Source organism: Cnephaeus nilssonii (genome assembly GCF_951640355.1).
Source record: "Cnephaeus nilssonii genome assembly, chromosome: 18".
NCBI classification, from domain to species: domain Eukaryota; kingdom Metazoa; phylum Chordata; class Mammalia; order Chiroptera; family Vespertilionidae; genus Cnephaeus; species Cnephaeus nilssonii.
The window spans coordinates 30,485,775-30,557,863 of NC_137089.1; the positions used below are offsets into that span (position 1 = coordinate 30,485,775).

At 40.3% G+C, this 72,089-nt stretch overlaps 1 protein-coding gene across 1 annotated transcript; it reads right to left on the bottom strand.

Moving 5' to 3' along the window:
- Positions 1 to 23,320: 23,320 nt before the first annotated feature.
- Positions 23,321 to 49,255, bottom strand: BPNT2 (3'(2'), 5'-bisphosphate nucleotidase 2). The gene is made up of 5 exons (XM_079796212.1): positions 48,623 to 49,255; positions 39,067 to 39,229; positions 37,464 to 37,559; positions 30,695 to 30,856; positions 23,321 to 29,199 (listed from the first exon to the last, which is right to left on the bottom strand). Exons 1-5 carry the CDS (start codon positions 49,007 to 49,009, stop codon positions 28,928 to 28,930), a joined length of 1,080 nt encoding a protein of 359 aa, XP_079652338.1. The 5' UTR covers positions 49,010 to 49,255; the 3' UTR covers positions 23,321 to 28,927.
- Positions 49,256 to 72,089: the final 22,834 nt, after the last annotated feature.

Consider the following 72,089-nt stretch of genomic DNA (forward strand, 5'->3'; position numbering starts at 1 on the left):
TCTCCAAAGTACCAGCCTCTTAACATCTATAAAACAAACTCACCAGCTTCTCTTGCTCCCCTTAATATTATCATCATTATTATCATTATTACTATTACTGACATCTCTGTAATGGTAATGCCATTATCATGTTTCAAGTTTCTCATGCTTGGTAAATAGAAGTTTCCTTCAGATCCCCCTTCTACTTGAGAGAGAAACATCAATGCTGCATGCGTCACACTCAGAATCAAGCCCGCAACCCAGGCATGTGCCCTGACCTGGAATCGAACCATGACCTCCCAGTTCACAGGTCGATGCTCAACCACTGAGCCATGGCAGGTGGGCTTGATTTCAACTTAAATGTCTAGCTTATCTCCAGCATTCAAACTGACCCTATGGTCCTGCCACACCACTCTACTTGAAAGCTCCTGATAATACAGACACTATAATTTTCAGCTTTCCCTTTCAAACTACTCTTTCTGCCTAGAAAACCCCCTCCCCCTCCCAATACATGTGTGTCTGAATGTTCCACTGGAGCAGAGACATGAGCAGATAGCATTTAGACCTTAACTACATGTCTATCCTTGGTATCAACACAGGGCTTTATATGGAGGAAGAAATAAGTAGATATTTCTTCAATTGAACTTAAAATGAACAAAAGGAAAGAAAGTAAACACAAAGAAAGTAAACACATGGCTTCTACCATGGTATCATATTTTATGTCAAAAATGACAATTTTATCTTTTTTAAAGAAGGGAAAACAATGACCAAATAGCCATAGTCAAACCAGGTAAATCTACTTACATCAGTATAAATCTAGGCTTTACAACCATTTAGCATGACAAACTCAGGCAAAGCTAATTTTAACCTGGATGAATATTTCCATTTCAGAGTTTTAATCTAATCAACCAGCGTAAATTAATCAGAAACATCTGCCTTGTCTCAAGAAATGCCTTGATTACTAAACCAGCTTTAATGAGACAAACAACTAATTATATTATCCTCCTAATACAAGACAAAGAAAGGTTAGGGTACAGGAGAAATAATGTGCTTTTGTGTAAAAGAACACAGATAAGTGCAATGATAATTCAACCATCTGAGGATTTGGAGCTGACCTTTATAATAAAATAGAAGGTAAACTTGAATTTTGCTTATTTTATTAAAAAACACAAGTTTTTATGGGAATTTTTGATACCTAAGCAAGTAAAACTAAGAAAACTAGAATAATAATAATCCCACTACCCAGTGAAAATCAGTTTATATTTTGTTGTAGAGATTTCCAGTCATTCTTTTGTTTTGTCCTTTGTGTGTACATAACTGTGAGTGTATATGTATGTTGTGTGTGTATGCATGTATAAGGTCATCTAGTCAGTGTGTTAATATAATTTAAATCAAAATGTACATAATATTTGTAAGGTTTTTTGTTGAATTGTAGATAAAGAGGAAGGGAGGAAGGAGAGAGAGAAACGTTGATATGAGAGCGAACATGGATCAGCTGTCTCCTGCATGCCCTACCAGGTATCAAGCCAGCAACCCAGGCATGTGCCCTGATCAGAATTGAGCCAGCAACCTTTCAGTGCATGGGATGACATTCAACTAACTGAACTACACCAGCCAGGGTATACATAAATATATTTTTTAATATATTCTTATTTTTCAAAATTTTTTTATTGATTTCAGAGAGGAAGGGAGAGGAATAGAGAGATTAAAACATCAATGATGAGAAAGAATCATTGATCGGCTACCTCCCACATGGCCCCTACTAGGGATCGAGCCTCAAACCAGGGCATGTGCCCTGACCGGGATTCAAACGGTGACCTCCTAGTTCATAGGTCTGCACTCAACTACTGAGCCACGCTGGCCAGGCCATACATAATATTTTTAGCTTTCTTATTTTTTGACAATATGCCACACACATCTCCCCATGAAATAAAATATTATTTTATAACATTATTCTTAACATCTGAATAGTAATCCATTTAATTATTGTGCTATACCCAGAATATTTTCAGTCTTTTATTATTATAAGTAATCCTTAGAAAAGAGCCTTATACTTTATTTTACATATACACAGTATTTTTAAAAACTTCCTTAAGGTATATTCTTATGTGTGGAATTGCAGGACCAGATATAGAAAATATTAAGTCTTTTAATAATATGGTCAAACTCTTCACCAGATCTCTTATATCAAATTACACTGGCATTGGCATTCCATGGGTACATCCACATTCTCATAATCTTCCATAAGGCCAAATTTTAGCCTTGAGAACTTGCTTATTTTCAAGTGGTTTTGTGTTTTTCTCCAAGGATACTCACTCAGCTGGGTCTTGGGGAGCTTGGCCCTTAGTAGTAGGAGAAAGGGGTGGGGTGGGGGGAGGGTCCAACCTTTCCCAGCCACTCAGTTCAAATTTAGCTCTATATTCAATTCTACTATATTCTCAGAACTATGCTAAATAGTTCCACTTGCCTTATCTCAGGGGAGAGGTGTGGGGAAAGGAGCTAGAGCCGAGAGAGCCATCCCCAACTCCCTGGCTTCTCCTGGACTCCCGCTGCGTAAGGAAATGCTCCCAGGGAAGGTGGCTGAGAGCTGACAGCCAGAGAACTCACCAAAGAGACAGTTGTTTTCAAGCCAAAGGTCCCTGAAGTGGACGCTACAGTTGGAAGTCCAGCTAGGGTCCCGATAGAAGACACAGCTGAGCTTTGGAAAACCGGCACACACTGCAAGCTGAAATGGGGCCAAGTCCAGAGACCGGCAAGCAGGCTCCCTGGAGAGGTCCCCACAGTTGCCTGTGTAGAGAGAATCGGCAGCTAGATGAGCCCAGAGGCCAGGGCTCCTCCGTTACACTGGGGGCAGACACAGAGGAGTTGGGGGGCAGGCAATGGAGAAACTTGGGATTTTTCTAAGTATTTGCCGAAGAGTGAGTTGAAACCAGAAGTGATTGAATTATCTTGAGGTGGCAAGATTAAACGTTTTTCCATCCAAGAAAAATGGAAGCTTCTGAGCTAAATTACCTTCCGTGACAAAGAAATAACAAAAGTTGCCCATTTGCCCTGACAATATTTAGGCCATGGAATGAATCACACTGGACTAAACCAGATAAGAAAGCTCATTCCTTAGTAGACACAAGTTTTATGGTCTTCTAGCTCATCAAAACCACATGTCAAGTCTCAAACATTTTCTTTATTCCCTTATTTAAAAAAAATACTTATTGAGCAGCTAATAAGTATAATAGTCTGTGTCCTCAAGAGGATTAGAGAAATGAGATTGGCAGAAGAATAAATAATAGGTGGTGGTAGGTCCTACAGTAAAGGGGTCTATCTGAGCACAAAATAAAGGGTGCTAAATCCTAAGAGAAGAGGTATTATTCAGAGAAGGCGTCCAATAGGATGTGATCACTTAAGCTGAGTTTTAATAAAGAAGAGTAGTAGTTAGCCAGCTAATTGAAGAGTGGTGAGGGACTCATTCCAGAAAGAAGAAATGATATATCTAAGCACTGAGAGCCTGGCCAAGGAGAGGCAGAGGCTGGAGTGGGGGTCCAGGAGGTGAATGGCAGAGACATGGGACAAAGCCATTAAGTGACACGTTCAAAGAGGACAGGGCTGTAGAGTGCAAGGGGCAAGAAGCTAGTTAGGTAAGCAAAGCCCAGGTCAGCATTATAAGCCAGACTTGGGAGACTGGGACTTTAAATTGGGAAGTGATATGACTAAATATCACAATACCGACAAGGCAGGTACATTGATGCACCATGGTATTCTTGCTACTGGGGCAGGCAGTATCACCTTTGCAACAAGTGTAGGCCACCTCCAATGTGCTTTCACCAGTCACTTGCCCCTTCACTTACTTTGGTATAAGTTCTCCTTCTGAAAATGACCTTTCAAAGGAACACTTAGTTAATTACGATTTGTATTGAAACAATTGTGCCCGGGGTTTCAGTTGTTTTTTTGCTTTCTCTAGTATACAGCTTTAAGAGAGGTCAAACTGTTTCTTAGCCTTTGATGGGTGTAGAGACTACAGTTCTGCCTTTCTCATTCCCTACAGAGTAGAGAAAAAGAGCGCACATGTTGGGAACACGGCGGATAGAAAGATCTAGTTTCTATACTTGTCAAATTTTTAAAAATGCTACTGGAAAGTTGTCCTCGCATCTCCTAAACAAATACTAACAGTGGTGTGTGTGCTACGAAGCACGTGCAGACTCTCAGATGACTTGGGCTTTTTCTTCTCTTTTCCTTGATAAATATTGAATATTAGCAAAAGGAAAGGCAAACCAGAACAGTAAATCTTCTCAATGCACCCACATTAGGGAAGGGCTGGTTACAAGTGGGGAAGGGGTGCTCCTGTCTCAGTTGGCACAAAATCCCCATAAAAAATGCAACCTGGCTTCTTTTAACTATAGCAGAAACCCTCGTTTGTTTTTGAAATTCCTTTAAATCGGGTTTTGAAATAACTCCTGCTCACAGGGCTAAAGTGTACCTTTGTACTTTTTGTGAACTAAAAGCTTACAAAGCAATCTAAAAGTGTAAGCAAGGAAAATGCTTAAGGCTCAAAACTATTTTAAGGCAATTTAGAAAACCACTTTATATGTAAATTTTGCCCCTGAACACTGAATACACTCATAAATTATCTATTCATTCACGTATTTACTGACATAGGGGTTCCCCTTCCTACCCACCAGCATCTTCACGGAGTGTAATTAATATATTTCAAAGAAATTAAGTAAATTTTCTTACTTCTCTAAAATCAGAAGTTTTCCCTTATGACATCGATAGTCACCAAACTTCACTGGTCTAAGAATTTGCAGACTAAGCCATAGGAAGATAAGAGAAGTCAGGTAAGTAAACGAAAAGTATGCAGCTCCCCAAAGGGCCCCACTATGTGTGGGTCAGGGACACACCAACCACAGTAAGGCATGTGACAGTCTTTTAAAAAATTAATGCAAAGCAGATATAAGCTATTCTCGGGGTTAAAATAAAAACTCATTGATTCTGTCAATTAGTTCGAACTGTGGTAAATAATAATAGACTTTCCCACATTGCAGGCCTATTGGTGAATCACCAAATATCAGTACACAGAGGGACTGGAGATTATTTGGGCTGACTGTCCTCCAGTCCATTGGTAGTGAGTTCAGTGGTAGCCCCCCAAAAATCTGTGCATGCCCTAGTCCTCGGAAACTGTGAATACTTACTGAATATGTTAAAAGAGTGAATTTTACTCCATAGGGCCAAAAAATGTGACTAAGTTAAGGATTTTGAGAGGGGGCATCTAGCCTGGGTTAACATGGCATGCCCTGAATCCAATGACAAGTGTCCTTATAAGAGAGGGGCAGAGGAAGGTTACACACGGAAGAGGACGAAGCAACGTGAGCACAGAGACTGGAGGGATGCTGCCACTAGACAAGGAGTGCTGGCAGCCACCAGAAACTGCAACAGGCGGTGAAGCCCTATCAGCACGACCATGTTGGACCTCTGGCCTCCAGAACTGGGAGAGAATAGATCTGTGTTGTTTTAAGCTACATCGTTTGTGGCAATTTGTTATAAAAGCCCTAGGAAACTACTGTAGTGTTGCTTTTTACAGATGAAGGAACCCAGCGAAGTCACTGCCTCAAGTCATACGACTTTAGTGACAGAGGGAGAGTGGCAAACCAGGCCACTCCTCACCTGAAGCTCTAAGTCAGCACCAGAAGCCACGCCAATGTCCCCCGCCCCCATCCTACCTGACCTTTCTAACACTTGGGCACAGTGGATCTTTTCCTCCTTTCTTGGATCCCACGACACCACTCTCTCCAGATTTCCCTCCTTGCTCTGACCTCGTTTGTCTGGATGCATTTGTTTCTTTCTGCTTTCTTCCTTCTGTTTGGTGTCCGCCTTACGTGGTTTACCCCAAAGATTGGGCTCAGCTTTCTTTTCCCATTCATAGCATTTCCGTGAGGGACCTCATTAGATCCCAATTTGCAAGAACCTCCTGTCACTCTTAGTTGTGTTAGGATAGCTTTGACTTCTCCTCCGAACTCTTAACCAGTGTTTGCAACTGGTTACCGGGTGGCTGCTGGCTCTCCTTGGATGTCCCATGGCATCTCAATGGTAATATGTCAGAAACTGAACTCCCATTCTTTTCCCACAAACCTGCTCTTCCTCCTCCTTTCCCTGCTTCAGTTACTGTAAAAGACTGAAACTAGGTCAGGGGCAGTGATCCTGGAAATGAGGGATGTGGTAAGCAAAATCATGGGAGTTTTATAATAATCTTACATGCCTCTGTCTCCCTTAGCATCTACAAACATATTTGCATTTCTTCCCATAACCTCTGCTCTAATAAATGATCTCATTAACTTCTATCTATAGAACTGAAGACTAGAAAATAATAGACTATAACATTTAATATGTTTTTCTTTCAATTCCATCTCTGTGTGTCTCTCAAATAAGCCACTTGTTTTAATTTTATATCAGTGTTGTAACAAATTACCAAAAACTTGATGGCTTAAACAGCACACTTATTGTCTTACAGTGTCATAGTTCAGAAGTCTGACAAGTGTCCCTGGGTTAAAATCAAGGTATCAGGGCTGGGTTCCTCTCTCAAGGCTCTAGGGGAGAATCTGTTTCCTTAACTTGTTCAACCTCTTGAGGCCACCTGCTTTCCTAGGCTCATGGTCCCTTCCTCCTCCTTGAAAGCCAGCAAGGACATGAGGCTGAGTCCAGCTCCCACTGCCATCTTTGGGTCCACCCTGATGACCCACGGCAGTCTCCCCAACTGAAAGCCAACTGAGGAGCAACCTGCAGTACCCTTTGGCGTGTAAAGCAACACACTCATAGGTTCTGGGGCTCAGGACGTGGCCTCTTTGGGGATCATGATTCTGCTTACCACACGCCTCATCTCCGTGATCCCTGCCCTTGACCTAGTTTCAGCCCTAATTTACTGTCTTTTACAAAAGCCTTTTAACTGGCCTTCCTGCCTCTAGTCTCTCCTTGATACTCAGTCCTCTACCTTGCCACTAGTTATCTCTATGAAGCAGATTTAATTACGCCAGCCATTGTCCTTCGTCTCCTCCCCCACGGCTCACAGTTACCTTGGACTTAGTGGCCTCTGCCTGCGCAGCCTTCCCCCTTCCTTCTGCAGGCCCTGCGCCTAGTGCACCCACACCACACAGATGGGTCCGCTGTTTCTCCAGCAAGTCGTGACTCTGAACTTTGTCTCTTGTTGTTCCCTTTCCTGGTATACCCATTCTTCTTCTTTCATCTGGTTCTCAAACACTTTCACCTGAAAACTCTCATAAACTGTTACCTTCTCTTTTTGACCTCCCGACAACCTGACACAACTAATTACTTCTCTATGTATTGTTTATTGCATGGCATTGTGGCTAGTTAGTTATCTGTTTCTCTCTCTAAGCTCATCAGTGAATGCATTGTTTGCCCTTTCACCTATTCATTCTGCATGTGTTTTTTGATCTCCTACTATTTGCTAAAATTAGAAACAATAAAAATGGGTCACACGGGACCCTTGCCTTCAAGGAAGCCATAGTCTCTTGGAAGAGATAGACCTGTAATCAGACCAAATCCATGCTTCCTGTTTTAAAATATGAAAATAGATTGTTGGTGGTGAAAAGAATGAAGATCAAATTTGATTTGGCAGATCAAATAATTCTGTGAAGGAGCTTAAGGAAGGCTTCATAGAACCATGATATTTAAGTTGGTTCCTAGAAAATATATAGAAATGCTAGACATAATTGAGGTAAAAACGTAAGTCTTTTGTCCTTGTATTCCCAATAAAGAGAGGGTGTTTGTTAAATTAAATGTTGAGTGAGGAGAATTTGAGAATTGGATGGCATGCAGGGAGTGGCTATTAAGTGAGAAATAATTGAAATAGGAGAGCAGGTGCAGAGGGGAGTTTTACAAAAGGTGGAACTCGGCACAGTTCAAAATGTGGCCTACAGGCCACCCCCTGGTGTGAGTGGTGGGGCCGGTGGCTAACGTGCAGTCTTGGGCTTTATTTCTCCCCTGGGGATCAGATCTCTGCAGATGAGACTCACAAATGAGTTATTTAATGAACCTCAGCACATCAAAGTTTTAGAGCCACTGACCTAAGCTGAGAAGAGTACGTTGAAATGTAGACTAAGATGAGTAGAAAAATTCAACTAGAACTAACAAAAAGATACCTGAGGCTCTGGCTGGTTTGACTCAGTGGATAGAGTGTCGGCCTGCAGACTGAAGGGTTCTGGGTTCGATTCCAGTCAAGGGCACATGCCTGGGTTTCGGGCTTGATTCTTTCTCATCATTAATATTTCTATTTATCTCTCCCTCTCCCTTCCTCTCTAAAATCAATAAAAATATATTTTAAAAAAAAGATACCTGAGGTGCTCACATGTAAAATTCATCCAACAAATATTAACTAACAATAATTATGTCTTGGGCACGGTTCTAGGCTCCGTGGTGAACAAAAAAAAAAAAACACATTAAATTATACTTCTAATCTTAAAAGCATACCTTCTAATAGGAAAATTGCATAAAACAATTACCTGGATAATAAAATCAGCTTGTTTGGTAGAAGGAAGAGCAGGAGATCCATGAAGAATCAGAATCATCCTGGGGCTGAGACCAGTTTGGCTCAGTGGATAGAGCGTCGGCCTGTGGACTCAAGGGTCCCAGGTTCGATTCCGGTCAAGGGCATGTACCTTGGTTGCGGGCACATCCCCAGTGGGGGGTGTGCAGGAGGCAGCTGATCGATGTTTCTCTCTCATCGATGTTTCTGACTCTCTGTCCCTCTCTCTTCCTCTCTGTAAAATATCAATAAAATATATTAAAAAAAAAAAAAGAATCATCCTGGGGACGTGGCCTGAGGACTGTGAAGGTCGAGTAACAGGAGTCACACAGGAAAGAGCAGGGCAGAGGCTGAGGGCAAGAAGAGTTCAGTTTGCTGCTTACTGGACAACACGAAGTCAGCGTGGCTCAACCCTCGAGAGTACGGAGAAAAGTGGAACGGGATATAGTTGGAGAGGTGGGTAGGAGATGAACCCATAGGGCTTTGGGAGACTGGCTGCCCTGGTTTGTGGGGGATGAAGGATTTCCTGGGACATAGGAGCTTGAGTAGTAAAAACCAGGGGAGTCCCAGGCAAATCCTGCAGGGCCAGTGGATGGTCACCAGAGGCCAAGGAGAGGTATTTGGATCAGAAGAGCAATGGGCTTAAATTAAAGGGGTTTAAGTAGGTCCAACATCTGATACAATTTCTATGTCTAAGGATCTCTCATAGCTCTGGGTGGAGAATGGCCTGGGTTGGGGGCAGCCAGTGAGGATGGTCCTAAGAGGGTGTGTGCACTTCTGCAGGTGAAGAGGATTGGTGTTGGACCCAGATGGTGATAATAGAGATGGAGAGAGATTAATAGGTTCAAGATATGTTTTAAAGGAGAAACAGAAGATGTTGCTGGTTACTTAGAGGCGAGAATGAAGAAAAGGAAGAACCCAGGATGACTATGGTAACGCCTTTCACTAGGGTGGGAAGCGAGCAGGAAGCCACAGTGTCTTCGTGGAGGTCTCAGGTAGGCAGTTTGCATATGTGGTTCTGGAACTGGGAAGCCAAGCCAGGGCTAATGACAATGCAATGGAATTGAGGAAGTCAGCGAGTTTGCTTGCTGGCAATCACACGCTCTAGCACCCTCTGCCTGCATGTCACCTTGGAACTTGGTCTCTGTGATTGCTCTCTCATCACAGTTTCACCCACATTACAGGGCTGACACTGCCAAGTGCCTTGCCCACCCAGCCCCCCGTCCTGAGGCCCAGTCAGCCGGCACGGTGACTCTGACTCTTGCATGAGCTAACACATGAACGCATCGAGGAAGGACATCATGACAGTGATTCAGTGACCAGGATTTGCTTTTAAAACTCTCCTTTGTGCTCAACCTTCAGCCTTAAAGAAGAGGAATGGGATGCAAGAGCTCGTTCCCTTTAGAATTTAGCCATTTCTGTGTGACGTGAGGCCACAGCTGAAGGAATGACAGAATTCTGAACCTGCGTGCATGTATGATGTATGAAATCTGAAATCATCACTCTTTTGCCTCATTTTTCCTCTGGATGAACAAGATTTTGTCAGTTTGCATGGAGACAAAATAGAAGCATGTCCAAAGAATAAGCTCACAGTATCAAAAAAAATAAAAATAAAACCTATCACGTTCTGAAATAGCTGGTAGTCTAGATATTAGCTCGAATGGTTTCCGAAATAATTTCTCAAAGTTCTGTGTGTGTGTGTGTGTGTGTAAGTGATTCTTCAGGATTGCCCTTGTTTTAGGTTTTTAGACACAGCACCCATCCAAATCAGTTTTCTTTCCTCAGATTTCTTGCTCCCTCCCGCCGCCCCCCCTCCCCCCCCCCCCCCCCCCCGCGCCTCTGCATTTTGCTGGATGCTGCGGTCAAAGTGCTATCCTGGCCTGGAATTAAATTAATATGCCCTACATTCTCTGACCTGCCTGCCTGTGGGGCTGGTGGGATTAGACACAATTACAAGAACAAGTGAGCTGTTTCCCTTAATAATAGAGTTTACTTAAAACGTGATGCTTCAAACGAACTTTTAAGTTAGAAGATTATACCTGTGGAACTTCAACCAGCAGGACAGGTTCATTATTAGGAAAATAATTTCTGTTTTCAAGGTTTTGAAAGTCAACCCTACACTTAAAGCTTGGTGTTCTAGTTGAGGTAGAAAGAGTGATGCTTTGCTTCCCCCGTGTGGTGCAGTTTGATATTTCATGCTATATAAACCAGATTTACAGTCAAAACAAAAGCAGGAAGCAAGGCAATCAAGAGGGTTATTTATTTTATTTTTTTAAATTACCCATATCATGACTTTCATTTTTTGAAGAAAAAGGCTAGAGAAAAAAAACACACACTAATAGCTATTTTAGAAAATTTTTCTTTTTATTTTTCTTCTAAATTTCAAAAGTCAGGCCCCAGCTGGGTTGCCCAGTGGGCTGGAACATCGTACTGTACACCAAAAAGGTTGCAGGTTTGATTCCCAGTCAGGGCACATACCTAGGTGGCAGGATCGATCTCGGTCAGGGAATGTATGGGAGGCAACCAATCAATGTTTCTCTCTCACATAGATGTTTCTCTCTCTCTCTCTCTCTCTCTCTCTCTCTCTCTCTCTCTCTCTCTCTCTCCCCACCCCCTTCTTAAAATCAATAAAATCTCTAAAATCAATAAAAACATGTCATCTGGTGAGAGTTAAAATAAAGTCAGTTAAAACAGCCTTCTATAACTGTAAAATCCAAGAACATTAATATTTCTTTTTAGTTAATGTCACACTCAAGGGGAAGTCAACCATAAATTCATATATCTCTCCAGGCCTTCTATTTTATAAAATAACAACAATAATGGTTAAAATAATATCATATAAATGAAGTTCCTATTCACCAGGAAATGGTGTTGGTGGCATGCAGAACACTGGAGTGTAGAAGTCCTGGAAGTAAGGACAGCACCACATACTTAGGAACCTTCTCCTGAGCCGCTGAGACTGAGGGCAGGCAGCCAGGTCTCTTGGGTGATCTAACCTGAGATGTGGCAGGAACAATACTTAATGTGGGGGATCCTGGGAGAATCAGGCCGAGATGCACCACTTTCCTGAGCCTCCCTGCTCCCAGTGTGCTTCCTGGGCCCGCAGCAGGGGCGTCCCTGTGGGCTCGTTGGAAAGGTGTCATCTCAGCCTCATCCCAGACACAGAGGCTGCATTTTTTAAAAATCCCCAGGTGATTCACATGCACTTTCATGTTTGAGAACCATGGGCTAGAAGAACTAAAACAAGCAAGGCCCACCAACTGGGAATGAGTTCTGGTGGTCAGAGGAAACAACCATGATGAACATGTGAGCCCCAAACTAGAAGTGACAAGGGGAGCATCCAGCGGGATGGGAAGATTTGCAATCTCTCTCCCTTCCTCTCTGAAATCAATAAAATTTTTAAAAAAATGTGTTTGAAATTGGTGTTAGCTTAGCATTCAAAGTCCTTTATATCCTACCTCCCAGACCCACCTCCTGCCATCTATACTGAACCTGGGACACAGAATTCTGTAGGGTGGCTTTTATTTGTACTGAGAGACCTGGAAAATGGGCAGGAACATTTGAGGATTCAATGATACTCCATATCAGGATTTTACTGCAGCTTCCTATTAACATATTCATTAATATCTACAGGGCATTCTTCTATGGAACACTCAATGCTATTTTTCTAATATTCACTCTTCATTTTTAAACTAATTCATTTAAATATGCTCATACTATTTACATTAAGAAATACACCAAAGTAGATGATTTTAACAAATTAGGTATCTCAAAGCATTTAAACACTAATTGAAAACTTGAACTTCTTCAAAAATCAAATGTCAAATGCTCTGAAATATGTTAGCCCTTAAAAAGCAAACAAAACACAACGATTAAAGCAACTCTTTAGTTGCACTTAAATTGTTTTAACCATGGACTTACTAGAAGTGCTTCTTCCTAGTCTCTCCATTCTTATCCTTATCCTGTTTCTCCCTAGGAGTATTACTATGACTATGAGTTGCGTTGTCTTCCCTAAAAATTTCTGCATCAAAGTCCTACTCCCCAGTATCTCATAATGTAACCTTATTTTGAAATGAGGTCATTACAAGTGTAGTTAACTAAGGTGCGGTCACACTGGAGTAGGGTGGGCCTTATAAATTGGGGAAATTCAAACACACAAGAAGAACACCATGGCAAGATGAAGGCAGAGATCAGGCTGAAGCCAAGGTCTGCCAAAGATGCCAGGGAACTCCAGAAAGTGGGAGTGATGCCTGGGACAGATTCTCCCTCACAGCCCTCAGGAAGAACCAACCCAACGTACTTTGATTTGGGACCTCTGGCCTCCAGCACTGTGAAACAATCCATTTCTATCATTGAAGACACTGCAACTGTGGTATCTTGTTAGGGCAACCCAAGCAAACTAATGCGGGTATAGTTTCACTCACTTGACTCAGAGAAGTGTGTGGCAAAAGTCAGGCCAACCAGGACTTGGGAAAAGATTGGTAATAGCTGGCTGAGTCCATGGAACTGAATAAAATATTTATTTGTAAGCAACAGAGAATAAGGGGCACCTCCCTGAAATTTTTGCTTATAGATGGGAAACTTGACTTTATGATTTTAGAAATTGCTAATGCAGAAATAAGGATAGTAAATACATAATTCATAACCAGGTTTTTTAAACATGCATTTTATTTGCTCAATATAATAGAAAAAAGTTTTAGGATGTAGACCTTTACTTTTAAAAAATCACTTCTAAATGTTAGTACTGTGAAAGCACAGAAAACTCTTTAAATGTCTTGACTACTCAAGGAGTTAACTCTGTGGGTGGCTCTTATCAAAAAGATCATGTCTATTCCCTCAGATTTGCACCAGGAACTCAAGTCCTCCCAAAGGAGGGCTGGTGCTGACTTCAGGGCATTTCTGCCCTAGTCTGTTACTCAATGCCTCAGGGCCCTTTTGTGCTTAAACTTTGCCTATTAGATTAAGAATTGCCCAAATTATTAGATGGGACAAATCAGGTTTTTTACCACCTCAATCTTTCCTAATAATTCATCTGAGTGTCATCTCTGCCATATTGACAGCCTCACAGCTCCTCTTGCCAGAATGGGGCCATCTACTAGGAATAAGAAAGAAAGCCTGGGACCTGGGCCCTGGGCCGCCCAGTGCTCATCACACTGCAGCGTTCACTGTTTCCCATTGCAGTCTGCCTTGTCCACGTCCCTCCACGCAGGTTCCCACCGGCCATCAGGGGCACGGCCATCTGCTACTTGGACTAACAGAGTGATAACGGCTTAGCCTTGACTCTGAGAAATCTACGGAAGAAGGACCAAGGAACTTGACAGAGATATAAATTCTGAGCATAAAAACAGAGGTGCAGTCCCATCTGGACTTCCTGTCCCTCCCCAGTCCAATACGGCCAGAAGAGCCAGGTGCCAAGAAAGCGTCCTGTATGGTGGTAGGAACAAAGAAGGAACTCTATGGGTGCAGAGCTGAGATGTTGAGACCCGGGCCTTCCATCAGGAAAGAACAAGTGAGAAGCCTGAGGAGGGGATGGTTGTCTGCTGCCCTTGACTAGGGGCTCACCTCATTCTCACAGATAAATCCGTGCTGACTGGGTTTTAGTAGCTACGTTTCCTCTGTCTAGCCTTCCTTCTTTAACAGGCCCTGCCTTGTCCCTGTCCAGGACTTTTCTGAGGCGTTAGTATGGAAACCTTTTCCATGCTGGTGGACTCTGCTGGAGGAACATGGATCTGGGCTCGCTGAGAACCATATACCCATCTTGTGGAGAAAGACGGTCCATGGAAGGAGAGAATGAAGACAACACACGGGCAGACAGAGAGCCAAGGGAGAGAGAGGGGGGAGGGAGAGAGATGACACCATTTAACCTCATCTTTTAGCGCTGTGTGGTTTTCCTTATTTTATTTATTTATTTATTTATTTATTTATTTATTTATTTATTTATTTTCAGTAGGAATAAGTCTTTATTCATTCATTTTATTTTCCCAGGGAAAAGAGGGGAAGGGGAAAAGTCAGCATGTGTTTTACAAAATGATAGCAAGTGGAAGTACCCGGCACAGCAAAATCAACCATCAAATAAACAGTCCCCAGTGATGGAGGTCACCAAAGCCCAAGGGGGCTCGGTCCCCTGCCGTTTAGAAATGAGAAGGAATCAGGGAAAGAACAGACAGGTGCATGCTTTCCTACCCTCCCTCCCTCCCCATAAATTCAAGATTTCACACGAAGCTTTGGTTTCTAGCAGTAAACATGGAGTTACATTCGTCCGTCTCCTATTAAACAATCTTGTGGCTACTTTGACATAAGTTTTTTTTGCACCGGCATAAAAGTTCCTGAGGGACTTGGATATGCATTCATCTCCCCTTTCTTGGTTTCCCAACCCCGTTTTCAAAATGAAAGGCCCCCTCATTGCTGCTCTCTAGCGTAGGATTAGAAATTAAAACATAGCAATCTGAATGTTTGGCATGAATCATATCATTTTGTACTGAGAAAAATAGCCAAAGCATCTTTGACAAAAGGTTCTGCACCAGGCAAAAAGGATCTGAAACATAACCTTGGGAATACCTCTTCTTGAAGTGGGGGTCTTGAACCATCCTTTCTTTTGCTTTCTCTTCCCCTATTTCCTATTTTGGACCAGATCTTCTGTTCTTAAAATTTGACTATGACCCTCTTCTATCCGCACCCCAAAAAAGCCCATTTACCCACATGCATACACATTTAATGTGTGGGGTGTCACCCCATCTCTTAAATGATTTGTGCAAAAATCCTGAAGAAGTTAAGAATGCTCCATCCCTTCTTCCCAATATCCTGAGTGAAGACCATTCCTTGATATGTGGTTTTCCTTATTTTATATCATTCATCCTCAAAATAACACTATTTGGTACTGTATTCCACTTTCTCACTGATTACCTTGCCCAAGACCATGCAGCTCAGAGACAGGGGGACACTGAAATACAGACACTGCTATCCCAGAGTCCATAGGAAATACCCTGGTCTCTGAAGGTCCCCAACTCCTGCCCCTGACAGGGCTCGATAATGAAGGACTATTCCTGAACCGTTCAATTGAACACAGCCACCGGGTTAGCAGACCCCCGCCCCTGTCGCTCTCCAGGGGTGCAGACCCCCCCCCCCCTGTCGCTCTCCAGGGGTCCAAGGCTGATGGTGACCTATCACCCTGGCAATTCGGCTCTCACTGTTAGCGGTTGTATCATTTTGTTGTCTGACAGACCTTACGATTTTACGTGTTTCCTTTTGTTGAGATATTTAATCCGCTGAGGTTTCCAAGACGTATTTGGCTTGCAGTCCAAAACAACTGTTTGACACACTGAAGAATGTTTTATCACTTCTCCAGAGAATAAAGTGTTTTTGAGAAAGACCATTTCGCTGCAGCCCCATGCCACCCCGTCGCTTCCCTACCGACAGCTGCTTTAGGCAAAGTTACAGCCACTTTAAAAGATGTTTCTCACAACAATGTTCTCTTTGAAAAATTAGGTCTGGTCCTCTGCCAACCAGAGATCTGATGTAACCAAAGATCTTGATCCAGCGAGAGAACTAAACTCACTGGACACAGGAAGAAACACTTTCGCAAGTGTGCCATTTGCATTCCTCCTGTGAAATCAGATCTGACCCAGGACATATCTGGGAAGAATTCCCACCAGAGCCGTGGAAATCTTGCTCCACGATCAGAAATCTGGTTTAGGAAAGAAACCACTCTGCTCTCTGTCCAGCAAGAGGGAGTCCTCCTTGCCTGATGTTCTCATCGTAATCCCTGCAGCAGGAGTGGCTGGCCAACAGGCTGGCTGGGAGGGAGGGATGGAAGTTCTAGACAGAAACCACGAAGTGCTGGCCTCTGGCACTGAATTCACTGAGTCGTGGTTGCTCTCCATTTGCTCCAAGCTTCAAACTAACTGTTCAACAAGACATTAAACCTTTGGAAGTGACAAAAAATCAAAACTCTTGAAATATCAGGGGGGTAGCTGACACTCACAGGGTCATCCCTCCCTTAGGAAAACTTGAATTCACGTTGATTTTTTTTTTGAAATTATGCAATAATATTCCTGATAAGATCCAACCAAAAGAGTTAAAGGGGAGGGAAGAAAATAGTCCTGGAAGTTATTAAAGAGCTGAAGCATTTAAAATTCTTTCTGTGATTTCAAAATACTCAAATTTTATTATTTTTTAAAATACATTTTTATTGATTTCAGAGAGAGGAAGGGAAAGGGAGAGAGAGATTGAAACATCAATGATGGGAATCATTGATCGGCTGCCTCCTGCACACCCCCACTGGGGGTCGAGCCTGCAACCAGGCATGTGTCCTTGACTGGAATCAAACCCGGGACCCTTTAGTCCATAGGCTGATGCTCTATTCACTGAGCCAAACTGGTTAGGGCAAAATACTCAAATTTTAGAAGCAATTTTTAAGAGAATGGTCTAGCTCCTCATCTTTTATTAGGGTGTAGAATTCATTGGTTATTTATAAGAACAATGGAAGCATTTTTAAAATTTCAATGATGATTTTGATTAATATCTTCAACTTCTACATCAGTGATTTCTAAGATCATAAATCTCTAAGATGCAGAACTACATTGAGTTGAGTTTCGCATCCATAACCAATAAGTTCTCAGAGGTGCCTCTGATTATCTGTTGCTTAGAAATAATTTTTTTTTTCTGTTGTAGAGATATTTTCATGGCCTCCTTTGTTGGATAGTCTCAGCCTATGGAGACACACTATTCACGTGGCTTTGTATAGGTTTCCGACAGTGGCCATCTTTGTTGAGATGAAAGTCCTCTGAGTGCTTTGTCCCTGACACCTGGCATCCCTCTCTAATGTATAGGTCTTAGTTCAGAATTGCCTTTCCACCTGTAAGGCACATATATGTCTCCCCCACATAAGCTTCAAATCCCCTTGCTGACATGCTACAGAAAAGGGCTTAGGGATAATGTTATTTCTTTATTTGAATTAAACATTTGGTGCCACAATCTCTAAGGAACTTCTGATTCATAAGGAAGGGGCAGGAGTCATGATACCCAGACAAGTCTCATGTGCACTGTTCACCTAAGCACTGGAACCAGGACTCAGAGCTCAGGCCCCAGCACCCATGAGGCTATCCCTGCTAATAGGTGCAGTGAGGAACTCATAAACAGACATCATATGAAATCCCACGTGCTCAATTTGTTTCTGATTTGGTGGCAGTAATAGTAGCTTTAAGAATAGTCTTATAAACCCCAAATCTATTGGGGGCAGGGGAAGCCTATGCAATCAGAACCTTCATAAGTGCTCATGATACACTTGGCACTAAATAACAATTCAGAATTACTAATGTGTATAAATACAAAATTTTCACATGTAGGTGTTTAACACAAGTTGGAAGGAAGCTTGTACCATGGATTTAATAAAACCAAATTAGAATCTAAATGTGCATCAACTAAGGAATGGTTAAATAAAATGTGGTATATCCATAAAATGGAATATTATTCAGCCATAAAAAAGAATGAATTACTGATACATCTACAACAAGGATGACTCTTGCAATATTATGCTAAGTGAAAAAAGCTAGTCACAAAAGACTACATACTGAATGATTTAATTAATATTCAATGTTCAGAGTAGGCACATCTACAGACACCAAATTGGTTAGTGATTGCCTAGACTTAGAGGGCTGGGAGCTGAAGGAAAAGTGGGAGGGGCTGCTAATGGTCACAGATTTCTTTGGGGGTGATGGTAGTGCTTTAAATGTGATTGTGGTGATGGTTGCATAATTCTGTAGACATACTAAAGCCCCCTATATCCATGGTCAGCAAACTGCGGCTCATGAGCCACATGCGGCTCTTTGGCCCCTTGAGTGTGGCTCTTCCACAAAATACCACGGCCTGGGCGAGTCTATTTTGAAGAAATGGCGTTAGAAGAAGTTTAGGTTTAAAAAATTTGGCTCTCAAAAGAAATCTCTGTCGTTGTACTGTTGATATTTGGCTCTGTTGACTAATGAGTTTGCCAACCACTGCCCTATAGGATATACTTTATAATGGGTGATTTGGTATGGCATATGGATTATATCTCAATGAAACTGTTATATTAAAAATTTTTAAAAATACAATTTAGATATTTATATTTAACCTCGACTCCAATGTTCTCAAATATGAGCGAACATCAGCATCCGCTGGAAAATGTGTTTGAACACAGATGGTGGACTTCACCCTATGGCTAGTGAGTCAGTAGTTCTGGGGCAGAGCCTGAGAGTTTGCATGTCTAAGTTCCCAGGTGACCCTGATGCTATACTTTGCAAACCACTCTTCAAACGCAGCCAACTTTTGAAGCAAGAAAAGCACTTGCCACAAATGAAGCAGTACTTCCCACCTGTTTCCACACGGCCCGTGGATGTGCACAGGTTGATGCCTGAGAGGATACAAGAACTTGCAGGGTATCAGAGGCCTGCCAAATCCAACAGCAGTGTAGGAGGAAATAAAACTCGGCGAGCCTCGCACTGGAACGTTGCTGCTCACTAAGGAGGAGGTTGGGCTTTGGCAGTTGTTTATGAACAGCTGTGGACAAAGCTGTGTAATCCATAGCCCCTATAACTGGAAGAACAAGCTAAACTGCAGGGAACACGTTCTCCTCACTGACTCATGAGGGAAGCCCCACTTCTCTCACACATCCCTTTTCTTTCAGGTAAGGGGTGAAGGCATGTCTGCCTTGCAGCCGTATTTGAACTTTTATTTATTAAACATACTAGAGGCCCGATGCATGAAATTCATACAAGAGTAGGCCCTCGCAACCCTCCTGCCTCGGCCCTCGCAGCCCCACGGCCCCCTGGCCCCACCCCCAACGCCCCCACCCACTGGTCATTCCGGAAGGTTGTTCTGGAAGGTCATCCCGCCATCCAGTCTATTAGCTCTTTATTACATAGAATTTCTATTCTTAGCTTGAGCTTAAAAGAACAGCAGGTACTTTTCTCTCTCCCTCATCTTCCTTACTTTTCTGTGTCATGGTTCCAAATGTACCTGCTATATGACTTTGACTTTAATTTCTCTATGCCTTAATTTTCTTATCTATACAATGAGTGTATGATACTACTTCTGAGGACTGTGGAGAAAATTAAATGAGATGGAGAATGCCCAGTGCTTAGAAGAGTGCCTGGCTCATAGCAGTTCTCAATATAGTAGCTTCTGGAACCTGAATTTGCTCAAGTTCTCCAGATCAGAGAGCTGCCATCCTGTTGTTTAACACTCACCTAACATAGCTGTACCCCCACCCCCAACATTATGTGCCTGCAAACATCACCAGTGGGTATTTCTGATCATCTGAAGAAAGTAAACATGTTCTCTAGTTCAATGTGACTGTAACTTGTTATCTCTTGCTCCATGTCAAGAGACTTATGTTTAGGTTACCTCTTAGGATAATGTAGCTGTTTCTCTTTGAACTTAAGTGCTTTGCCCAAGGTACCTTCCTTCTCAGGGTGTAACCTGAAAGACAGGAAGCCCCTGAGCAATTAATGTCTGAGCTGGCCTCTTTGTTGGGGCCACAGAGTCCCTGAAAAACAAGCTAGCAATGGTCAAGAAAGTGTTTGATAGGGTTCTTAGCTGCAAATAAACACACCTTAGCATGTTTCAACCCCAAAAAAAATCATTAAAGAATAATGGCATCCTAGCTGGTTTGGCTCAGTGGATAGAGCATAGGCCTGTGGACTGAAGGGTCCAGGGTTTGATTCCGATCAAGGGCACATGCCCGGGTTGCAGGCTTGATCCCCAGTGTGGGGCATGCAGGAGGCTGCCAATCAGTGATTCTCTCTCATCACTGATGTTTCTCTCTTTCCCACTCTGAAATCAATAAAAATATATATTTTTTAAAAGAAAAAGAATAATGGGAAGCTCCCAGAATCTCAGCACAGGCAGAGAATCAGAGTAGAAGGCTACACAGCCAGGAACAATACCCCAAATATACTGTGGAACCTTCAGTAAAGACCCTCCAGCCACTGCTGCTGAGCAGAGGCACCTTAGCTCGCTGCTCACGGTACACCTGGCACTGCGGTTCAGAGCTTCTCCAGGGCTGATCGTACAAGCAGAATATTTCATTGTCACCCTCACTGTCATTATTTCACACCATACTGCCTCCGTGGTGTCACTGCTCTTCAGGTCAGCATACACAGGATAACTTATTTGTCCGAGGTCACTCAACCAGATCTGAGTTTACCCCATCTGATTCTAAGGCCTGTGTTCACCACTGCACCACACTGCCTCCCCAAAGCAGAAAAATCTCTCTGGGCTGCTTTACCTGCCACAAAGGTTTGTTTGAATAGTTATTTGAGAGATGGGATAATAAGTTACAATTAGAATCCGACCAAATAGCCTTTATGGTCGCCGTACATTCCCTAAAACGTGTGAAGTCCTTGATTTATAGGGTAGGGAAGCAGTCCTTGGAACGCTATTGTTTTCATCAAGTTCCAAACTAGGTTTTGTTGCAGATACATATCTAGATGGTGCTCTTCCTGTGAACATTGTGGAACAGAGCCAGTGCTCAGAGTGGGAGGGACAGTGAGTGGAAGGCAAAGGTCACGCACACTTGGCTGCTGTCACCAGTGGTTGGCATGTGCTATTCTTTGTCCTGCTGCCCAGAAGTCACTGTCTTGACATTTTTGTTGACTTTTGCTTTAGCATTTGCTGTCCTCAACATCTTTCCTTGTGTCCAGTGCATTCAGGCTTTATTAATCTCTCTGTCCATGTAAGCCAGGAAGTCTTTTCCAAGAAGTAGCCTTGGGACCTTCATGACTATTCAGAGATGTTCTTTTTTTCTAAGACTTCAATATTTAAACTGCTGGAGTCATTAAACATTGTCTCTGAGTCAACTGAAGATGAAAAATTTTCTGGGAAAAATATTTATTTTTTTTCTGGCTGGAAACACTTATACTACTCAAATCCATGCAAATTATAAAAATAGAGGAGGTTCATCTTTGGGAAACAAAAGTCTAGAGTATTTTACATTCCAAAGGCTACATAGTTTAAATTATGTGCATCGTAGTCATCCTGACATTTTGATTAGGCTGCATGTATTTCATCTCAAAAGTGCATATTAATTCTCAAAACAGTGATCATAAAATTTATTTCTAAATGTCCTGATCATTCAATGTCTCAAAGAAAAAAAGAATAGTAAAGAGACTACCATATTTTTAGATCATGCTTTACTTCCTCACAATTTTTTGATGTTTCTTAAGAACCATTGCTCAAGAGGCTTATTTCTTGAAATCAACAGGTGGTAGACATGTAAAGAACTAGGGGGCCGTGGGCCATACTGGGTAGTCTTTGTTAGGCCTTTGGGTACCCGACCTCCACAGGCATTGGAGACTAAAGCCAGCCATGAAGTGGTCCTTACATGAGCAAACTCAGTAAGAATCTTGGACACCAAAGCTTGGATGAGCTTCCCTGGCTGGCAATCCTCTGTGCATGTTGTTCACATGGCTGATGAGAGAAATAAGCACTGTCTACAGGTCTCCATGGAACCCTTCTGGCCCTGCCCTTTGTGCCTCTTCCTATTGTTCATCTTAATCAGTATCATTTTGTTGTAATGAACAATAACCATGAGGACAATAGCTTTACTGAGTTCTGAGTCCTCATAGGGCCGTGGCCGGCAAACTGCGGCTCGCGAGCCACATGCGGCTCTTTGGCCCCTTGAGTGTGGCTCTTCCACAAAATACCACGGCCTGGGCGAGTCTATTTTGAAGAAGTGGCATTAGAAGTTTAAAAAATTTGGCTCTCAAAAGAAATTTCAATCGTTGTACTGTTGATATTTGGCTCTGTCGACTAATGAGTTTGCCGACCACTGTCCTAGGGAATTATTGAATCTGAGCGTGGCCTTGGAACCTCCCAGACTTACAACATGTATGTTCACTGTGTTTGTGTGTGTGGGATTCTACTATTTGACCAATAATTTTCTATAATAAACATATATTGTTGATTTAGTAAGAATGTAAAAACATCATATTGTACACTTAAAACTAATATATGGTATGTCACCCTGTCATTTTCATAATCAATTTTGTCAAGTGGGAAATGCTAATCTGCAAAGCTGACAAATAATTTTTCAAAAAGTACTCAGAAAATTTAACAATCAAAATTTCAGAAAAATCATGTAGAATTTGAAAGAATGTCAATTTATATTTTAAAAGTGTAGCTAATGAGCTTAAAATAATGTAACAAAAAGCAGCCATCAGTATAAGTAAAGAGAAACTTGTACTATGCCAGTGATAGAATGAAAGGTCTTAACTCACTCTTCTGATTTATTTATCCTCAGAAGAAACTAAATTAAAAACTAAAACATCTGAAAGGAGCTAGATGACCTCTTTTTAGTTTCTACAAGACTGAAACAAAAGTCTTAGATATCTTTCTCATTGTACTTTTTCTGTTACCACCTTCCTACAAATTTGTCCTTTTCTCTCTTCTTTTGCTTTTTCTATCCTCCCTCTTACCTTAAAAAGGATCCAAGTTATAGCCTTATTATAGCTATGTTTGTCACATACACCCATTCTCAAACTGATGACTTCTGTGAACATGGTGAGAGAGAACAGAGAACCCCGCATAAGTGAGTTCAAAAGTAGATGCATTCAGAGACACAAAGCAGGAGTTATTAGGAGCTGGGGAAGGAGGATGGAGAGTGACTGATTAACGGCTACAGTTTGGAACGATGAACAGGTTCTTCAAATGGATAGTGGTGACAATTGTACAACATTGTGAATGTATTTGATGCCCCTTGAATTGTACACTTAAAAATGGTTAAAACGGTAAATTTGTTGTATAGATTTTACATAGTGAAAAAAAAAAGTTGAGACACACTTTATCAGACATGACCAATTTATTTGGAAAATTCAAATTTGTTTGGCAATGTATATCCAGGGGCAGAGTTTGGAATAATCATTTCATTGGAGGCAATCACATTTTCTAGAGCTAATTGGCCAAGGGGTAGTAACTGAAGCACAACTTTAAAGAATGATGTAGTGTGTGGGGGGTTATAATCATAAATATTTGCAGAGGAAACAAAACAAGCAACCAGCTTACACAACTGAGGCATAAGAAATGCTAATGCTAGTCATAACCCTTTATTCAATTTAGTCCAGCATACAGTAAGCACCTAATTTGTTCGACACTGGGCTAGCTGTTGGGGTTAAAGTGGAAACAGAAAATTCACCAAAATATATAATCCCTGTCCTTAAAAGTTTACACCAGCACATGTACAAATTAAGTGTTATGAGGAACAATAACAAGAAAAACAAAACAAAAAAACTGCTCTAAAAACAGGGAGGGGGGTAGTTTTACTTCCTTGTAGAGATTAGTCTGAAATTGGGACCCCCGCCCTTCTATTTGGTGGTGTGGGTGAGGCTGGGTAAAGCATGCTAAGTACAGAAAACTCGGGTGCCTAAGCATGTCTTGGCAACAGGAAGTGGTCTAGTTCCTCTACAGCTTTAAATGTGTGAGGGGAAGGGTATTCAAAAGTATTTTTATTTTAATCACTCTCATCAACGAAAGAGATTAACAGAAAGTGAGGATGATAAATAAAAGTTTGAAGAGGCAGGGACATAGACTGCCATTTCATAGTTTTAGTGTAAACTCAACCCCTTGTGTATGTATATGTATCTAGTAGCTTGAGTAACACCATCAAATGGGGAATAAACAACGGCAGCACCAGTTCATTATGGTTTCTCCCATTAGTCCATAAAGCTAGCTTTCACTACTGCCAACGGTGGACATAAGGGTAGATGGAAATTGAAGTCCATATTTTGTACATAAATTAAATTCCATAAACATTCCCTCCTTAACTCAACATAAATGAAGAAGGGGGCTTCATCTCAGGGAAAGATGAAGTCTTTGTAGCCTACGTGATCTAATGATGACTTGGTATGCTATATTTCCTATTTAAAAAAATACAGGATCTTTCTTGAATAATAATTTACTATGCGTGTAACATATACCTCAAAGAGAATTTTAACAGAACATTATAATAATCAAACATCAGCTTCTGCAATTACACAAATTACCTTATTATAACACTTTGGGAACCCTTACAAACACAATATATAAAAAGATGTTTTAATATTATTCATCATCCTTAACTTCTGAAAGTTTGGCTTATATTTTCTCAAAGGAAAACCATCTCATTTTCCCGCAGAACTAATTCACCATCAAACTTTAAAAATTATTAAACAAAAGAAAAAGCTTTCCTGTCAGCATTTACCAATGGAAAATTGCAACGCAAATAGCTGCCAGGCTTTAAGGAAATAATCAGCAACTTACAAAACCAGCATCTCATAAAACCAAAACCTCCTTTTGAAGTACGAAGTTTAATTCTTCTTGCCCTCATAGTAACTGGTAACCAGAACACTCCTCTACCTAGGAACTGTTCTGGTATGTAACACAAAATACAATATTTTTTAACATTAATAAATTACTGATGTGGCACAAAGAATAAATAGATATTTTTTTAACCAAAGTGACTCAGGTCTAGAATAGATACAACAGCACACTAAAATGAGTTAACAGTAAAAATTTAAAAGAATGTAATCTATCCTGGCCTTACATTAACTGAAATTAAAAACCAAAGGATAAAGTTTCATTTCAAACCTATATACATCAAGATAGATGCCAGTTATAAAAATGTACTTTAGTTGTAAATGCTAGATTAAGCAAAAGTAATTTTAATGGGTTTTCCCAAACTCTAATATTAAAAACATGAAAATAACTTACCTATTGTTAAGGCACAACTTTTTTTTTTTAGGATAAAATGAAACCACAGATTAGGTTTATTTCACAAAACAGTTACAAGACAGACTTTTTATAGGCATACACTAAAAATAATACGTCTGAAATTCAACCAAGATCTAAAATGAAAAATCACTGTTTCCATCCAGGGGCAAACAGCACATAGCCAAGATAAGTGGCTGCAGTTAGGATAATCCAAACAGTTGCCTGTTTTTAACTAGCCAGAATGGATCCATAAGGCCATTTCAAGGTGTTATCAAGGATAGGCAAGCTGGCTATTTTCTCTTCTGAGGAATAGGGGTGGCACTCCTGCTTTCTTTTATGCTTGGGCCACTAGGGATGGCTGTCACCTTAAAACCGAGTGAAACCCAATATTTGAACTAAGCATCTGAGCCGAGGGCCTGAGGCAAGGGCCGAGTTCCTGATCACAGGGGTCAGAGCAGAAGTCTGCTTTGCCTCCTCCCCTTGCTACCCTTCCCTGAGCTATCCTTCCTCTTACCCAGTTTCGTAGCCACTGCCCCTCCCCCACTTCCTCTGCCCCAGTTTACACAATTCTGAAAGGGAGCACCCAGCGAACTGGAAGTTTGCACAATTGTTACTTAAAACACATAAATCAAAATGCTTATTTCATTTCATTATACAGCTTTAAACAATTCATTTTAATATTAATTTTAATAAAAACTAAAATTTGGGGAAAAGGGACAATTGAATATCAAGGACATATATGACCTATCTTGTAGGCCCTTGTAATCTCAACTGAAATAAGGATTCAAGTATGAAAATTAATAGAAAAAGCAAGTTTTCTCCAACAGGCTTATATACACAAACTCTTGTATTTCCTGCATATTCCTTCTTTGAAGGGAGGGTTGGAAGATTTGCTTTGTGAAAACCGAAGCATGGGTTAGATTTGACAGCATAAAGCTCTGTGATTTTAAGGTGATTTTCCTTTGCATTATCAGGAGAGTCTGAAAATTAATGGTCAGCTAGGATTTCACCAGGATTGATCTCTCACTGAAGTCTCGGTTCTACTGTTAAGATTTCAGCAGTTAATCTTGAGAGAAATAGGTCTATGAAAGAATTCCTTGATAAGGTTTGGGAAGAGTATATTGATTAAAGAAGAGCAGAAATAAAAGGAGAACATTTAAGGGGCTGGGGAGATAGGGAATGAGGTAGGAATGAAGAGGCAGAGGAAGGGGACAGCTGATGGCTACTGAGGTTATTCATGCCACTGCTTCTTACTGACTGTGATGTGTAAAACTCAATTTTAAGGGAAAATTATCTTCTAAATAAGAACAATGAGGGACAGGGAAGATCAGGAGGTGGGGAGGTGAGGGTCACTAAAAGTAAACTCTAGTTTTTGCTACATTTTAGAAATAATTTATATAATCCTGGGAGATATTACATGACTCACTTACTCATGAGGTGTTTGACTGGTATGTTCTGGCATACTAATGTCTCACATAAATATCAATACTGTTCTTTGTAGTTATATTAGTTCTGTAATGTATACTGACTTTTAGAAACAACAAAATTAAACTAACTTTCAATAAAAGCACTTATCATTAGTAACTAGACTGTACCCAACAAATTATAAAAATAATATATTTAACTGTCAATATCTTAATTTTTGCACACAAGTCCTTCATAGTCATATCTACACGCAAATTAATGTAATTAAAAATAAAACCAAGCAGTCATGCTTGCTGGTATAAACTATTCCCATTTTCCATTAAATCAGAAAGTTTCCACATATTGCGGAAAGAAAACTCCAATTCCATTTCTACTATGCCAGTCTTATTTCCCTAAGTATGACATATTACAATGACACAAATGCTTTTATACCACGATACTCTGGAAATAGCATATGCCTTTGCCATCTCTCCTGAGAAAAAAGGATTCATCTCACAACTACTAAGTAAAAATATGAGATCTTCAATATTTTGTTCAGCATTCCTAAGTCCTGTTTAAATATCAAGTGTTCCAACTACAAGAATTTTTGAATAAATTTACATTGAACAAAAGCCTATCTATTGAGGCCCAGATTCGTTACCAGTTGCTAGAGATTGGGTTGAAACATGTGCATCATACTAAATTCAATTTCCTAATGAGGAACTGGAGCTTTGGACAGTGTAATAACCAAACCTAAAGTTGTATGCACATTCCACACGGGAGGATGTCCACTTTGGCCAATTTTATCTCCAAGATAGGAAATAAATGGAAGGTTGCTTTAAGGTTATAAAAGAGGAAGAAAGAAGGGAGGGAAGGGGGAGGGAGGGAGGGAGGGAGAGAGGGAGGGAGGGAAAAAAGAAATGAGAAATCCCTCTCTTGATCGGTGTATTATGGAACACAAGGACAGCAAAGTCACGTGAAATAATGGTATTGTTTGCATACATAAAGTTTTCAGACATCACAATGAGAGAAATCAGACATCCCAATGATATTTCACAAAGCAAGGTTGCAATTAGTGATACAGTGAATAGGCCACCTTTCTTCCAACCAGATTTCGCATGCTGAATAGAAAAATAATGCTTCAAATATTAACGTCAACCTTCATTATTTTAATCTGAAGGACAACCATAAAATATCCCAGAATTTACTACTTTGAGAGTTTCGTAAAGTTAGACCCATTTATTAATGGTAAGAGCAACCATAACTCATTCTCAATGAGAGAATCCCTATATACAAACCTGTCTAATTTTTTAAAAAGTACTTAAACAAAGCTTTTGAAAATAATGAAAGCTAGCTCAATTCATATAGTGTCAAATTAACTTTCAATTAATAGTAGTATTGTTTCCATTTTTGTAGTGCCTTATAGCATATTTTGTCCCTAATGAAAAAATATACAAAAATGCTAATGCTATCCCTGAAATCTTAATCCAAACCTTACACGTAAAAGACTAAAGTGTTCAAGAGGGAATGAATGAAATCATGCACTGTCTATAGGGCAAATAAAAATCAACAGCAAGACGCCAGGAAAGCTGAACCCCTGGGTACAAACACATTTTTCTTTGTAGAAACAAAGCACACACACAAAGAAGTTACAAGCAACCACCATGTATCTATATTCTCTACTTGCTGGTGAACCTGTTATTAAAATTTCAAAGAAAAAAACAATTTAACCTTATTCTATTTAATCCATAATATTCAGGAACAGATAAATAGAACATTTGTTGCATATTAATGAACATGTGGCTTCTTGTGCTTTCCATCTGAATTAAGGGTAAAAACCCCAACAATACTTTGTTTTTAATGAGATATAAGTAAAAAGTAATATTAAACATCTATAGGAAATCAATCCTTTCTTCAGCCCAATTTTACATGAAAGTACTAACAGTGAAGATTCATGATGTTGTGTGAAAATGGTGACTCATAACAATGTAGACTCAGCTATAGATTTTAATTCACGCGCGCGCACACACCCACACCCACACACACCTGCACGCCTTGTGTATGACAACTGTACGAAAATAGTCTCAAAAATAAAGACAATACTTGAGACACGAAGCAACCCATCTCCCCTGATCTTGTATCCTATTACAGGGAAAATAAGTCTCTGATGCTTCATAAATACTTTAAAAAGTTCGGGATGGCCTTAACCATGCAGAGTCTCCACCGATCATTTGAAGCCTCCAAATTTCAGGCTGACCATGCAGCTCTGGAAGAGCTGTCATCTATAATCAACTTTGCTTATTTATGTCCCGTCTTCTCTAGATCTGGGAGTTTTTTGACCAGAGCTTGGTGGTTCATTCGGATGCTAGCCAGGAGCCCACCGTCAATGCCGTCAGAACCAGTGTAACTGATTTCTTCACCACTCAGGGTAGTCATATGTCCCCCGAGGGCTTTTAAGATGGCATTGCCAGCACATATATCCCACTTTTTGATGTATGTCACATGAATGTATACATCAGCTTTTTCTTGATTCTTATCAGGCACATCCAAGAGTGCTAAAACTTTATAACCTAAAAGATAAACAGAATTTAGGTTACTGTTGGAAAGATTTAAGGAAAGTAGCTTACTTTTTGAGCACACTGTGAAAAACAAAAGCACAGGGTGTGCAGGAGCTCTCTGTACTACCTTTGCAACTGCCAAGTCTAAAATTATTTCAAAATAGGTGTTTGGGTTTTTTTAACAAAGTAATAGCACAGACATTAAACCTAAATGAACAAAAAATATACTGCAAAGTAACTTAAGTTATTCTCAAGTATAACCAAATATGTCTAAAATTTTTAAATTTACACCTACTTTGTGGTTGTTTTCTATGAAATAATACATTCAGTACATATCATTTTCTATGGAATATTATGCTGAAACTAAACACCCACAGGTTTCACCTGAATACCTAGAAAGGCTAGATTTGAAAGAAGAGAATACAAAATAACACTACTATCATATGTCCTCTTTGTAATGAGGTAGAGTTTAAAAATAAAATAATTAAGACAACTGCAGAAGAAACTGAGTCTAGAACCTGGTTTATCCCATTCTTACTGAGTATTTGGCCTTTACCATTCTTAACCAACCTAACAGAGAGCCTGTAAGAAAAGAATAAAGTCATGATATATGTAACCAACAAAATAAAACTATAGGCTTAAAAGTTAATAAGCATTATTTCCCCTTTAGTACTGTGCTGAAAAGTTTTTCAAACACAAATGTTTCTGACAATTATTTGCTATTTATTTGAATTAAAACACTTTTATGATACTAAACAGTAATCAAAACAAGGGTGGGCAAATGACCTATGAGCCAAATCTAGGCAATGGCCTATTCTTATATAAACCTCAAGCTATAAATGATTTTTATATTTTGAAAGGGTAGTTTAAAAAACAAAACAAAAACCTGCATGCAATATAGACCATATGCAGCTCACAGGGCCTAAAATATGTACTACCTTCTAGAAAAAGCCAGTTGACCCCTCACCTATAATACGGGCCATATTACAGAATATGCACTAAGCTAGCTGGGTGGGCACTAGACTCTGGCTCATCCCAGATATGCAAGCTAAAGAGTTCAGGGGTGTTAAAAATGATCCAGAGATTAGCCACTGTAATGACACTTATATTTCTGGCATCCTTTTACCACATGAAACATCATAATGTACTTGGATCTTTTCTTCTCCTCTCCCTGAGTTAAACTAATAGGAGAACTATTTTGAAATCAGATCATATATAAAACAACCATTGACAGTACATCACTGACAGTAAGATGCTTTTGTTACTTGAGGAACAGAAATCGCTATTGTGAAATTGTGTTTCTATTGGGAGATATGTCTCCGTCAAGGAAGCATGTACGACTGAAATCCCACCCTAGAAATCACCAAGTAGGAGACCAGGCCTACTTGAAAGTACACTGTCTACTCTCATTTTCTTCCCAAGCATGTAGCAACCAAATCTTTCTCCTGCCATAGCCTGGACCATGCTGGGAACACTTTACAGGCATCAAAGGGGAGCAGGAACATACCAGCACCACCAGCCGGGATAATTGTAGTCTGGTTTCCAAAAGTCTGAAGAGCAACCTGTTTGACCATTCCTGAGTGGGAGCGAGATACAACAATCCTTGGGGTCTTCTCATTGTAGGAAGAGCGGGCTTTCACATTCGACCCACCATCTACCATTGCCCAAGCTGAAAAGCAAATATAATATCCGTTAATAGCACTGGAGTTTTAAAATCCTCAATTCAAAGTACCAAGAGACTTAAGAAAAATCTCTTCCACAGAGTTACTTGTATTTTTTTCTAAAACAGCAGCTTTATTTTTTTTCCTGAGGACAGAGTACTATGTTTATTTTTTTTTACATTAAAATAGGCATGTATTAAGACAAAGCTAAAAAAGGCCATATAATCCTGCCCAGCCAGAGATAAGAGCACACACTTGGCTTAAGAACTCCTAAGCTCCAGAGCTCCCTGGGGGGTGGCAGCTGAGTCGTCTTCACTGGATCGCACTGCAACTCAACTGCTCCTTGCATCTAAGCCAGCTCCCTCCCTCCCTTCGCAAACGTAAGCCCAAGCCGCCCCTAGTGAACATTCTGCAGCCAATCTCTCTCTCAAAGTCTCATTCCTGGAGAACCCAACCCGTGACAACCTATGACATAAGCACAACTAATTACCCTGGATAATTTAAATTTTAAAACTATTAAAGAGGTAAGTTAGGTTTACATATCTGCTTTGTCAAACAGTATAAGAAACGGTACTAGATTTCAAAAAAGAACAGAAGTTTTTAAGAAGGAGGAGAGACTCCAGAGATGCCTGGAAATATTTTTCTTGGTTTAGAAGTGTTCTTCACTGTCTACCAAACTATACAAGAAAACAAAACTTACTCAGAATTATCCCAGTTAGATTGTTGTTCTATTGGTCACTCACTATGGTATAAAATATAGTCAACCATGGCTAGCAATGAAAGCAACTGCATTACTACATACTCCCGGCTGCAGAAAAAGAAAAAAAGAGTCTGGGTTTCTGAGTTCCCCAAGGATGATGACAATCTCCTGGACTCTTCTCACACTTCTTGTTAAAAACCCCACATAGCAACAAGGAGATTAATACAAACTCCCTTAATCAATGCCTATAAGTAGCAGAGAGAGGATAGCTATCAACCCAAATTTATAATAAGGGGAATAAATACCAGAGATAGCTGAATCAGTGCTGCAACTGACCCCAGTGTGGGGGACATGGCAGGAGCTTCACGAAGTGCCAAGAGGTCAGAGGACCTCAGTGGTGACAGAAAGTCAGCCAGGATTTATTCCCAGAAGGAAAAATACCTGAAACTTGGTAATAGAGCAGTGAGAATGTTAGAGGAAACCGGAATAAATCAAGCAATGCTCGGAGAGTTTGGAGTTACACTTTATTCACCTTGGTGGGCTCAGAGAAAATGGATTCAAATTCTAAGTCCCGCTATAAGCAGAACTTCCCTTTTTATTGAAGAGCCAGCCCTATGTGTGCTTAGTGGTTATCTTGCTGGTGGCCTTGAAAACAACCCAGTTCTATCCAATTAAAAAATACACCTGGCATGGCATTGAGAGTATGGGCATATCTAGTCTCTGGCCTACAAGGTCTGTCAGCCAAGTTTATCTTCCTTATTATTCAAGCAGGCTAAAGCAGGCCGGAAAGCAAAGTGATTTTTTTTTTTTAGAATAAGAGGCCGTCTAAAATATAGCAGAGAATTCCAAACAGTAGTTTTACAAAATAGGGGTTAGCCTTCTCAAGAAGAAGAGGCTTAGAGAAGACATGAAACCAAAAGTGAAGTCTTACTAACATACTGGATGATGTACAACATATTTTAGGATGTCTCCCGAAGAGAGATAATTTGGAAGACAGCAAATAAAACTAACGAGAAGGAAGGGTTGAAACCAGATGGGATCAAACAAGAAAGAAGAAATGTAAAAACATAAAAGATGCCTGATAATAAAGATAATGCCTTCCTCATGCTAACAGAAAAGATCTTCTGAACTGAGAATCACCAGCCTCCAAATGATTCCACAGTAGCTGGCCAAATATGAAAAAAATGTTAAACCACAATGTCCATTGAAAAATATAAGAAAACACAGAGAACAAAGATTAAAACATTTCAGGCTACTTGAAAATTTATACAAAGCAGAGAAAAACTATAATATAGCATTCCAACATGATTAAAAATAAATAAGCAACAAAATTAAAAAAGAGCCTGGCTGGTGTGGCCCAATGGTTGAGCATCAACCCATGAACCAAGAGGTCACCGGTTTGATTCCCAGTCAGGGCACATGCCTGGGTTGCGGGCTGGATCCCCAGTAGGGAGCATGCAGGAGGCAGCCAATTGATGTTTCTCTCTCATCGATGTTTCTATCTCTCTACTCTTGTCCCTTCCTCTCTCTCTAAAAATCAACAAAAACATTAAAAAAGTAAAATGCTATGAAACAAAAACTCAAGAAAAGATGAACGAACAATAGAAAGACATAAAATGGGAACTCATAACACAAGAAAGGAAAATAAAAGACAAAATCACTGAAGACTCTGCACAAAATCAGAATACACAAAGGACAATTTGACTTGTCCAAAAACATAGCAAGCAATGAGACAAGCAAAAAGCCAAAACAAATAAAAGGAAAGAGAAAGTGACAGGTACAGAAGTCAGAGAAAGAAGAGTCAACAAATATACATTAGGAGTCCCTGAGAAAGAAAAACAAAACAATGAAAGAGAACTAACCTTGAAAATTATGATTCAAGAAAATGTTCCTGAAATAAAAGAAGACCTAATTATCCACACTGAGAGACATACTATGTAGACATCTGACCAGAATGCCAAATCTGAATCAGAGATATAGCATTGCTCTATTATTAGACTACAAAGATAAAGCTCTTTGGCATTCCAGGCAAAAAAGACCAAGCCCTTTCCAAGGGAAAGAAAATCAATTATCAGCCTCTTTGCCAACAAGAATCAACATGTGCCCACACAAATACCACAGCAGTTCAACAGTTTCTACATTATCCAAGAAAAAAGGGTATAAGATGGGAGCAATGAATCAATTTAATGAATATAAGAGGAAAACAAAGATAGGAAAAAGATGTTAGAATAAAGATATGTAAATGTTATCTCAGAGTTGCTTGGAGAGACTCAAAAGATACCATTTAAATCTGAAGAGTTAAACAATAGTGTAGAAAGATAAACATAAAAAAAAGACATACATGGTGGGTGGTCAAGAAGAAGGCTAAAATAAGCTGACTTAATTGTTGCTCATAGGAGAGAACCAACAGATAATTCCTAAAGAAGGGGACCATATAATATTAAGGTTTAAAAAAACAAATTTAACCTAAAAAATAATAATTCTAGTTTGAACGATACTGAATACATAAATATCCATGAGATCATAAGTATATATAAAAAAAGGAGAAAGCCTGCTCTTTCCCTCCACCTGAAAATAACATTTGTTCTCACTGCAGGCAGTTTTCACCCTAACTCCTTAAATGAAAACTGGTATAGGAAAAGAGTTATACGCTTATCTTGAAAGAACAACATTTCAAGACAAATATATAACTTCAGTTGATGGAGAAATTTCCCTTATAGAAAAATTCTAGCTATTAGATGTAGAAAAAAAAAATCAGAAGATCCCATTTTACATTTTTAATAGATGATAAAATTATTATGTGAAAAGTTTAATATGACTCACATCCTGGGTGGGACGGAGCAGGACAACATGAGAGTTCATCACACTACCCAGAAGGGAGAGCAATTTAAAATTTATGAATTGTTTATTTCTGGAATTCTCCATTTAATATTTTTAAGACCATGGTTGATCTCAGGTAACTGAACCACAGAAAATAAAACTGCAATAAGAGGAGACTACTGTATATAAAAATTTATTACCATTTTATATTTGAAATTATTCTTAATAAACATTTTTTTAAAAGAAAAAATTCAAAAACTGAGAAGAAAAAATAAAAATCCTCTAATTTTTTTTTAGAAATGACCCAAAATATGATTTTACTAAGAAGTGAATTTACAATGCCATATCTCTAGAGGTCAGTATTGTGTAAGAGAATCAAGATAGCATTATATCAGTAGATAGTACCAGAATTATTTTATTTATTTTTTAATCCTCACCTGAGGGTATTTTTCCATTGATTTTAGAGAAAGTGGAAGAAAGAGGGAGAGACATATAGAAATATCAATGTGGGAGAAACACACTGATTGGTTGCCTCCTGCACATGCCCTGACCAGGGCCTCCGCTGAGGAGGAGCCTGCAAACGAGATATGTGCCCTTAACTGGAATCGAACCTGGGACCCTTCGGTTCACAGCCAACACTCTATCCGCTGTGCCAAACTAGCTAGGGCATACCAGAATATTTTTAGATAAAAATTACTAATTTAGTATTTTTAAAAATATATTTCATGTTACATAAATTCAATACATTCAGTCATAACACTTCTATGGACAAAATTACTTCAATCACCTTAAAAAACACAGTAGGTACTTAAAATACTAATGACTGGTGATAATGAGGTAATGGTGAAAAGGTAAAATAACAGCTTACAGAATGTGTTTATTCTCTCTGTAAGATATGCTTTTAAAAGTCCAGCAAGAAATAACATGTGCCCTGATCAGGAATCAAACTGAGCCACACTGGCCAGGGCTATAACTTATTTTTAATAGCTACCATTTTCACTGCGTGGATATCTACACTTATACATTACTTCATTAAAATACTACTCACGTATCTCTTGCTTCTAATTTCAAATTCAATGAATTAATTCTAATTAAATCTGGTAAGAATTTTCGTCAGCTTTACAAAAAACTGCCACCAATAATATCTACCTCCCATTTATTACAGCCATGTTGCTAAATTCTGGTAAACACACTATTTGACAGTTGGTATTCTGTAAACATCAATATTCAGTCTGGATCTGAAAATAACAGTCCAAGAATAAGGCACACCAAACAAACCTTTGATCCAGGAATAGCAGGTCAACCTACACCTAATTAAGGACTATGGGTTATTCTGGGTATCTGCTGACTAGCAAGCACCTTATGTTCCAGTATGCTGGGCAAGAAAGCTGTACCACAGAAGAACAGGGCATTTTATTAGTAACTTAACGCGTTTTTTGGGACACAACTCATTTCTATAAGTTAGAGACTTGGCTTTCTTATTCTAAGGAGTTAGATAAGCCTATGGGGAGAAATACATATTTTTATAAAATAAAGCTTTTTTTCCAATGGGTAGTTTCCTATCCCAATTTTTCCCCCTAAATGAACAGATGTGGAAACTAGGTCCAAAGAATGTGAATCTATTTGCCTATCTGATATCAATTTCCTCTGCATTCCCTTTATTACAGTTCTAATTCTCTTTGAAGTAGCAGACTCAGCTTGTAGCTAAGGGTGCCATGTGACATCTGGCCAATGAGATGAAGGAGAGGGCCAAGTTAATAGAAAGAAGGGCTAGCTAGCATAGATCTTTTGTGTACCTTCTTTCCTCTTTTTTCCTGCCTAGCATAGACCTATGCAAACCAGAAGCGCCAAACTTTGAGTATAAAATAAAAAGCCATCTTCTAAGAAAAAAGCAAAAACAGAAAAGTCAGCTTAACAGCATTACAAAGCCACTAAACAATCCCTACACGCTTGGCCCTCTTATTAGATGAGAATAATAAAGCTTGTACTTGTTTAACCATTATAATCAGATTTACTTTATATGCAGCTAAAGGAAATCCTGATATAGAAGAGGCAATAAGGGACACTGTCAAAAGAATGAGGGCTTCAAAGACTTTAGCCCTGTACTTAACTTTAATATACACATTTTTTTTATTAAAAAATTCACCGTCACTATAATTCCTATTTTACATTCTTTCCAGAGTTATTTTAAGGGTGAAGTGATTTTATGTCAATACATTTCATAAACTGAAAATACTAAACAAATGTGAGATATTCAAAAAGACTAGTTAGCCCTTACAGTAACATTTATAAATGTATGGTTTTCATTGTAAGAGCTGGTAAGCCCCTTTTCCATCTATAAAATACAGTAACATTTTTCCTTATCACATAGTTATCAAAAAGTTGAACTGAGATAGCATTAAGTATACTACAAACTACTAAATACTATACAAATGTTAGTATTCATGGAATTATGTGCTATACTGATTTGCACCAAATTCCTGGGTTGATTCCTCCTCTAATTTAGCTGAATGAGCTTGAGGAATTTATCAATTTTCTGAGTCTCATGTTTCTCATCTCTAAGTGGGAATACTAATAGTAATTGTGTCCCTCACAAACTATATTAAGTGTATTAGTACCGCTATTGAGATTTTCACAGTGACACCATCCATTTTTTATGTTGAGGTTGGCATTGCCCTTAAGCACCAGAATACCACTATGCCCTTAACCACAAGATCAAGCTCATTTTCTGATATGACAACAGATTTTGTTAAGACCACTTCAGGGTGGATCTCAGAATACACACAGAATCCAATGTGTAAGAGCCTTGGACCTCAGCTACTGGGGAGTCAATATAACTGTATTCCTCAATACACTAAGAATCTCTCATCTTCATTACACATTATCTATCCTCTAAAGAAAGTTTAGACAGTTCTGCTTTGTCATGTATTCTGAGGACCAATAATAAAATCCTTACTGTATCCAGTGAAGGGGTGAGGTAGGGGAGGGGATTGACTCTAATAATTACAGAGCTACAGTTGAGATTCTGACAGGATGGTAAGCACTACAGACAAATGATATAATAACATTAACTCTTGCTCTAACATATTTCTTACCTGTATATTCAGAAAATGGCTTATGTATTACTCCGAGGACAGGTTTACCATATACAGCCACACAAACCATAGTAGTGACATACTTTCGAAGATCCTCTATGAGAAATAAACAACAAACACAATTGTTAAAGTAACATATAAATTCAGAATATAATGTTATAGTTTACTTCATTAAAAATTTATGTACATTTTATAAAATGCCTTTCACAGTCAACAATCCCCTCAGAGTCTAGATAGTAAGCGCCAGTTAAGGAAGTAGTTGAGTTTTGGTTTTGTAAGCATATTACCTGGGTTATTCCCCCAGATTATCATTTATTAGCTGCATTTCTTTGGGCAAATTATTTAAATTCAGTTTCCTCATCTGTAAATTACAGACACTAATTAAGTACTCATCTTTAAATATTAAAATTATTTTTAATTTTAGCATTAAATTTAAAAAATAACCTTCTCTGCACAAGGGGTGAGCTCACTACATATTATGACTATTATATGATCAGGCCAATCTCAGTTTCAGAAAAACATTTTATGCACAACACTGTTTTATAATTTCAGTTATTATTAGATAACAACGTAGTGTCTTCTCTCTGTTCTCGAAATAGTTACTTATTGAGTGTCTATTAAGGGTCAAGTTCAGTGCTTAAGCTCCAGAATTCCAAGGTGACAAAGCAGAAGCCCCCACATTCAGAGAACTTACCACCTAGAAGGAAGACAAATGTATAAGCAACCACCTTTAACATATGCACCAAGAGAACAGAGAAAAGGCAAGCATTAGATACCTCTGGGTAAGAAACAAGGCATGGGAAAGGATCCACAGAAATGAAATCTGAACTAACACGAGGTAAAAAGAATGAAAATAGGGAGTGGGGTGATAATTCTGTTTTGCTAATTATTTACTCTCTGGGTGACTAGGGTTTACTATTTAGAATTTTAACAGTAGAGGTATATGCAATAAAATAAAAATTCCCACTATCACAGGTAAATATTGTATTCTGACTATATAAATATATATCTAAATAACACGTACCTCAATATATAAGTAAACACCTCAAGAAGTGTCAAATAGGAACCATTTGTTGTAACTGATAAAACTCTCCTTCACTGAAGAATCAGTGACATAATGAGCCATTATCACCAATAAGCATATGGCATACAGCCCAGCCAGTGTGGTTCAATGGTTCAACATCGACCTGTGATTTAGGAGGTCACAGTTCAATTCCCAATCAGGATACATGTCTGGGTTGCAGGCTCGATCCCCAATAAGGGGTGTGCAAGAGGCAGCCAATCAATGATTCTCTCACATCATTGATGTTTCTCTCTCTCTCCCTCTCTGAAATTAATTAAAAAATAATAATATATACATATTTATATTAAAAAAAGAGTATGACATACATTGGTGGGGGGTAGGGACATTGAGAATAACCAATCCAGTGCAAATGGGTCATATGATACTGCATTAATCTAGCTCTGAGTAAAATCTAATGGAAAAGTTATCTGAGAGTGGTAAAATATCTACTACCATGTATATACTACCTGCCCTCATTCTGATTTTCTGATATATAATGACAATCTAAAGTTTGAGATCAATTTTAAATTTTAAAATTACCCGTATACTCCTGTGTAGCATCAAGTGGGTCGATCCAGACAGTAACACTTTCTGCTGGCACCTCCTTGGGGGTGGCTATTTCCTTCAGGATGTCCTCAGGAATTTTACGATCCCATAAGATAACCTCCTGATCCGTTGCATCCACATGTTCTTCTGTATTTATCTGCATCAAAAAGAGATAATAGTTAAAAATTTTTTAGAGTAAGAAAGAAAATCACTACCTAGGAAAGCACAAAAGAGAAAAACCTTTCAGACAAAAATCACATAAATTTAAAGTAGGTAAATCAATATTTTTTTTAATTTCAAGACATTTCACTACAAAATGAAACTATATTGTAAGAGAAATTCCAACAATATTTTGTCTTCAAGTACTTTCCAATCTAATATTCAAACTTAGCTTGTTGTCAAAGAAAGACAAAGACTCCAGATATAGAAAATATAAAGTAAGCCTCAAAGAAACAAGCGGGTACTGTGCTTTCTGACAAGCTCCCTTTCCAGAGTAGATCAATGTGTTAAACTGAATGTGATGCCATGCCTAGACCCCATTACTAACGAGTCAGAGTGTTTATAACACTAACAGTATATGAGCAAAGTCATACAGGGTGAAAACCCACAGCTATCAGCAATCTCTGGAAAGTACCCTGAAATATCCTAATGACATTGAAGAGGTTAAAAATAGTAATATTCCTGAAACTCCAAGCCACATAAATCATAAACTATTTCTAATACAGTGTATAGTAAACATCCAATTCATCCACTCACTTTTTCCTTTGTTGGTTTGCAAATGTTTACTGATTCTTACTTTATACCAGACATGCATGATGTTGATCAACGTGAGACAAAAGTCTCTGTCTTTGTGGAGCTTACATTCTATTGAAGGAGATAAACAATATACAAAATAAATAAATAAGCATGTGGTATGCTAGAGAAAATAAAACAGGGAAGAACAGGAAGTGTGTGTAGGAGAGTAGAAAAGGATTGTTCTTTAAGATAGGGTGGCTAGGATTATTCATAATGGCCCCAAAATGGAAACTACCAAAGGTCCATCAACTGATGAATAAACAAAATGTGGTACATCCATACCATAAAACATTATTCAGCCATAAAAAGAAATGAGGTAGTGATTCATACCATAGCATGGATAAACCCTAAAACATTATACTAAATGAAAAAGAAGACACAAGAGACTAAATACTAGATGATTCCATTTATGTGAAATGTCTAGAACAGGCAGATCTAGGGAGATAGTAGATTAGTGGTTGCCTGGGCAGAGGGTAGAACAGGGATTAGCAGTAAATGGGCACAGGGATATTTTTAGGGTGATGAAATTTTTCTAAAACTGATTAACGACAATGGTTGCACAATTTGGCCTATTCACCAAAAACTACTGAATTGGACATTTGAAATGAGCAAATTATATGATATGTAAAATATGCTGCAATGAAGTTGTTAGTTTGTTTTTAAAAGACAGGGTAGCTAAGAAAGGCAACACTGAAAAGGTGGTATTAGAGTGAAAATCTAAAGGAGACTAGCAAGTATGTAAAGGGCACACACTCCATCCAGCCCATGGAATAAAAAATGCAACAGCCCTAAGGCGAGCGTGTGCCTGGTATATTCAGAGTACAGCAAGGAGGCAAACATGGCTAGAGCAAATGAGCTAAGAAAGGAGCTAAAGATGAGGTCTGAGGTCAGACAGTAATGGAAGCCAGATGCTGAAGAACCCTGCAGGAAGGACAGTCAGTTGTCCTCCATCATAACCACTATTAATAATGTGCAGAGTCCTAGCCATTTTAGAAAGCTAAAGAAGGGTGAGGGCATGGGAGAGGACAAGGATTAGAAAAGAAGAAGCAAAATATGTAACTGATATCTGATTACTGAAAAAATTCAAAAAAAATTGTGGCAATATTATAGAACAAAATTAAGTTGCTAGATACAAGGTGAATCATTATCAATCAACTGCATTTTTATATACTAGCAAGAAATATTAAAAATATTTAACATAAAGAAAACCATTTACACTAACAACAGAAATAAATTACCTAGAAATAAATGTACCCAAGATTAGCAAAAACATTAATGCATTTATTCTTGCTGTGAGTTTTCTTTTTTTTTGGCCTTAGTGGTGTGCTGTAAGTTTTCTGCTGGACTCTCAGATTCCCAGAAAGGTACTCTCGTTCATGAGTAACCGCCAAAATCTATGTTCTGTGAGGGAATGTCAGTAGAGAATTCCTGCCATCTCGCAGACATCACTCTACAGTACTTTGTTATCACCATGCAAAAGCCACAGACTAAATCATGTACAGTATACTAAAAAAATTCTGGTTTAAATCACCATCTATATCCCATATTTGGATTCCTAGAATAGCCTTTGATTGCTCTTGCCTCCTACAGTATATTCTCGAATTCATTCATTCATTCATCAGCTATTTAATGACTACACAAGCTAAACTGTTTTGGGTACTGGGATATAATAATGAACAAGAGACAAAAATCACTGCTTTTATGGCGCTTTCCTTCTCAACCCAGCTACCTGCCATCTTCCTAAATGAGACTGATTATATTACTCCCTACTTAAAACCTTCCAATAATTTCTCATTACACGGAGACAAATCCAGGCTGCTTACTATCATCTACAAGGCAAGGCCTGGATGATCTGTAACCTTTCTCTATTTGCACTCTTATTCACTACATTCCAGACTTACTTGTCCCTTGGCCTCAAGGCCTTTGTACTTGCACTCTTTGGCTCATATTCTCTTTTACCAAATCTCTGCATGATGGTCTGCTTCTTATCACACAGCTCTCAGCTCAAATGACAGTGCCTCAGAGTGGCCTTCCCCAACTACCCATGGCCAAAGCATGATCCCCCAATCACTCTTCCCACATGTTCTTACTTTGATTTCTTCAAAGCCCTTATCAGTATAAGTCACTTATTTGTTACCATGTTAACTATCTATCTTGACCTACTACAACATAAGATCCGTGTGTTCAGACAGTTCCTTCATTACTGTAGCCCCATCTCCACTGCCTATAAACCAGTGCCTTAATAATAGGTGTTAAATACTTCTTGATTGACAACATTATCCTTCACTAATGTAGTTTCATTTCTTCTCCATAACCATTCTACTCAAACTACTCTCCCTCCCTCATCTTTACTGCCTATCTCGTCCTAGTCCTTAACAGGAAATTGAATAAGAAGAAGAAATCAAGAATCCAAAAACACAATTAATGTTATTTACATGACAATTCAGTTACTTTGGGGTTAAAGAGGCTTTTGGTTAATACCTTAAGAAGGTACCATTTACATAAATCATTAAATTTTAATAAATTTTGAATATATTGTCTTAAGCTGTACCTATGACACAGTAGGAATTCAATAACTATTTTCTAAATGGATAAACACTACTCTACCTATCTTATTCTCCTCCCTTTTCAGAAGTCTTTTTCTATAAACTACTATATCTCAACTATACTATAAATAAACAGGCTCTAGTGACACATTTAAAAACAAACATACCAAAAAACAAAACAAAACAAACAAACCTTTATAGAACCTTCTCTTAGTCCCACATAACACCCTAGCTAAGTTCCTTAGAAGCACAATTTCTTGAAAGACTTGTCTTTACTCACTATCTCCCATCTTCTTCAATTTGCTTCCTTCCCCATGGAGCCACTAAACAAACTCTCACAAAGTTCACCACTGACCTACATTCAGAACCATTATTAAGAGTATGTGTTTTATCATCAGAATTCCAGCTCCTCAATTTATTGGGTATGTGACTTACCTAGGCTAGTCAACTAACTTTTCTGAGCTTCAGTTACAAAGTGCTAAAAATGGATGACAAATATATCTCCCTACAGGGTTCTTTGTATGATTCAATGAAATAGAAAAGGTAAAACAAATAGTATAGTGCTTAACACAGAGTAAGCATTTAATAAAAGTTGGCTGCTACTATTAAGTGTCTAGAGGCCCGGTGCATGAAATTCGTGCACTGGGGGGGGGGGGGTTTGGTGGTGAAGGGGGTCCCCTCAGCCTGGCCTGAGTCCTCTCGCGGTCCAGGAACCCTTGGGGGATGTCTGACTGCCACGGAGGCGCCACTGCCGTTCCGCTCGCTAGCCGTGAGCCCGGCTTCTGGCTGAGCAGCGCTCACCCTGTGGGAGCACACTGACCACCAGGGGGCAGCTCCTGCATTGAGCGGGACTGGGCCAAAACCAGCTCTCCCATGTCCCCTGAGGGGTCCCAGATTGCAAGAGGGTGCAGACTAGGCTGAGAGACCCCACTGGTGCACTATCGGGGCTGGGGAGGGGCGCGAGAGGTTGGCCAGCTGGAGAGGGACCACAGGAAGGCTCCAGGGCATGTCCGGCCCATCTCGCTCAATCCTGATCGGCTGAACCCCAGCAGCAAGCTAAGCTACTGGTCAGAGCATCTGCCCCCTGGTGGTCAGTGCATGTCAAAGCGACTGGTCGACTATCTGCCCCCTGGTGGTCAGTGCACGTCATAGTGAGCGGTTGAGTGGCCTTAGCATATCATTAGCATACTATGCTTTGATTGGTTGAACGGACGACCAGACAACCGGACACTTAGCATATTAAGCTTTTATATGTATGATTATTTTCAGTCTTTGTTATCCTTGGTTGTAGGTACTCATCTTCCCCTTTCACACAATATTCTTTCATTAAGCAATCCTGTCCACAGCTGGTTTCAATCAATATCACATTTATGACTCACAAATTTGTATTTCTAATTCAGAAATATCAAGAGCTTCAGACTCATATGTATTTAACTATCTCCTTAACATGTTCCCTTGAACATACAAGGCACCTCTAACTTAAGTCTAAGATAACACTTAATCTGCCCTCTAGTACTTGTCATCCCTTTCACCATCAGCAAAACCAGAAATGAGTCATTTTTGACACATAGCTAAAAATTTTCTCATATCCTTCCACATATAACTTCTCTACAATCATAACTCCAATTCAAAATTATCGTCTCTCACTTGAAAAAAATAGAGGCAATAAGAAACTTAATTCAGTGCTTGCCAGTTACTGAGGACTAAATAAATGTTAGCTAGTAAAACAAGCTAAGTATAACTTTCCCATTGCCCAGGTTCTGGTCCTCATCTCCCACACAGCCTGTTTTAAAAGTCTCCTGACTGGTCTCACCCACTCCAAGTGCCCAAAGCCTAAACAAAGTATGGCACATTGTAGGCTTCAAGAAAAGTTGGGTAAATCTTTTAGTACTCTAGGACTGAACTAAAGATCTGGTCCAAACTTCGCTGAGTTTAGCATATGATACAGCTCCTGCCTACCTTTCTTCCATGTGCTTCTGATTCAGGCTCATCAGGCTACTTGATTTTACTACAGTAAAATCCTCTATTGGGCCTATCCCAATGAATTTTTTTTTCTCTGTCTGCAATGTTTATTGCTGCACTGAATATCACATTACTACTAGTTACCTTAATTTTAAAGGAGAGGAAACTGTAACACAAGTTTAATAATTGGCATAGTCTGGAGACTGGACAAGATATCAAAGGCAAGTGTTCTTTGCACTATACTAGAACTTCTCAAACTTTTCTAGTGGGCACTCCTGTTGAAAGAATTTAACTCTTATTCTAGAGGTCAGGAAGGCATGGACATAAGCTGCTCCTACCAGCTTGGAATACCATGCTTTATCTAAATCATTGTCAAAACTCCTCGAGATGAGGACAGGAGCCCCTCAAATAAAGAATTCCCTTTAGCCCAGCCAGAGTGGCTCACGGGTTGAGTGTTGACCAAGGAATCAGGAGGTCACGGTTCAATTCCCAGCCAGGACACATACCCGGGTTGCAAGCTCAATCCCCAGTGTGGGGCATGAGGGAGGCAGCTGATGATTCTCTCTCATCACTGATGTTTCTTTCTCTTTCTTTCTCTCTCTCTCTCTCTCTCCATCTCCTTTCCTTTATGAAATCAATACAAAATATATATTTTTAAAAAGAATTCCCTTTACTTTAAATCATAAAGATAAATCTAAATTTGTCTGTTCTGTGTTTCTCTGCAAATCCACTCCAGCAATCTTCAGCCTCATTTTCATCATTATACACAAGGATGTAAGACGCTGTGTCATACCAATGCTGCATTTATTCTTTTCACACAGTGAAATCAAGCACTGCCAATGTGTTTAGGAGAACTGCTGTCCTGAGAACTCAACAAAGATCACTAACATGAAAAAAGTTAACTATAAAAGGAAATCTAGGTATTCTAGGCCAAACTTGAGTTTTCTTAGGACAAACTTGAGTAGGGCTTCTCAACGTGGGCACAAGTTGAAAAATTAGACCAGGTAATTCCTTGTTATAGGCGCCTTTTCTATGCATTGTGGGTTCTTTAACCTTTACCTACAGGATGTCAATAGCACTCTACCCCCAGTTGTGAGAACCAAAAATCTCCAGACACTGCCCAATGTCCCCTAGAGGCAAAATTGTCCCCAGTTTAGTTAGTGCTCCAGAGCAGCGATTTTCAGCTGGTGTGCTGCAGGAGGCACACTGGTGTGCCACAAGTATTTTTAAAACATGGAATACCTCTTTAGTCAGGGGCACTGACTTCTTTTCCCTTTCCCTTAGGCTGTCAAATAAAAAAACGACAACAGCCAGCATGATAGCTGTCCGGTGTGAATGAATCAAAATTATACCTATTTTTTTGTTAGATCTGCAAAAAATATATATTTTGGTGTGCTGCGTAATTTTAGTAATTAGTTTACATGTGCCACGAGATGAAAAAGGTTGAAAATCATTGCTCTAGAGCAAGTATGTCAAACTCAAAAGGCTAACACGGGCCACATAAATGAGGCATGAGGCCCACGGGCTGCGAGTTTGACATGCTTGCTCTCAAGTGACATGCTATATTGTTTTTCTGAGGGGTGAACTTTATTAGGAAAGCTCACCCTAGCAAGTTTGGCTCAGTGACTAGAGCCGTTGGCCTGTGGACTGAAGGGTCCCATATTTGATTCTGGTCAAGGGCACATGCCCAGGTTGTGGGCTCAATCCCCAGTGGGGGGCATGCAGAAGGCAGCCAATCAGTGATTCTCTCTCATCATTGATGTTTCTATCTCTCCCTTTTTGAAATCAATAAAAATAAAGTAATTTTAAAAAAGGTATTTGCCAAAACTGGTTTGGCTCAGTGGATAGAGCGTAAGCCTGCAGACTGAAAGGTCCCAGGTTCGATTCCGGTCAAGGGCATGTGCCTTGGTTTCGGGCACATCTCCAGTTGGGGGTGTGCAGGAGGCAGCTGATAGATGATTCTCTCTCATCGATGTTTCTAACTCTATCTCTCTCCCTTCCTCTCTGTAAAAAATCAATAAAATATATATATTTTTAAAAAGGTATGAGAACAAAGCATTTTTTAAAAAGTTTAGAAGAAGAGACCCCTTTCCATTTGCATGGGCACCAGTATAAAAGAAAAGAGTATCTGTGGTTACTTGATGCTAATTTTCCATAAGAAAATAAACTGAGTGGGATTTAAGTTCCTTACCAAAAAAATTGCAGGTGAGGCTTCAAAAACAACCAGGCATTTAAGACTGTACTTCTGCGTGTTGGGGGAAGAGAGTGAAAAAAGAAAAGAATCTATGGCTGAGTCTCTACTTAGATGGCTACAACATTTGGCCTCTATTCTAACAACATAGGGACAAAAGGAGATAGCTCAACATGACACTATCCTATTTTGTCATTGTATAAATGAACATAGCCTCCTCTATTCCACCAACCACCATCCAAAATGAACACTGATGAGTACATGCAAACATTCACACAATCCCAAGAAAATAAGGAGACTTCAACATCTACAATTCCGAAAGTTTAGGTTTAGTGTTTAGTAAAAGGCAGCTCTCTACCCTTGGCAGCTGTTCCCTTAGTGTTTGCTAATAAGTGAGAAAGCAAACTCAGAATCCTGTGGAAGTTACCCAAGACAAAAGCTTTGGCAGAAGTGGAGTGGGGTGGAGTTGGCATGTGAACACACATGCACAGATTTATGTTTCCAATATTTAAGAATATTTTTATCTTTACCTTAAAAAAAACCTCAACTCTGCTTACTATATTTCACTATTATTGCTTTTAAGCTTGTACGATTTTGTTTCCCTAGGTCCTAGGGCCTAGGAGACCTCACTATAAGTTCTGTTTTAAGTAGCCTCCTAAAGATCTAGCTAAAATGAAGAGTTAAAAGATGATAGAAACTGTGTAGTAAAGTGCCATGAGCTTCAGATTTCCCATCTGGAAAGTGGGCATAAATAAAATTTACTTCTGAAGTTGCTGTGAGGATCAAATGAAGTCCTGTGTGGCCAGTATCTGGGCACTCAAGAAATGTTACTATTGCTACTGTCACAACTATGTCAACTTCTCTAAAACTCCTGTTTCTTCTACCAACTCTAGGGAAGAACTCTGTGTTTTGGAGATCAGAGAGATGCAAACACATGTCAGTATAAACTGTGATAAAGCAGGGTAGGGCATCAGAAAAATTGAAACGGTTGTGTTTGAGAATTCTTGTGTGAATTACATCTGGTATTCAGCAGCTCATGATGAAAGCCAATGTTACTTGCTACAAAAAAAAAATTAAGTAAATGAAAAAAAGACAGAAAGAGGAAGAGGAAGAAAGAAAACCACAGAAATAATAAGATAGACTAGAAGGAGGGTCACAGATGGTATGTAATTCTACAATGACAACACTCTCCTAGCTCTTCCAAAGAAGCCCCAGGTTAGATTTCATTGTTGATCTAATTAATTAAATTCCACTGGAAACAATTTTTCTTCCCAGTAGCCAAAAATATCTGAATTTCCCTAATGCAGTAATGCCTTACCAGAAAGATTCCTTATCAGAAATCTACCCAAAGAAAAAGCAAATGCTCTTCAATTCTTATTTCCTGGAGTAAGTAAAGGATAGACAGTTGAAATGAAGTTGCTGAGAAATATACTGCCAAAAAGTTCCTTGAAGGGCCCTCAAAATATGTGCCATTAAGAGGGTCCTGATAACACGACAACTACAGTGATTCCTAGGTATCCATCCCACAAAGGCCGGGCGCCATCGCACCTCCTCCTCAGCTGCTGACCTTTCGTGGATTCCTGGTAGGTCGGCCAGAAAACGTGTGTTCATACAGTCACCACCTTTCCAGTAATTAAATCATGGATGGCTAGAGGACCTTGGGGGTTCTAGCGCAATCCCTTTCATTTGACAGAGGAGCCCGAGGCAGGCCATGTAGGGAAGCTCAGCCCTTTGATGTAAAAGCCCACCCACCACCCAAAGCTCCCGGATCCCAGGCACCATGCCGAACCCGCACGCACGCACACTCGGGAAGGGGCCAGAGGGCCCGGGCCCTTGCACAGCCTGCAATCTCACCCAGCTCTTCCAGCAACTGTCTGTGTGACCTTGGGCGCCTGCAGCTCAGTGTCCCAATCTCCATCCACATCTGCGAAATGGGAGCGGGAGCTCCACGACCTGGGGCTGTGGGGAGGCGTCTACGTGACGGGGCCCGCTCCCACGCTCCCCCGCTCCCGGAGGGCCCACCGCTCCCCCGGCGCCAGGCGCTCGCGGCACCCACCTGCACGTTAGGGAAGGCGGTCTTGAGCAGGTAGAACATCTTGCGGTTGGACAGCACGTCCCCGCTGGTCATCTTGTCGTCGGCTCCCTCGCGCGTCTTCCCCTTGGACTTCTCGTGGAGGACGTTGCTCTCGCGGACGCGCCGCACTTCGTCGCCCCCGCGGACGGCGGCCAGCACCGACACGGCCAGCATCTCGCGCAGGTCCACGGTGCCGCCGTCGGCCGCGGCCACCGGGCCCGCCGGGCCGCCCCCCGGCTCGCCGCCCAGGCCGAAGAGGCTGAAGCGGCCGGCCAGGAAGCCCGAGTAGAGGTGGTAGAGCACGCCGAGCCCCAGCAAGCAGAACACGGCCACCCCCAGCGGGGACAGGCGGATGCCCATGGGGGCCATGGCGCCGGAGGCCGGGCGCTCCGGGCGGCGGCCTTCACGGGCCTCCCCGCGCACGCCGCCGCGCTCCCGGGCCGGGCGCCGCGCGCTCTACACCGGCGCCCGCTCCCCGGCGCCCGCGCGCCCCATCGCTCCTTCCCGGGAAAGGCTGAGCCGCGCCGCGAAGCGCACCTGCGCCGTCCCCGCGTGCCCAACTCACCGGGACGGTGCAGCCGGGTCTCGCCTCCACGTTAGCCAACTGCCGGGAGGTGAAAGGGTAGCGTGGGTGTGTATCCGGGTTACGCAAAGGGGCGGGGCGAGAGTAAGGGGCGGGGCGAGCCTGAGGGCGGGGCGGCTGGCTACGTGCTCCGAGGGGTGTTGGACTGGCTGCCTCCTTTCTCCGGGATGGCGCAGTATTTGGGTTTTCAAAATCGCTCCTGGGTATGGGAAGCTGCTTTGCACGCAAGGAAGACCACCGACCGCCTTGTGCAAATTTCATCTCCCTCTGAACGCCAGTGGATGGCTGAACTAAAGGAACACAGGAAAATAAAAGTCATTTTAAGAGAGATCTGCAGGGTTTTTCATCAGCGCTTGTGTTTTTTAATCTGCTCCCTGCACTCTTCTTGCAGGCATAGCCATAGGTGAGCGAGGAGGAATTTTACTTGCCTCCTTATTCTGTTAGCATCTCTTGTAATCTAAATGCTTATGCATTTATATCGGTATGTATACCAGATAGAGACATTATGCCTTACCTCTCTACCTGATAGTAGTATAAACCATCCTCTATGTCAGTGATTTTTCAACCTTTTTCATCTCAGGGCACACATAAACTAATAACTAAAATTCTGCGGCACACCAAAAGGTATATTTTTTGCAGATCTGAAAAAAAAAAAAGATATAATTTAGATTCATTCACACCGGGCAGCGTTGTGTTAGCTGTAGTCATTTTTTTTTTTTTTATTTGACAATCTAAGCCTTAGATTCTAAGGGAAAAGAGGTGAGTGCCCCTGACTAAATAGTTTAGAAATGTTTTAGAAATTCCTGTGGCACACCAGTACGCCTCCTGGGCACACTGGTTGAAAATTGCTGCTGTATGTAGCTGAAAAACATACCTTGTTCTTGGGCTTTCGTAATGAAAAAATACTTCATCCTTCTCTCACTTTCAAGGACATTTATTTATACTTTCCTCCCAGAGGTTGAGGAGGCAGAGAAATTGCCTGAGCAAGTCCACTTGATATAAAGTTCATCCCAGGATGGTCAGTCAAGATAGGATATACAATCTGTGAGTCATCGTAAGCCCTCCAAATGTACTTACAGAAGCATTTAATAGAAATAACTGCCTTCTACTATGCCGCTGATCTTAGCAAGAATAGTGAATATTTAAATTTTAATTAGTGTTATAATTAGTATTGATAAGTTTATCATCCATCTCAAAAGTGAATATTAAGATGTGCAGTATCATTCTTAAATGTTAGAATATTTACATAAAATGAACTTAAAATGCAGCCTATTTTACTGTTCAAGGTCAAAAGTCATTGGTTTTAAGTGGGCTTTACTATTAAGGACCTTAAAAACTGCAGGTTTGGATTCCGAACATCCATTGCTAGGCGAGTCATTAGAGACAGCCTGACCTTTACCACTTAGAGTTCAGGGCATCTGTATAATTTGCATATGGATAGACGGAAACAATAAACAAAGACTATTGATGGCTTGGTTTCCCTGCCAGCAATCTGTAACAAGCTTAAAAATAATCACAGCACAAAATCAAGTACAAATACAAATCAGTGAAAGAACAGTTCCTGGAGCGTTGGCAGCAGCAGATGTAAAGGAACTGGCACTGTCCTTGTTAGCTTTTGGGAGCAGCTTCAAAATTAGACAAAGCTCCTTTCAGTAGAAATCTGAAAGTGGAGGTCACCAAATCCAAGGATAAATATAAAGATTAAGGGATAAAATATATAAGGTGCCAATTCAACAGAACCCCCTGAAACTGCACTGTGAGATCGACAAAGTGTGTGAGTTGGGTGGTAGTTATGAAAATATTCAAAGCATCATTGGAAACCTGGTTAAGGTTTGTAAAAATAAACTGAACATTGTTTTCCAAGGATATTGGAAAGGAATATCGAGCCGTGGTCACTGTGACACTATGCAAAGCATCGGTGAGACAATTATAGAGATACTAAGAGCTCTGGAGCATTTTTTGCTAGGAGAAAGGGATTTAAGAATTAAGGGAGAAGATGCCAAGGCATGTGAAAAGAATGCGACTGAGTTTAAAGGTCAGGGTTTCAAGAGGTGACAACCGATGAAAGATAACATGTAATCATTAGCAACTTCATGCCAAAAAGAAAAATATTAGTTCATTACATGGGGGACAGTAATGCTGTCTTAAAACCTTTATAGGAATTTGAAGGAAACTTGCATTTCCAGTAACACGTTGTTAGAACCTTTAGAAATGCGTTCATACGAATGAAAATTATATGAAAGTAAATGTAAAATAATTCGCCAATTTGAGGTTCATGCACTGAGGCAAACTGGTCTTCCAAAAATAACCTTTTCTCCAGTTGTTGAGGAAGATGCGGACTACCTAACATTTCTTCTGTGTAAATACTAATAGCAACAAAAATTGACAGTAGAAATGTTTTGTTGTGGTGGTTGTTAATCTCACCCAAGGATGTGTTTTCCCATAGATTTTTTTTTTTTTTTTAGAGAGATAGTGGAAGTGAGGAAGGTGAGGAGAGAGAGAGAGAGAGAGAGAGAGAGAGAGAGAGAGAGAGTGTGTCCTATGGGTTGCCTCCTCACCCGCTTGGACTGAAGCCAGGGATCAAACCTGCAACCCAGGTATGTGCCCTTGACCATTAATCAAACCTGCTACCCTTTGGTGCAAGGGCCGATGCTCCAACCTCTGAGAACACTGGCCAGGGCTATAGTAGGAACTTCTTTAATCACCTTCCAATTAATCGGCTTGCTAAATGCTGCTCCCCACCACCTGTGTGGTCACACCTAGTAACGTTTAGTGCTCTTGGGGCACCTGCCCCCTTTCACTCCTACTAGTAGAACTTTATATACTTCTTCAGTTAGTTTTTCAACCCCATTTTGACATTGTGGCTATTATTATAAACTAGGGGCTCAGTGTACGAATTCATGCACCTTGAAAGGAACTGTGGGCTGCAAGGCTGTGGTGGGCACAGGGGGTCTCAGCCCATCCTCTGCGCCCCCGCCAGGCCCCTCCCGCAGCGGTTCCTGGTCCCCTATCTGCCAGCAGCCCCACTCCTGCTGCTGCTGCTCCCACATACTGATGGCGCTGGCATCACTGGCACCTGCTGAGGGTGTGGAGCAATTGGGTCCGGTGCCAGCTGCGGGTGTGAACAGCGGCTGCTGCCCAGATTGTCCCTCAGGAGCAGGGGGAGGTGGAGAATCCCTCAGGGGGGATTGGGACCAGCAGCCACCACTGGCACTCGCTGACACTACTGAGTGATCAGGACTGGTGCCAGGCACCAGCAGTGGGTGTGAGCGGCAGCTCCAGCGCTGGCAGCGGGTGTGAGTAGGGCCGTCACCGGCAGCGGGTGCAAGAGGCGGCTGCCAGCCCTGATTGCCCCTCAGGAGCAGGTGGAGGTGGAGCAGCCCTGAGGGAAATCGGGACTGGCAGCTGCTCTTGTACCCGCTGATGGCACTGAGTGATCAGGGCCGACGCTGGGCACCGGCAGTGGGTGCAAGCAGTGGCTCCCTCACCGGCAGCAGGTGTGAGTGCGGCCAGCACCGGCAGCAGGTGCGAGCACTGCAGGGGACCAAGGCACTACGGAGCAAAGGATTTTCAATAACTACCAGAAGCTTGTGCTAATGACAGTGACCAGCGCCCTGCCTTGGTCTGGCACCCCCCTCACCTGCTCCACCATCCTGCTGTGGCTGAAGCCTGCCATGTTCCACGCTCTGCCACCTGCTGCCAAAACCCACCATGTTCTGCGCATGCCCCCTGGTGGTCAGCGCATGTCATAGCGATCGGTTGTTTGGTTTTTGGTTGTTCCACCGTTCGGCCTATTTGCATATTAGCCTTTTATTATATAGGATACATATAAATTAAATATTATGTAAAACAGGCAAATGTTAATGTAAATATACAGCTGAAAGCTCTGGATGACTTGATATAGGTGAGTTGCTTAAAAACAAAAATATCCATTAAATTAGATTTGGAGCAAAAACTGTAGTTGATTGTGAAGAAAAGAATCAAAAGTTTAAACAGATGCTGAAAGTAGATTGCTTAATTTACAAGAACCTAAGGTGGTCATCCTAGATGATGTATTACTCCAAAGGTTGAAATAAGTGAATAGATAAAAGATAAAGAAGGTGTGGTATACACACAACGGGATATTACTCAGCCATAAAATAGATTGAAATCTTGCTTTTTGTGACAACATGTATGGACCTTGAGGTCATTATGCTAAGTTAAATAAGTGAGACAGAGAAGGACAAATACCATATGATCTCACTTATAAGTGTAAACTAGAAAAACAAAATAAATGAATAAAATAAAACAGATACAGAGCCACTGATATAGAGAACAAGCTGTTGTTTGTCAAGGATGGTGAATGGGAAAAAAACATTTTTTAAGTCACAGGTTATATAATCCCATATAATAAAAGGCTCATATGCAAATTGACTGAACGGCTGAACAACCTGTCCCTATGATGCGCACTGACCACCATGGGGCAGATGCTCAACACAGGAGCTGCCCCCTGGTGGTCAGTGCACTGCCACAGGGTGAGTGCCACTCAGCCAGAAGCCCTGAGCTGGGCTCACAGCTGGCGAGCACAGCGGAGTTGGCAGGAGCCTCTCCCACCTCTGCGGCAGCGCTAAGGATGTCCAATTGACAGCTTGGGCCCACCCCCACCTAAGCTGTCAGTCGAACATCCCCTGAGGGCTCCCAGACTGCGAGAGGGCACAGGCCAGGCTGAGGGACACCCCTCCCCCAGTGCGCAAATTTTGTGCACTGGGCCTCTAGTTCCATTTATATTAAACATCCAGAATAGGTAAATCCACAAATACAGAAAGTCAATTAGTGCCTACAAGAGGCTGGTGAATGGAGGGAATGGGGAGTGATTGCTAATGGGCCCAGAGCTTCTTTGCCAGCTGATGAAATGTTCTGGAAATAGATAAGAGTGTTTATGAGGGGGGGAAAGAATTGCAAGTAGTGAATATACTCAAAGAAAAGTCCATGCCTTATATTAAAAGATAAGCAAATGATAATGTGTGGACATCTTTTAAGTGTTTAAGATGTCTAGTTTTTTGTTTTTTTTTTTAAATAATTTCCCACATTAGTTGTGTTTTCTCAATTAACTGGCCCACTCCAGTCCTGATTACATCCAACAAAGGACTTCTCCTAAATGTCTGGATTTTGCGACCTTTCTATAAATACCATCTGTTCTCAAGCTCTCCATTATATGTGAAATAAATAATACTTATTAATGAAACATTGTTAACATTGTCAATGATGAGGATATTTTGGTTTGTCTAAATGACTCCTAACCTCAAAATTGAGAGATGCAAAACTGTGTGTGTGTATATGTGTGTGTGGTGAGAGGAAGAGAAATCTGCCAGTTAGTTTCCTTGTATTTTTCTCTTTTTTTAAGTGCTTTTTAGGGTGACAATATAATTGATTAAAGGTTCAGGATAGTTGGACCCTAGGTAAATATGCTCTTACTACTGTTCTGAGAAAGCAAAACAAAACAATAAGCTGATGACATTTCTTCATGTTTAAACACTAAACTTCCAAGAAGAGTATTATTTGTAGTCTTCCCTTAAAAGATTCAATACTATAAAAATGATAATTCTATTTTTTTTATAAACCAGTGATACTGTGTTTGGTTCTGTCATTAAAGTTGTATCTTTTGACAGCACAAGCAATTCTTGGGACAGTGGCTTTCATATATTAAGATTGTGGATGGTGTATTTCTAATGCATGATCTACATCTGTTCTTATTTTTTATAATGCACAACCAGATTTATTTATACACACAATAATGAAGGAAAGCAGTTTTCTGTCAAATGGAGAAGATTAAGCTGATTTGGGGACCCACTACAATGGAAAGACTTGCTTTGTTGCCTTCAGCAGGCTTTTCAAATGGGTCTTCCTGCTGGGCCTGCTTTTCTAATCCTTTATGATATACTAGAGGCCCATTGCATGAAATTCGTGCATGGGAGGTGGTCCCCCAGCCCAGCCTGCACCCTCTCCAACCCGGGACCCCTCGGAGGATGTCTGACTTATGATTTAGACCCGATGCAGGATCCCTCTTGTAATCTGGGACCACTGGCTCCTAACCACTTGCCTGCCTACCTGCCTGATTGCCCCTAACCACTCTGCCTGCCGGCCTGATGCCCCTAACTGCTCCCCCGCTGGCTTGATCACCCCTAACTGCCCTACCCTGCCAGCCTGATCACCCCTAACTGCCTGCCCCTGCTGGCCTGATTGCCCCTAACCACCTCTGCCTTGGCCCTGGCCACTGTGGCTTTGTCCGGAAGATGTTCGGTCTAATTAGCATATTACCCTTTTATTAGTATAGATAAGCTGGTGTTCCAGATAGCCTGTGTTCCTCCAGTGTTTATCCAGGTACTTTCCCATGAAGCGAAAGAGACCAGTTTCATCATTGGCAGAAGCCATGGTGGTCAGGTCTAACAGGAGCTCAGTTAACTTGTTCTCCAACTCCAGAGCAGACTCCAGAGCACGTGGGCCAGCTCCCCAGTTATCTATCTCCGGCCTCTTAATCACTGGAAGGCAGATTTCACCCCATGTTTCCTTAGGTATCTTGGGAATTGCTTTGAATGTTGCCTCTTTACGTGAGCTTGGTCTTAGAAGAATGCAGCAAGAAGAGGTGCTCCCATGTCTTCATTGTAATTAGCAGGCACAGATACATAAGCATCACTGATGTGCAGCTCATAGATGTCACGTGAATAATCGCAGCCCTATACTCTTCAGAGCCGAGTTTCTGGACCTGGGATCTCAGCTTTAGAGGAAACCAGGCATAAACATCCATTCTTATAATTGTTTTCCACCAAGATTTAGATTCAACTAAATGGGTAACTTTTTCAATTAATATAAAATAATGATGTTAGCATTAGAACCTTCTATTGTGGCCCCGATCTTGGCAACAATAATAGTGATACTTAATAAATAGAGGCAATGTTGTAGGCACATGCAATAGAAAACTACATATATTCTTTTACCCTTTGAAATTATAATCACTCTAAACTACATGAACAATATGAAGTCAGGTAGGTATTTTACATGTCTTTCTATCCTCTGACATAACTCAGATCCTTTTCATGTACAAACTCAGTAAATAGTTGTTAAACTGGACTTTTAAAACTAGTTTTAATAAAATTTTGTCTATTGTATAAAGGATTTTTTAAAGTATTGAATTTAACAGGTACATTAAAGACCAAACATTCATTTTGTCTGTTCAGAACATTTGTTTCACAAATATGTAAGTCAGCAGAAATAAATATTTGCTTTCGAGCTGTAAAGATGTCAAGTATTTGTTCACTTTTATGTGTGCTTTTCATTAAATTCAATGCTTGACAAAACATCAATTCACTTAGTAATGTAAAATTTTCCATATTTTATTCTCTCAGTCATGTGAATTCATATTACACATTTTGCACACTGTCTACCTGAAACCTAAGGTAAAAATCATATTCTTAAAACTCCATTTAGTTAAAAAAATACAGTGCAGTATATAAAATTTTCTCATCTTCAAAGAATAGCATTTGAATGGGTTTATCAATCATGAGTAGACTATAGTCTATGGAATTATGTTCCTAATTTACGGTTGACCCTTGAATAACACAGGTTTGAACTTTGCAGGTCCATTTATACATATATTTTTTTCAGCACATATATTGGAAATTTGGGGGGGGGGGTGGTTGTGACAATCTTTTTAAAATACTGGCAGCCAGACCTTATGATTTTCTTAATAACCTTTTCTTTTCTCTAGCTTACTCTATTATAAGAGTACTCTATTATGTACATATAACATATAAAATAAGTGGTAATAGATTGTTTTGTGTTATCAGTAAGTCTTCCAGTCAACAGTAGGCTATTAGTAAAGTGTTTGGAGAGTCAAAGTGGATTTTTGACTGCTTGGGGGGTCAGCGCCCATAACTCCCACATTGTTCAAGGGTTAGCTATATGTTATGGAAGGACCCCCATAAAACACACATTGCTATTGCACAGATTGGGGCACCCAGAATGTAAGAACTCAATATATTTAGTGATATCTTAGCCAACGTGTCTCAAATGATTGCCAATAAAAAATTTTTAAAGATTTTATATGTAGCTATAAGAAAAGTTTCACTAAACAATGCTTACCCTTATTACACGAAATATTCTTTCATGTTTTAAACTCTCTAAATTGATTTCATTATTCTATTAATGGGTCATTTGGGAGAGAGTTCTCTGTGAGTCTGTTCCTGCTTGTCCTTCCAATGGAGGCACTGACTCCCCTTTCAAGGATGTTTGCTATACAAACATCCTTGAGCCACAAAGATGGTATCTCTCTCCAGAGCAAGGGACTCAATTGTTTCCTGTATGCCAGTCAGGCTTACTGCCAGTTATAAAAGATTCAAGGTCCCTCCGCTCAAGGTTTCTCTTCTGTAATGCAACCCATTGTGCGTGCAGGAATCTCAAGATTTTTAGTGTCAGCCTGTGGGAACTAGGGCTTGAGAATCAAGTGCAAATGCTGACTTCCTGAATGCCACAACTGCTCTGTCTCTGAGCCAGGAGTCTGCTGTCTTCTGCCAGCATCCGTGTTAGCTGCAAGTAAGGTGAAATCTCAGACCCCATGTCATCAATTCCCATATCATCAATTAAGTCATTAAGTTGACTTTTCCAATTTATTTCTTCATCTTGGTTGCAAAGCAAATAGAAAATATTTTTTTTTTTGCAGCTTCAACTTACTAATTCTGTATTATGCAACAAGGTCTTTCAGAAGCACTATTCTTTTAGCAGTGCGAAATCTCTTACTCATCTGTCTACCCATGAGTAAATGAACACACACTGTCCATTTAATAAATACTTACTGATTAGTTTAATGTTCTAGAGAAATTACGTATTCCCCCTAATGAAATCCTGCAGTCTACTAGGAGACCATTCTCCGTGGGTCTCTTGTACTTTATACATCTTAAGAGCAGAGGCACTGACAGCTTTTGTTTTAGATTCCCTTTTCAAGGGGGTTGATATAGAACAGCCTGGAAAATAGAGAGAGTGACTCCACTGGAGCAGAGGGCACGTTTGTTTGCTGCTCAGTGTAGTGAAGATGTCACCCTACAGGGTAAAAAACGGGTACGTTTGTATGCAGCCCTTTATAAAAGATTGAGGGATTTTTAAGCTCAGGGTTTCTCAACTGTGATGCAAACCACTGAGTCCTCAGCATCCATGTGTGCCATCCCACCTTGTCCCTGTGGACACGGGGGACAGATGGAAACAACAGGAACGTGTAGCTCAGGCTACTTGCCATGCTTATTATTGGGTAATAAGCTCCTTTGTCTCTGACCCAGGAGTCTCGGGTCTCCTGGCAGCCATCACAACACTGCGACGCTGTGGCAGGCTCGCTTGGTAGCTTGCAAGTTGAGTAAAACCCGAGACCCTTCACCATTCTTGACCTGATGTTGGAAAGAAAAGCACATTTATTTAATTACTCAGTTCTATATTGTTCCAACTCCATTTAGAGGTGTGAACAGCTAAATAAACAAGACATTCAATTTTAAATTATCTAGGCTCTGCAGACTAGAGTTCCACTTTCTCATGCTGCCTTTCAACATTGTTATTATATGATGAGGACCTGCAAACCAGAACCCAGGGAAGAGATCAAATCATTTTTCTTTGAATTTTGCTCTTAAACATAAGGAATGGGCCTGTGGACATATTTTGAATACTTTCTCTAGCTACAGCCTCGAGAATATATGGGGTTGTGTATTTACCAGAGAGAAGATTCCAGGGAAGGTGAGCTGGTTTTTTGTTGTTGTTGTTTTGTTTTTTTGTTTAAGGAGTTTTGTTGTACTTAAAACACAATAGGAGCCCTAACCGGTTTGGCTCAGTGGATGGCGATTCCAGTTGGGGCATGTGCCTTGGTTGCGGGCACATCCCCAGTGGGGAGTGTGCAGGAGGCAGCTGATTGATGTTTCTCTCCCATCGATGTTTCTGACTCTCTGTCCCTCTCCCTTCCTCTCTGTGGAAAATCAATAAAATATATTAAAAAACAAACAAACCCACAATAGGATACGTGGCCAGGGTGATGAAGGTCCCCAAAACTGGGTAGTAAATATTGAAAGAAAAAAATCTAAGGAAGAGCCTCAAAATGAAATGAATTGCTTCAAGGAACAGTGTTTCCCTCACCATGGGAAGGGGTGTGGGGCAGAATGGCTTCATCAGGCAGATGGTTGAACTGGGTAAATTCTAAGATTTCCTGGGAGTTTAAGAGAGCTTAATGCAAAACGACTATTTATGTTGACTTAAGTTAATACCTGTAATGTTGCTGTCCATGTAATTAATATATTTTGCCTGGTGCCTTGATAAACAGAGAGGCTCTTTCTGTTTGAATTTGCTTAATCCGCTGACAGATGGCTTTGTTGACAAGACTGCTATTTGTCTCTGACACTACTTCTACATTTACAGCCATGTGGCATGGCATTCGCTACCGTACCGAAACAAAAGACTCTCTTTGGTCTATCCATTCTCCAGTGAGACAATAGCAATTCTTAATTCTAGACAATATTATTAACCATTTTCTGCATGCCAGACAGTTTGTTAAGCACTTTCCATGTCATACCCCATTTAATTCTTAGAACAAGCCTATGAAGTTCGCATTATATGACCCCAATAAGGAAACTGAGTTATAGAACATCATGTTGTTACCCAAAGTCACACAGTGTAAGAACCAGAGGGGCATTTTGGGTATTGGCAGTCTGAGTGCCGAGCCAGGGCTCTTATTAACTACATATGTAAATGCAAAATCAGATGTGGAGAGGAAAACAAATCTAGCAGGTTGCTAAGGAGGCATGAAATGTGATTTTTCTAAGGTGCTAGAGGAAAAGACTCATGTGCTTTTCCTAGGATATCAAAATAACCCAGCTGCTTTTTGTTCATTTCTGCAAATTGTGATGTTGAAGCTGAGACTCTGTAGGTTATTTTTAAAAATGAAGCATTTCACAGCACTAATGGAATGGGAACTCTTTTTTCTTTTGGGAAAAACTTTGTGTTTTTTGCTGACACTCTTTTGAGCTCAATGGGAAAACAAGCGAGTTTAAAAAGCTAGAGATTTCTAACTGCAGGTCAAAGCCTGAACATTTTATGCCTGGGGAAAATCATTTCATGTTAAGGGTTCCGTCACATGATAGAACTATGTTACGGTTATGTAATATTTTAGGACTCTTCAAAGTTGGACGGGTGGCAGTTCTTTTTCCAGACTGAAGACTCAATGCTGATGGATTTCAGGGATAAGACCATTATCCCTTCAGGCTCAGCAATAAGACTGTTAATTCTCAGAAAACCGCTCCTGTGACAAGTAAATGATGAAGTTCTGTTTAAAGTGGATTTAAAAAAAAAATAACAAGGCTACTTTCCCAATGTGAAAATGTCATTAAACAATGTTGGCTTTAAAAGGGGCACAGCTTTCTATAAACTTAATGATATTTTTCAAAACCGTTGAAAAACTATGAGGCCCATTTGGTTTTATACTTGAGACTAGCAAACTAGGACCAGATAATAAACATATTAGGCTTTGTAGGCCTACATACAGTCTTTGTTGTGACTATTTAACTCTGTCATTGTGGTGTGAAAGCAATCATAGACAATGTATAAACAAAGGAGTATGATTGTGTTCAGTCACAACTTTATCTATGGATGATGAAATTGATTTTCATATAATTCCCAGTGTCACAAAATATAATTCTTTCCTTTGATTTTTTCAACATTTAAACATATAAAACTTACACACAGGCCATACAAAAATAGGCAGAGGGCTGGCTGTGACCTGAAGACTATGGTTTGTTGATCCTGGCTTAACCTAACCGAAGTCCAGCCATAGCATGTACAGTGAGCGTAGCCATTGAGAGCCGGCAGGTGAGGTTTGTGAGACTGATCTTGACACAGTCTCACCTCTTCTTTCTGCATCCCCCCTCGACTTCTGTACATCCCACAGATTATTAGCATCTGGTCAGGAGAGTTTAATATATGCAGCATGATCAACTCTTTTAACAATATAATCTATATATATAAAAGCCTAAGCAACCAAAGAATCAAACAACCAAGTGACCATTTGACCAGTCGCTATGATGCACACTGACCTCCAGGGAGAGGATGCTCAATGCAGGAGCTGCCCCCTGGTGGTCAGTGTGCTCCCACAGCGGGAGCGCTGCTCAGCTGACCGACAGGCGCCAGACACCAGGCTCATGGCTGGTGAGAACAGCGGCGGCATGAGCCTCTCCTGCCTCTGTGGCAGTGTGCTACCCAGCAACAGAGGGAGGTTCAGTGTGGCCTGGATGAGCCAGAGCAGCGCAGCACCCGGCCGCCTGCAGCTTTGGGCACTACTACATCCCTGAGGGATGTCAGCCTGCAGGGATCAGTTGAAACCAGCAGTCCGACATCCCCTGAGGCCTGCGAGAGGGTGCAGGCCATGCACCCCACTGGTGCATGAATCTGTGCACTGGGCCTCTAGTTACCAAATAAGGGTGCACATTACAGAGTTGTTACCGCTTCTTTAACTCTGTGTTATCTTCATAGGAAGTGATTTGAGGATGCTTCTGATTTGTCCTCAAGCAAGGTTTTGTGCTTCAACCTGCAATGCTTTGATAGCAAACCCGGAATGTTCTATCTTTCCATCTGTTCAGACATGCTCACTACTGATGCAAAGCCTAGCCAGATAGATGCTGCATCACCTCTTCTTGGAAGACCACATGTCTTAACCTCCTTCACAGTTAGGTTGAGACTATGTGACTGGTTTTGGCCAATGGAATGCAGCCAAAACCAAGATAAGCCATATGAAGGTCTGACTCCTCAAACACTTAGAGTTATCTTTTGTATCCACTCCTCCTCTCTCCTGTATGTCCAGCAAAAAGCAGAGAAAGCAGAGATGCCAGAACTCTACCAGAGAAGGAGTCCCAGAATAGCAAAAGAGCCCCCTAGAAGCACTGCCTGACCCACACTGGATATCAAGTGAGCAAGAAATAAACTGTTATGGTTTTGAGCTATAGAAATTTCGAGGATGTCTGTTAGAGCAGCTAGCATTCCTTATCCTGACTAAAATAACTTTGAAGTTCTACTCAAGGATTTTACTCAACTTCCACTACTTGTTTTTAATGGAGTTTTTTGACAACCTCTTGTATATTGTAACAGTTGCAAATCTGTGGCTCCTAGTTATAACAATAAGGAGAAATTGTTAAAATAGTTCACAAAACCAGAAATCACACTTCTGAGTATTTATTTCAGAGGAATAAAAATTTATATCCAGACAAAAACCTGCACAGGATTGTTTATAAGTACAGCTTTATTTGTAACAGCCACAAAGTTGAAACGGTCAAAATGGACCTCAAGTGATGAATGATTAAACAAACTGTCCCATCCATACCATAGCACACTGCTCAGGAATGAAAAGAAGCAAACTATTGATACATACAATGACTTGGATAGATTTTAAAGGCATTGTGTTGAAAGCCAATCTCAGAAGGTGAAATACTGTATTATTCCATTTACATAAAACATTTCCTTAATGACAAAATTAGAGAGATAAAAAACAGATTAGTAATAGTTGTCAAGGAGTAAAGATGTGGGGGCAAAGAGGGTGGGTTCCACTTCTGGATTGCATAAGGGAGACCTTTGTAGTGATGTACTTGTTCTGTGTTTTGACTGTGGTGGTGATTATATGACTATGATATGATAGGATATGATAATATGATATGATAAAATGACACAGAACTATATCCATACATTGTAGTGATGTTAATTTTCTATCAAACTATGTAAGATGAAGCCATTAAGGAAAACTGGGTGACTTCCTGTGAATCTATAATTGTTACAAAACAACCACCATTGATGAAATCCTTACTCCATGGTAGGCTCCAAGTGCTTTTCCTGCTATCTCACTAATCCTCACAACATTATAAGGTGGGTATTTTTGTCCTTGTTTTACAGATGAGGAAAGTAAGGATTTGAAAGGTACAAATAACACAATGAAAACCACAAAACTAGGAAGTGATGGATTCAAGTTAATCTGATTCCATAAGTCCTGTCTTCTCACCTATCTATATGTCTACCCTCTATTTTCTAAACAACAACAACCTATCACTTTAGTGCCTAGTACCACCTGATAAATTGTTATTATTCGGATAAGAAAGCAAAAGATAAGTACCAAAACTTGAAATACTTTTATGCCGAGTAGGAGCTCTAGATGACACCTACACATATAAAAATGGGTGGCTAAATTTTGTCAGATCCAGAGGTCTCCACAGCTAAACATTCCAAAATGAAGGCAGAACATAATCCTTACTCAAATCTAACACTATTTGCTAATTAACTGTGGCCCAACTTTCCTCATCTGATATGTAAATTCTGAGTTCCTATCCTGGCCTAGAAGTTATTTTGTTTTTGCTTTACTTTTCTAGTTATATTTTATATCCAGGAGAGCATATAAATAAATTGTTTCCCATAAGTTTAAACAGAAAGATTCTGGGACTTGTAATCAATTCCACTTTTTTTTTTCCTTTTTAAATTCAGAGGAATGCACTTGAGAATATAAAATGGGCCACGGGAATTGTGTGTTTCTGGAATGCTCCCCTCTGGCCCACTTGCTTAGCTAGGCTGGGTTTGGGTTTTGTAATTGCATCCTGAACATAGCATTAGCTATGTCATGCTGGGTGTCAGCACTGCCATTTGGGGACCCCTGCGGGGTGCAGAGAGAGCTAAATGGACTTGTTGCTCAGAGCCCCACTGGGTGACTGATGCTGATTTTGATCATCTGCTGGTGTAGCTATGCTGCATATGACAACATTGAAGAGTCATTAGGCTGAGAGTGAAAATCTGTGGTGACTAAGAAATGGTGCCAGTCAGAGGAAGACAAATACCACATGATCTCACGTATATGTGGAATCTAATGAACAAAATAAACTGGCAAACAAAATAGAAACAGAGGAATGGACACATGGAGCAAACTGACAGCTGGATGAAAGAAGGTGAAGGGATTTAGTGAAAAATCATGTATCTATAATAATAAAAGCAAAATTAGACCAATGTTCTTCCGGATGACCTTCCAGATGAAGCCAGGGCTGCGGCTGCGAGGGCGGAGCCCCTTGCATGAATTTGAATATATATATAGACAACAGAGTGATGATAGCCAGAGGGAAAGGGGATGGGGTAGGTGGAGGTGGACAAAATGGGAACAGAAATAGACTTTGCTTTGGGCGATGGGCGCATTATGCCATGTGCAAACGATGTTTTGTTAAGTTGTACACTTGAAACCTGTATGGTTTTGTGAATGTCACAATAAATATCACCCCCATACATTTTTAAAAAAACCTGTTAAAGTGAAAGAAATGGTGGGCTTTAATTTTAAGAAAGAATGAAGGAGGAAAACAACTCAGTGATAAAATCCCCACTTCTAACCAGGGCCTGCCCACTACCTCTCTCCAAACTCAGCACTTGCCCGGTCTGTTTCCAGCACATGCTTTCTTACTATTTCTAGAGAGTCACACTCAGTTCCACCACAGGACCTCTGCACGTGCTGTTCTCTCGGCAGCACTCTGCCGTGGGACCTCCACACAGCATCTTCCCTTTAATCAGGCCGCGTCTCAGATTACTCCAGAGAGGCTATCCCTCAAATATGATAAGCGTATTAAAAATGGCTTGTTTCCTCCCGTTATCTTTATTCCCTGGTTCTTATTCAGTTTTCTTTTTAGCACTTATCTCTACTTAAAATTATGCGTTGCATTGTTTGTCATTTGCTTATTATCTGACTCTCAATAAAACTTAAATTCCCCATGGGCAAGGCAACTATCTATTTTGTTCACTGTTGTGAACATAAAATCTATTTTCTGGCACATAACAGCTCTACATTATATTTGTTAAGTGAAAAAAATGAATAACAAGTGCCCGGCCCACTATAACTTGTCTTTTGTCCCAGCCAAGTGTTTGTATTGTCTCTTCCAGCCAGCCCCAGGCTTACTGTGTTTGGGATTTGGTTATTGTCTTTATGAGAAACCTGTGCAGACTTTTCAGCTACACGTGGTTTGTGGTCAAGGTCTCCTTCTCGTTAGAGCCCTGTGTATGCTTCCTGAACCGTCTCTCTGGGCTCATAGTCTCATTTCATCCCGATTATTTCTCTTTTTTCTGTTTTTCTAGGTTGCAGGTCCCTTGCTGCTCATTCTGATGCTAATGTCATACTTAATGGTGAAAAACTGATACTCAGTGCCCAGGTACCATGGATCTAATCCTGTCTGAATATAGAATCAGGATTTGAACTTAGGTCTGCTCACGCCCTTCACCACTGATGGTACTGTTGGAAGCAACATTTCCCCGTGCATGACCATGTGGGAAACCAATGGTCAAAGACCCAGAAGCATTTAGAAATATAGTTGCCAGATTTTGTATTTTGTAGATCAACATTATTGAAGCGGGGGGGGGGGGGGGGGGAAAGGAAAAAAGGAAAAGGAGAAGCAATACAAAGTTGAGTTGCTAGTATTTATTGTGCCGTCTATTTTCATCATTATTTTATAAAATAAAAAAAATATTTTAACACCAGAATGCATAAGAATATAATTTTAGAATAAAAGAAAGCCCTTTAAATTGAAAGAAAATTAAGTTTTATAAAAATCTTACAGCAGTAATTTATTATTATTATTATTATTGATTTCAGAGAGGAAGGGAGAGGGAGGGAGAGAGAGATAAAACATCAATGATGAGAGAGAATCATTGATGGGCTGCCTCCTGCACGCCCCTTACTGGGGATCAAGCCCACAACCCAGGCATGTGCCCTTGACTAGAATCGAGCCTGGGACCCTTCAGTCTGTAGGCCGACACTCTATCCACTGAGCCAAACTAGCTAGGGCTTACAGCAATAATCTTAATTTTTCTTTCTCTCTCTCTCTCCCCCTTTTTTTTTTTTTTTTTTTACTATCCATCAGTGAAATGTTGTCACAGATCAGCGGTGGTCTACAGAGTGGCATTTGGAAAACACTAGTTCGAGGCTAATGGAGAAATTCCCTATGAATGATGTAAAGAATCTGGAAAAGACAAGGACAGCAGCTTCACCTGGTGAAGTGTTTGCACAGTTCTGTCTGGAGTCAGAGAAGTTAATATCTGTCTATCTCTGTAGAACCTCCTTATGTGATGCCTTAAAGCCGTGGCCGGCAAACTGCGGCTCGCGAGCCACATGCAGCTCTTTGGCCCCTTGAGTGTGGCTCTTCCACAAAATACCACGGCCTGGGCGAGTCTATTTTGAAGAAGTGGCGTTAGAAGAAGTTTAAGTTTAAAAAATTTGGCTCTCAAAAGAAATTTCAATCGTTGTACTGTTGATATTTGGCTCTGTTGATGAATGAGTTTGCCAACCACTGCCTTAAAGCATCTATCTCTGGCCATTGGGAATGCTCTGGGAACCAGAAAAACAAGAAATATACCCCCTTATTCCTAGCAATGGATTTAATTCTGAACTGGATGCTCTAACTCTTTCAAAAGCAATTTATCTTGTTCTCTATTTCCAAAGTCTCTAATGTTCCCTCATTGTCTTATTTGATGTTGTTCTTGTCAATATAAGAATGTCCAAACCTGTCGAGAATTTTTATAAAGATTTATTTGAGTCAAACAGAGGATATGCCTGGAAGCCAGATCTCAAAAGACTGAAAAAAAAAAAAATGCTTAGAAGAATAAGTTTGGAGTTTCTTTTATGCATTTGAATTAAGGAGGAAACGAAAGGAAGATTGCATGAAGGTGGGAGAAAGCAAGGTGGAGATTGGATTACAGCAGCGATTTTCAACCTTTTTCATCTCATGGCACACATAAACTATTAAAATTCTGTGGCACACCAAAAAATATATTTTTTGATGTTCTGAAAAAAAAATAGATATAATTTTGACTCATCCACATCAGACAGCTATTGCTGTGTTGGGTGTTATCATTTTTTATTGTTTTTTTTTTTTTATTTGACAATCAAAGGGAAAAGAGGTCAGTGCCACTGACTAAATAGTCAGGTATTTCATGTTTTAGAAATTCTTGGGAAAAACCCGTGTGCTGGCCGCAGCACACCAGATGAAAATTGCTGGATTACAGAAGAGTTAAGATTATGTGCTCTCTTGAGGGGGGTCATGCTTTAGAACAGTGATGGCGAACCTATGACACGCGTGTCAGCACTGACACGCATAGCCATTTCTGACACGCGGCCGCTAAGGCGGCCACATGCCGAGGATGAAACATTTGCTGCTCCTGAGGATGAAACATTTGCGACTAGAGTCTTGGAGTTAGTTTTTTCCTCAAAGTGACACACTACCCGAGTTATGCTCAGTTTTTTGGCGAAGTTTGACACACCAAGCTCAAAAGTTTGCCCATCACTGCTTTAGAAGGAGAGGTCTGAAAAGAGGCATTTCAAAGGTGTGTTAACCTAAATGCATGGAAACAGTGGACAGGGCTTTGTTTAAGGCGAAGATAAACCTTCTACTAAAGAAGTTATATGCCTGGGGCGTGACTACCGGTCAGGACCTGCCCAGTTAGGAATTTATGATCAGATCACCCTTGTGAGGTTACTTTGCACACAACCTCTTTATTTTTCATTCACATTCTTTAGAATTCAATGCCCAGGTCTTCCCATCTAGGATCTTGGCTCCCCTTCCACCATAATTCAAGTTAAACCATCCTTCCCAGCTCAACCATTCTAGGAATTCTTATCTCAGAGCCACATCCTGGGCAGGCAGCTTTTCTACCCATCTTACTTCCGTTTCAGGTGAAGAAATTAGATAACAGAAACTTATCTATATCTTATGCAATACTGCAGTCTGTGTAATTTTTTTTTTGATTGTCTAAAGTTTTACATAAGTCTCCTTTTTCCCCAATTGACCTCCTCCCCCCCCAGCAATTCTCACCCCAGGCAAGCCCCCACCGCCCCAGTGTCTGTGTCCATTGGTTATGCTAATATGCATGCATACAGATCCTTTGGTTGTCTGTGTAATTTATGACATAATAAAACTAGAAGACATCTGCTGTTTTTATTTGCAAAGCATTACTTCTTTTGATAACAGCACTCCAATTTTATTTTGAAGAATAAGCCACACCCCTTTGAAAATGTCCTTGGAGGAACTGTCAATCAAGGTGCTGCAGTCCAGACACCACCATCCCCCAAGCCAACAGGCTGGCACAAAACCCATGCCAGTCAGTCAGACTCTCTCTTTTAGGGATTTAAAATTTCTATATCTAATCTAAAGCCAGGGTGGAAAAATCATTATTAAGAGCTGAATTATTCTAAGAATGGCACCTTGAAGAGATTGTTTTTAATTCAGGAAATGTAGGTTTCCAGAACTGTCCTGCTTTCTAATTTTTTTTATAGTTTTATTTTTTGCTTTTGTTTAATTATTCCACTCCTTCCCCCATTTTTTGGTCTTAATCAGAATAGATTTTTAATGCTCACAATCAAATATTCTAGTTGATACAGTTTGATCATTGTCCATAATATTCATAATAAAAATCGCTAAGGTACATCGAGGCTTTACCTTACGCGCATTATGCTGTTTTGAATGCATCCTTATCCCCGCAATGACCTCAGGATAACATCCTTGCCATTTTACGGTTGAGCAAACTGAGGCTTGGAGAGACTAAGTAGTTCACCTGAGATTACACTATCGGGAAGAGGAGACAGGATTTGAACTCTGGGTTTGTCTGACCTCTCAAACTGCCTCTAATCATGACAAGTAAAGTGTATATTGTTTTGAGCCTCTGATTTGAGAAAAGGTATTGTCAATAGAATGCATAAATCCTGGAATTTAAACCAACCTTTTTCTAATCTTTTTGTAGGTAGTATTCTGAATATTTGAATTTTCAGTTATGAGACCCATACTGAGAAAGTATGAAGAATTCCTTTCAAGCATTATCTTATTAAAGCCTTTAAAAAACAACAACACTGGATATGCCATACATTGCATAAAAAACACATCCAGATATCTAGAGTGGTACTGCAATATGGCATGCCAAGCCAGAGGAGGGCATAAGAGGGAAAATGTGCATGATGGGCCCTCACTTATTCAATCAACATAGGCTAAATGATCACCTATTCTGTGCTGTGTGTACTACTAGGTACTGGAAGTATAGAACAGGAAAAGGCACAGTCCTTTGTGTTCCAAAGAACTCAGGTGGGTTAAGAGATAAACTAAAAAAATAATTTAATTATATTATAATTAAAATAGTAAATATTTCTATTTAATTACAAATTTTCATTTACATAGGTATATTATAACTTATACTCCACATATACAAGATTCAAATAACACATATTACAATGTTATATCAATGTTATGAAATGATTTCAGTTTGAAAAAAATCATTCAAAGTGAAATAATCCTTTGGCAATTACTAGAAATGACAAATATGCCCAATATGCACTCTACACTAAGATGATGATGTTTCACAAATTACAATGGTTGTAAAAGATAGTTTTACCAAAACAATAAAGTTGTGTGTATGAGGAGACTATTTTACACAGCTTTCGTTTTTAAATGAAAATTTAAATGAACTAAAATGGAATAAAGTTCAAAATCCATTTCCCCAGTTGCATTAACTACATTTCAAGGACTCAGTAACCACCAGAGAAACGCTTGCTAAAATAGTCAAACAAATAATTCAGTGTGACTTACATTTTCTCACTGATACCATGCTGTGTGAATGAGTTAAATTTGAAGTATCAAGGAAGGAAAAGCTCATTCATGACCTAGCTATACAGGTATGAGAATTTATACTGAAAGGGAAACATTTTGTAATACAAATCAAAAATAATTTTACAGCTTTTTTTTCTAACATAACTCAATATGCAGCTTTGGAGGCGAGACCCAGAGAGTCAGCCTTGCTGGTGAGTGACTCCCCATTGCCATTTGGTCTCGAGGCCAATGGGGAAAGTGGAGGGATCTGCTGAAGGATATGGCACATGTGAGGGTTAGAAAAATACAGGCCTTTTTTTTTCGCTTATTCATTGGTCAGCTTGAGTCTAGATCAGATTCCTCTACGAAAAGTAGAGATAATATCTTTCTAGCCTGGACTGTGAGATATAGAAGGTATCACTAAACCTAAAAGATATGTGTCTTAGTTCCAACTTGTTATCAGATTAAACAAATGCAATATATTTAGATAGCTCTACAGTCCTTCTGGCTCATGGAAGTTGCTCCCTATTGTAGAAGTTGCAAATAAACTGAATGAGGAAACTGAAAGTTTGTACTTAATACTTGGCTATCTACTAGTCTATAAGGTTTGTCACTTTTCAAATATAAATACAAATGCAGGGCATGGAAGTAGATGAAGCTTTAAAGGGAAAACCAAAAGGAGCAGTTGCCCACCACCTTGATTCATCTTTTCTAATAATTTCAAGTCAGAAAGACATTGGTCACCTTACAATAATGATAGCTTTTAATTAGAGACTTCCTGTCTGATCAGCCCCATGCTAAATGCCTAATGTAGAATTTAATTCTAACATCAATGCATGTGGTAGGTACAATTATTAACCACTTTTAATGCAGAAACTAAAATATAGGGAGATTAAGAACCTGGCCCAAATTTACGTAGTTAACGTGTGACTGACAGCACACAAGTTCTAACTTGCAATTTCGACTTTAAAGCCCACACACTTAACCATAATTATATCACTGCCTCATAAAAGACACCCTGTTTATGCTCTCATCATGTTGAGACAAAGATTCTTATTTTTTTGCCATATTTCTGCTTATTTAAATTATCATAGGCTTCATCATGAAACTTTTATTACCCAAGCCATATTAAGTTGACTTTAGAACCATCTCATGTAAAACTTGGCAAAGAGTGGGAGAGGAGTGGCCAGATCAAATATATACAAAGATGTGCATCCCAGATTTGAAAGGTTAAAGTGACTTTTGGTTCCGGTAATTTCCACAACTATGCCAATCCCCAAGCCCTTGTGTCTTAATGCCCCTAAAATGTAATAATGATTTTTTAAAAATATATCTTTATTGATTTCAGAGAGGAAGAAAGAAGGAAAGAGAAAGAAACATCAATGACGAGAGAGAATCATTGACTGGCTGCCTCCTGCACGTCCCCCACTGGGGATCAAGCCCACAATGCAGGCATGTGCCCTTGACCGGAATCAAACCTGGGACCCTTCAGTCTGCAGGCTGATGCTCTATCCACTGAGCCAAACCAGTTAGGGCTGTAATAATGATTTTTAATATACAGTTGAGATAGTAGGAGTAACCCAGGTGCCAGAAATAAAGGACAATAAACTAGATTATAGATTTCTATCAAGGTATCAACTAAACATTGACTGCTGATTCTCTCGTCCAAAGTCAAACCTGGAGAAACAATAGAAAGGCAAGAAAAGAGGATCTGAGGAGTTTAAAAGGAAAAAGGAAAGGAAAGATGAGGTCAGTCTGGACTTGTGTGTGGACGGGCAGCTGCACCCTGAGCAGACTGCCCAAGGCAGCAATGAGAGCAAGTTTGGAAGCAAGCTTTATGCAATACTCTGGTCTCTTCCTGAGTTGTCTTGGAGCAATTATTGCTTCCCTGCTTCAGGGCAGAGATTACGCACAAAAGGGCCAACTACTACTGTTGTTCAGGGAGTAATAGCAGGGCAATGCAAAGCCCCGGAATGAGTGGCCAGCCACATCAGGCTTTACTCCTCCAACTTCTCTCTCCAAACCATCAGGGGGGATGGATTAAAACCTGGGAGACCACCTCCGCACAATCCTTCCTGATGCATTGTCTGTGGAGTGGTCACAGATAGGAAAGGCCAAGCAGCGCTTCTCTGGTGCACGGTCTCCAGGAGGACTCATCCCGTCTTCTCCCCTTAAACTCACTAGGTCTGACCTCCTGCCCTTCCCCCAGAAACTGCCTGTCAGATGGATGCCTCAGAAC

Excerpts from the sequence above, each read along its gene's own strand:
- BPNT2 (XM_079796212.1), bottom strand. The coding sequence starts at position 49,009 with ATGGCCCCCATGGGCATCCGCCTGTCCCCGCTGGGGGTGGCCGTGTTC. Across the intron at positions 39,230-48,622 it reads CCGCCTTCCCTAACGTGCAG|ATAAATACAGAAGAACATGT; the intron begins GTGGGTGCCGCG and ends TTTTTGATGCAG. Across the intron at positions 29,200-30,694 it reads TATCCCGGCTGGTGGTGCTG|GTTATAAAGTTTTAGCACTC; the intron begins GTATGTTCCTGC and ends TTTATCTTTTAG.